Genomic DNA, 72,089 nt, shown 5'->3' with positions numbered 1-72,089 from the left:
TCCCCGGGGAGTATGACCTCTAATTAAAGAACTTTGAGCATGAGGATGACGATGACGACCACTAGGGAGGAGTGGTTTTGGCTTGACCTTCAATACCCTCTCAACTCATTTCACAACTTCCTCCTTACCACCTCAGACTGGAGGGTGCAGTTATACTAAACCATTGGATTCCTATTAAAATGAGTGATTGATTGTAAGATGCAGGCATCCTTTTGTCTGAGGTTGATGTGATCTAACATTTGATCATTCATCATGTTCAAAACATTTCAGTCTAACTACTTCCCCAGCGTCCCATTTTCTGGCTCTTCCCCTTGCATCTATCCCGACCATAACTTGTGCTCTCGGGTGTTATTGCATTTCTATCTCCCCCTTAATGTTTCCTACATTGGGTTTTTATAATGGCTTAAAGAGGTGTGGAAGATCGAACTTCGGGTTTCCATTTTCTATTCCCTAAGACGGGGGTTTGAGATTCGATATGATAACTGTTTTAATAATTTTAGTTCCATGGTTTCAAGCCCGGAACTTCAAAAAGGTATTTTCAAGTCGAAAAGTAGGCTTCCCAACTTAATGGATTAGTTAAGAAGTTCTCCGACCGGTAAGCAGCAGGTCATGGGTCCAAACCTCATTGTGATTACTTGTGAAGCCAAACAATACCATGTTTAGTTCGGTAGAGGTTTCCTGTGGTTTCTTGGACCTTTAAGAGATTTACACGATTGAGGAGTTGAATATTGACCCAAGAAATTAAACCGAGCACCACACACATCCACTGAGAATAATGATTTTTCCTGCCATGGGCAAAACGTAGACTCATTTCCCAAATTAAAGAGACAAACAAGCCAAGTTTCTTGCAGGAAAAAGGCTCGTGCAAAGTCCTCATTTCAAGTGTCATGAGCATCAACCGCTTGTGACACCCTCTCGTCTTTCAAAAACCGGGTTGCCAATGCACAAGTTTAAGCACTCCAAAACACTAAAAACAGACTCGTGCTTTAAAGACAGACTCGTGCTTTAAAGAGATTGGAAGAAAAAGTAAAGTTTCAGATCAGATAGTAACATGAAATACTCATCTACTCACTGGAAAAGAATGCTTCTTTCGATTGAGCAACACAAAATGATGGAAAGGGCAATCCCTTTGTATGAAGAGGAGCAAACGAGCACGAATTTTTGTGAAGTACAAAGAAGCAAATACCATGGGGAGGACAGGCAAAAACATTGGTTTTCCTTATCCTTGTGCCAATAATTTTTTTATTTTCCCATTCGGTAGGCCTTTTCGTTTTCGCATTGGCAACTGAGGTTAGGCAGTCTTTCACCTGCACTCTCAAGTTAGCTACTTCTATTGTGATTGCAGAATGACCTAGAGAAAGAGAATATGTTGACATCAACAGGATTTTTGGCCAAACTCGATCCAGTTTAATCACCATAGGAGAGAGTTGGCGGACCAGTCTGGCAGGATACACACGCACCATGAAGCGTGCTTGATTCATACCATACATACTTCAGCATCACATAACACAAAAATCCAGTCGTACAAAATTAACTTAAATAAAATGCAAAAGAGAAGAAAAAAACTGCCTTTACACTTAAGAAAAATATGAAGAATTGATTTAGGGTAAAATAATAAATTAGAAAAAAAGAAACATTAACCAGCAAAACAAATTCATAGCACCAACAAAAGAAACTAGATACACGGGAACGACTGCCACCTGCAACACATTTTCTGGAGGTGATGGTACGTCATTTAATCATAAGAAGAAACCCTCCTCAGCCTGGACTATCGGTGATTACTCCTTACAGATACCAATTCCTCTGAGTCGAAGATCTTCACATAACAAAAATCAAAAAATTGTCAAAGAAAAAAGTACATTAATCTACGACAACAAATTTATGAAGAACACACATTTTAAGGTAATTGCAAATAGCAAAAAAAGAAAGATCAGGTAAAGCTTCTTCTTATAACAGATTATCCATAGATTAATTGCTCAAGAAGCACCCAATTTTTCTTTGTTTTGAGAAAAGGCTGAAGGGCAGAAGTTAGAGGAACTTAATTACAATGCGGCTTGCCTTATCATGTAATATTTCTTAAAGACCAGGAACATAGATAAACTAATAAAACAATTAAATATCTAACATTTTCAGCGAGCATCACCAGAGCAGTTTAAAAGCAGCCAAGAGTGGTACAAAGAAACAGCACCTACATCTTCATCATGCACTTTACAGGAAAACAAGAAGGGGAAATCTATTTCATGCTCCAAATCCAAATAAGTTAAAACAGATATCAGCATGTTGCTTAAAGAAATAAATAAGGAAAGCAGGATAAAGAAGCCAAAATGGTGGCTTAAATCCAGTAAGAGAGAGAGGGAGGGAGAGAGAGACCTGAGGCTGAGAGCCGACTGCCAGGATCAGAATGCGGCAGCAATGGAGGTGTGGGGGAGGAGGTTGATTGCAGCTACAATTGGACCAGAGCACAAGGGGTGGGATGTTGAAAGGCTGCAGATCAGTGACTCAGCTGGGAATGGTGGTGCTGCAGATCAACAACTCAGCCAAAAATGTTTTCTAGCAGGAAGCATGCTTCATTAGTTCTGGAGGCAGCCTGGAGCAGAGGGATACAAGAGAAGAAACCTGCCACACCAGTACGATAATGGGGAAGACCTGCCTATGTACCTTTTGTTTCCCCCACCCTTAAGTTTAAATGTAATAGTTGTTAAAATTTAAACGTTAAAAGTTACATACTTGTGCAGTGGTCTGAATTGATGAGTGACTCGCGACTCATGACTTGAGCAAGTCAGACAGGTTTTATACTTGATTCAGGCGATAATAGTGATATCTCAAGTGCTACCATGTTCATGACTTGAAACACTCACAAGCTGAGTCCCAAGTCGATTTGGCAAAGATCTATGGATCAACATGTTGAGATATAATAATTTCTATTAAATGCATTGTATAATCAACAATCAGGTATCTTTTTTTCACAAAAAGAAAAATTATAATTGGAATAATGATTGGAAGTCAAAACCAATAAAACCATATGGATAGCTCCAATAGTGGTGGAATCTGGCTTTCAAACAACTGATACATGTAACAGGATGAAGCCTGGTGCCATCCATGAATTAAAGATGCTTATCTACATTACTGGAGAAATCAGGGGGAGGCTACTTATGGATTGGTTACTTCGCATGGTTGATCATGAGACATAGCACAGGCTCCTTCAATTGCAGGCAATGCAGACAGTACACAGAAGCATTCAGTCGATGGGATGCTTGTCTGCTTGCCGGGAAGTATAGTGCACAGACAACAGAAGCAAGGAGAGAAAAGCACTTGCAACAAATATAGCATCAAACCACCGATGATAGAAATCAAACTGTATGTCTCCACCCAACACGTCTGTGATTATCATCCTACAGAAAATGCACACCCACAAGCAAAGAGAATCAAAATATGACAAATAACAACAATAACACGGGCAGGTCTGTGCATAGGATCATCATCCTACAAAAAAATGCATATGAACAAACAAACAAAAAGAACTAAAACATGAGAATTGCTGATCTTGCCATGATATTCATGTATATACGATATATGTGTCTTTGTGAGTGTGCATGTGTTGAAAGAGAGAGAGAGAGAGAGAGAGACCTGTACTCAGTTGCAAGATTTTTTCTTATCAGAAGAATTGAAGAAACAAAATACATCCCCATTATCTCTGACAAGAAGAGCACAACATTTGTTGTTGATTCACTTCCAACTCGAGAAACGGCAAAGAAGAACTGCACCAATGACATATACGGTGAACAACATAAACCAGTCTCCACAATTTATTAATGAATTCAGAACAGTTTAAACTTTAAACCTAAGCTGCTAAAGTTCTATGTACAATTTTTGGATTACTAAATTCTGAAGACAAACATGTACGTGAAATTTTGTATGTAAACAGAGGCTTACCTTCATTAAATTTGTAAGGAAGCCACGGACAGAGATCACAACAAGCATTCCAATGAATATTAAGGACACGTACTGCAGAAAGTTTCAATCCAATGATGAAATGATCAGAAGTAAACCAGAAAATAAAGCTAAATTTCAAGCTGGCAGAAGGAAATAGTAAATGAAGCAGACCGAGCAGTTTTAAGTGGCAGTGCAGGAAATATGAAATAAAACAGTGCACATGAAATGTTGAACTTGCATTGGTAAGGAAAAATTACTAAAGGTCCGACATTGTGAAGCAATGTATGCGAGGATAACTTAAAAGGATTAAATAATAGTACAAACTTATAACTGTACAAACTTGGTATTCAAGCACCATAAATTGCTCCAAGTATATGAACTGCATCTTAAGGAATAGACAAATTGTAAGCATTTCGATCACTCGATTATTTGACAATGAGGTCTACAGTCATGGTTCTGTAACTCAACACAAGTCACATAGATAATCCCGATAAGGTAAATCAATTTGTCAAGATATTTAAATCACAAAACTTATGTGCTGCCAATGTTTGTTACACAACAAGTTAAAGAGACACAACTCGTAATGAGTACCACAACTTCAAAACCTAATTCAAATTAAAAAATAAACAAATAACTTGATCCACATAAATGTTTTTTTTTCTTGGTTCTGCATAAACTTTCAGTCTCACAAAACCTTAGGCTATTAGTTTTCCTACATCCCACACCATCACCCATAAATGTAGTTGAACCTATATGTCATTACCAACATAATTGTATAGAATGTTTGCTTGAGAATCGCCTGTAAGCAATCAAGTTGATTCCTTCAAATATGAAATCTTGAAAAATTAATTTTCATTGGCTTCTAGATACAATGCATGCAGAATTTATGAATGTTGTAAAAGAGCAGATACTGATTCATCTCTTTGTCAGATCAAGAGAATCCTCAAATCACTTTTGCTAAAAAATATTCACGATTGAATATCATATAATTTCCTTGATTCAGCTTATGCTGTCCTTGTAGAGAATAAAACAAACTTCTGGTTTACAGAGTCTATTATTATACAAGAGCTATGCACCATCTCATTGTGTTTCCTTATAGATTATTAGCATTGTAGGAGTAAAACCGTGGATTTAGGCAACCTATCCAAATGGTCAACTACTGCAGATTTAATGTCACACGAGGCAAGCTGAACTGCACTAGCAAGTATGTTTAGTTAAGTGGCTTTTGGGAGAGTAACTACCTGTAAAAAATCTTAAATATTTGTCAATGTCAAATTTCTAGCGGCAAGTGATCTGGAATTACAAGTGTATATATATGTATAGTTGTAAATTAAATTCCTTCTTAGCCTCTTACGCCGATTTCCCCTTAACTGTATGGTTTTGAAATTTTTTTGTAATTCTGCTCTTTATAACTAAATTTGATAGTCTATAGGGTTTTGTGAAATTTGGATATGAACACTGCTACAAAGTAATAACTAGGAGACAACATGTGTTAGATTATTTTACTTCTAATAGACTACTATATTTAGTGATATAGACTTCATAGAGTGACAGTTAGAATAAATGCTGAAAAAAATCTAGAATCAGGCAACTGGCAAGCCGAGCCGCTTCTAATTCAGCGGATCCAGAACCGGGCCCTATAGGATTCGGCTAAACTCGGGCCAGCACTTGACTTGTGACCCATTCTCTTGCATATCCATGTCAACTGAAGCGATTCTTGAGACGATCACTGGGTTTGCTAATTATGCCATTTCTCTCAACATGGCTAAGACTGAAAGCATCAAATGTTCATAGATGTGAGGTAAGGAGGCAAGTCCAAGTGGTGATTACATCACCAGGTTCCACAATCCAGAGCCATTTTGTCCAACATGTGACGCAGTGAGAATGCTTGAGCAATGAAATATGCATGTGGACCTCGTAACCACTTTGAACATGAGGCAATGACATGTCATCATTCAAGTGCTTGGCCAACTCCAATTGCAGCCAAGAGCATGCTCAAAAGGAGCAGCAGCTGACTGGACAGTCTGGTTACACCACATTCCACAGCAATTAAAACAATTTAGGTAGCCTGCCCAAATACATGCTGGTTTTGCTACCACGAATCAATGCTGATAATCTCCAAGGAAATGGAATCTGGTAGTGCATAACTCTTGGACAATAATAGATTTCGTACGGCAACAGGTTTTCTTATTTAACCTAAAATGAAAAATGAAAAAGAAGCAGTAATTTATTACATGCAAATCTAGAGGTATTCCAGCTCAAACCTCCAAAATGTTGCTAAAGAGGGACTGCAAGAAAGCAAGGGTTACATGTAACGTTTATATTCTATGTTGCTAGAGGCATGCCTAGGCGTGCACTTACATGTATCAGGCGATGCAAATCGCCTAGGCAGAAGTGATCTAGGTGGTGAGCCAACACTCAACAACCAGGCTGTCGCCTGGACGTGCCCAAGAAAGCCTAGGCTACTTATAGAATTTTTCTCCTTCTCCTCCAGTCATCATCTTGATCTTCTTCTTCGTCTCATTATATCATGTTGCTTCTTGTTCTTCTTATGCTCTCTCTCTCTCTCTGTGTGTGTGTGTGTGTGTGTGTGTGTGTGTGTGCGTGCGTGTGTGTCAGTGTGTGTGTGATATCTCTGTGTGTCTAATGATTACGTACAATCTGTTTCATTTTTTAACAATCTGCACTGTTTGTTGAGATCACATCGAATATGATTGTGTTATTTTGTTATAAATTCACTGGTGGATTGTTTTTAATGATAGATGGTTAAATTTGCTTATTGGATATAACGTTTAGTTTTGCAGTCTATTAGCTTTCATTTGCCTATATTGCTTAAAATGCCTCGTCCACACCATATGTGTGTAGGCTCTAGGCCCTATTCAACACCTAAGCTTTGCCTCATGCTTTTAACAACATGATTTATGCCAATGTTGTAAAAATTGGTTCACGCATATCATTCCAGAAACCTAACTATTATAGCTTTCAAGTCAATACAAATCAGAGATTATCAGCTAATTTTTTAATTTTTTACTAAAAATTTAAGAAGAAATTATATTTTATTTATATACAGGTTGATATGGGGCTGTATCAGCAGATACAGGCCAATAAGAGCCCACGTCAAGCTTTCTTGCATATCTAGCATTGATATGCAACATATGGCCAATGCAGGCTGACACAGTGTGATCTTTACAACATTGGTTTGTGGTTTGTCTCTCTGTGACATGTCTTAGAATATCTGTCCCAAATGGAACATATTTACACAGCAAGGAACCTCAAGTTTCATGCAAAACAAAGCATATGTTCAGATCGACTCCTCTTATGCGAAAGAGTTATCAATTAAAACCATATTACTTCCATATGTTGTCTCAGTAAATTAAGATTGCTGGTTCCTCATATTCCATAATCTCAATGCTTTCTCCAAATATAAAAATGCTCTTTCTTGATGCCTATAGATTCTGAAAGGAGTCATCTATATTGAGAAACATCAAATAGTGATTTCATATTTCATGCTTTTCCGGTTGGCCATTCAAAGATCTGTTCCTTCATCCTTCAGCACATTGTACCTCCTGCAATTATTCAGATGTATTCTCACTTTTTCATTTTTCATGAGAATAGTCTGCTCTGTTATACCTCACTTCCCAAGCACAAAATGATTTTTTTTAGGCTTCTATATGCCTACTTTTTTCAGGGGAATTCAGTCATCTCATGGACATTTTTTTTTAAAAAAAAATGATTAAACCATCTAAGCATAAAATAGGGCAAACAGATCAAGTAAAAACAACAAGAAGGATACACTGTTGAACAGGCAAAACCAAAGGCAAGCAATTTAGGAAACGAAAACCTGAGACAAAACTGCAGCGTCCATGCCAATGTCAAAAAACTGCAGAAATATGCTGATTGTCATGGTAACCGGATCAACAGAGCCAGCCTACAATGTTAAAGAATCAACATCACCAAGCTTCGCATAATAACTTATCTAGAAAGACAAAAATTTAGGAAATAAATGCACACATAGTTGAGATTGCTTGCAAAGGAGACTTTGAAACCATAAATTGTGACAAAAGATCAACAATCAGGGATAAATACCTCTTTGAAGACCACGCTTTGCAGTGACTGCAGGGAAAAAAAGAGAGAGAGAGAAATTACAACATGACTTCAAAAACAAGATTTCATATAATATCAAACAGGAGGCTGATTAACACCACAAGATATAGTAGAATTTCGAAGAAAAAAGGAGAAAAATAACAGTAGGTCTATGTATAAAATTTCCTATCATTTAAAAAAATATTGACAAACAGAGGAAATTTCTGTGCTAAACCTTATAGCAAAAAAATGCATGAAAATAACTCTGTTGACAATAGACAGGCCTTCCAAGTAGGTAAAGGAAAAGTAACCAAACAAACGTTCATGATGACAAAACTAGGTAATAAACATCCATGACTATAATATTTTGTTGGGACATGTAATTAAATGATTATCGCATTCTCCAACAAAAAAAAAACAAAAAAAAACTATCAGAGAAAAATATAAATTACACTCACTTAATCAAAAAGGAATTTCAAAGTTATTTACTCCAATAACACTTCCTCCTCTCGTCAGGTTTATGAAGTAACAATAATTATTAGTAGAGTAACACTTCCTTGTTCAATTAGGTTTGCAAGCACATGCTATTTATGAGCCAGGCTACAATTGTCAGAAAGGTTCTATCTTCCTAAGCAGTCTAACCAATCCGACCTGAATTTAGTTGATGTCTAATCATCCACTTTTAACCTTATTCAGAATATTATACATAGAAAATCATACACACATATATTCACAAAACAATTATAGTGAAATTTTTAGGTAAAAATTGCATTTATTATGCATACATGTGCATGTGCATTCATGTGTGCATACATAAACACACATGCATATATGTGTGTGTAATATAAAAATATGTTGATAAGAAATGAGGTCATGACCAAGCCAATTCATGGGTCCACTCTGAGTGGAGCCCTGGACCATTAGGTTTCAAAACCTTGGTGGTGGCTCAATTAGAAGAATAGAGACAGCAAAGGACCAAAATAAAACAAATAAAAAAGCAGTGTGAAAAGTAATAAAAAGATTTTAAGTATATGGAACAAATGGAGGATACATCCAAGGTCCACTTTAGCAAAGAACATTTTTACTTTCTTCAATGATATATTTTTGGAAAATCTGATTAGCTGGCTCACAAGGGGTAGCAACCATCCACCAAGTTCCCGATGAGGCACCATAAAGGCACATACCACTCAGACGAGATCAGTTTTCTTACCTTAACCATTTTATATACACAATAAATAGAACATGCATATCCCAGAATATTCTGCAAATGCCCTCTCCAAGTCCGTGAATATGCAGCAGCCTCCTGAATACAAATAAAATGAATATTTATCAACTCATTAAGTAATGAGCACCAAATTACATGGCAGATCTTCTTGCCTCAGTATGTTATTAGATAACATAATTGAACACTGCACATTGTTTTTTGCAGCAAAATATTTGCCTTCCTCATGTTGTGCTATTCCTATGGTAGGAAAAGGCATACAGGGAATATTAAAGATTGGAAAAGACTGTGTGAAGTCTCAATCTGCCTCTGAAACTCGATATCATATAAAAAATTTAGGATATAATCATAGAAGAATGTAGAAAAATAAACAGAAGAAATATCATACATGAGAAATCGATGTAATAATTGCTCAGGCTCCTTTAGTTGCAGATGGCTTTTGGTCGTTAATTTTCTCTAAATAACCAATGTCATTCTCATGACCACCCTCCTTTAGTTGTAAATGGGTTTCAAACTTTAATTTTCTCTTACAGAACCAACATCATTCTCATTACCACTGTCGCAAACATATTTGCACCTTGATTTCCTATCCAAAGATACACCTGTGAAACTTTTTCATTCCAATATTATTTTCTCAAAAATGAACTTGGGGCCTTGAATGTATATAATACGTTGATTGTCAAACATAATTATGAAATGATGATATTCTGCTTCAAAGTAAAACAAAAAATATGGAATGTTTTAGACTTTTAGTTGTATCCATCGGTATTGTTTTGGAAAGTGAAAGAAAATTTATCGTACACAACAAAAATGATATGTTCCACTATTCTCCTAGCAAGATTAAGTTTGAATGGTTGAAAAGGCAGAAAGATTAGAAACAAATATAATAAAAGCATTTGAATTATATAACATAGAAAGAAATTACAGCACAACACAAAGACATAATGGATGATGGTCAAGTTGCAAGTTGCTGCATCAGCTTAGCCCATGACAAGAAGATTGACCAGCCTTATCTGTGTAGCTTTGAAACTAGCGGGTGTGAAGTCAAATTATTGTCCACCTTACCAAAACACAATTTGGTCATCAGCCTGCTTTGTTGGTGAACCCTGATCTGTCTAGACACCAAAACTACCAGGTACTCAGCCAAGCTAAAATAGCCTGAACTGAGCTATATCTGCACCCAGATTTATCCACCAGGGTAGTTGATTGTGAACTACAAACCTGCAATGCCTGGGCCTAGTGCCCTATTCTATCCACAACAAGCACCTGACTCCAAAGGCTTTCATACCTGATTGCAGATGGGTGTGAAGGAGGTTATTCATATATGATCAAATGGCTTCCAAGATTGAACAACCCTCGAGTCATTATGTTTTGCTGTCAGACAGTCACATGTTAAACGTACCTAATTTTTACCTCATCCAAGCAAGAAAGAGGGAGGATTCATCTCAGCATTATCTAGGTGTTCATCAACAATTTTCATGTCCATGTTAATAGTCAGCCATTAAAATAACCCAAAAGAGAAAATGAATGCAGAAGTTTCTGGCCTCAGACAACTTTTTCAACATTTTGACTCCAATCCGGCGAGACAAACAAAAGTGTTTGGCTCTTCCAAAACAAGTACTGAACTTTAAGCTGCATCCATTTTTGTGTGTCAAAAAGCAATACCTCCCTACTGTATATTTGTATGTTTGCATAAGTGTGTTTTCTCAGACATGGTTCAACGATATCTACCCAGCCTGATCCATACATCAAGTGTTCAAGACCAAGTAGTTTTATCCTTATGACATATGACTGCAACAAAGAAATAAATAACTAAAATGGTTCCTCATGTTGACAGAGACTTATCAATATAAATTCTCTCTTGACAACAAGAAACGGAAAAGGGCTCACTTTTGCCTGTCGTAGTTCATAAATCTCAAGAAAAAGTTGCTTTGACAGTTCTTCTAAAGCTTGAACTTCTGCCTGCATGTTTTTAATATCTGAACAAAGCAGCAGATAATAGAAACAGGTTATAATTAAGTTTCAAGGCATAAAAACCAAAGAAGAACCAATGAATTTTTCAAATACAAGAAATCAGCTCCATAAGTGGAAAGCACTTAATATATACAAAAGAATATGGAATGGTGCTTGCAGATTTTCTTAGAAACTGCTGAAAAAAAAAAGGGACTACCACATCTATTTACTGAACAACTTCAACATTCATGCATTTCCAGATGTACAATTATAGAAAGAGGCCAAGTATTCCTGGTCACTGGCTGAGATCTAATGAAAGTAGCTTTGGAAATGTCTGAACAGGTTAGACCCAAGATTAACATGAAAAAGATTTTGGAAGATTCTAAAAGATTCAAAAGGCCAGTTGAAATGTAATGCTAAATTTCCAATTTGCAATAGCAAAAAATGCATCTAAACCTGAAGCTACAACCATGATAAGAAATGAATGTTTACAAAGGAGGAAATTTATGTGACAAGGTACTAGGCATTAGTGAATTTCCATTAAGCATCATTTAACAAATGGTTTCACTTACCCTGTTCTTTCTTATCTTCATGCACAGAACGTACGACAGTCCCAACCAACCGCTTTATAAATGATCCAGCCTTAAGCTTCTGCAAGAACCAGCAACGATTAAAATAAAACACCAACATTTTTATCTAATTGATCTTTGTTTGCACAATAATAGTTTTTGCTAAAGATCCAAACAGGACACCCAGTCATTGGCGTTGTGGAAAGACCCAAAAAGGATCAAAGAACATTGCCCAGTTAATATTGTCTCTAAGTAAATCCCAATACCAGCAATAACTTATTGGCGAGCAGACATCAAAGCAGCATATGACACCCGCCTCAGACCTTTTCTTACTGTCTGAATCATTTGTAACTTCTCAAATCAGCAACTAATTATGTCCTTGATCAACATTTTATTCTAAAGATGTTAAGCTATTTATGGTTAGACTGCAACCCAACCATTTCTGATGTCAACCCCGTTTGTATCAGTGCTACAGCTACTACGCATCTTTTAATAATAGATTAACAGATATGTATTATCTAACTTATAATTTATAAAATTTTATATTTATTTAATAACATATATATTATCTAACCTATAATTTTTCATCATCCAAGTGTTAGGATAAAAAATGTTCCAAAAATCACAAAGAAAAGAATATGAAGCCAAGTATTATAAAACTCATTTCATTCTCGAACAATGCAATGCAAGAAATATATATTTCAATTAAGGTTGTCTAACATGAACAACTCAGAGCAGTAAAAATGCTACCTCTTGAGAATCTTGGATCCGTTCCATCTCCATCTGAGAAAGAATAATTTTCTTTTTCTTCATGATACATGTTTCCATGGACTGCATCAGTTGCCGTTCTAGAGCCTTTATATCAGCTTCCTCAATCTCCCTGATATACATGTACAACACAAATGCATGAGAAAAGAAACACTGAAACCATAAATTTTCCACCAGATCTGCAAGTCTGTAGTTCACAAGTACAAGATTACCAGTCACAATGGTTGTATAAGGTAGAAGGCCAAGCAGAATCTTTTGGCAAATCAGTACTAACTACTAACTACTCAGGCGTAATACCCAAGACATTTCTTATCAGGAAGACTACTAAGAAAATGTAAGAAGGTTTCTGAAAGTCAAACAACGGTGAATGTCTGCTCTCGCATAATTATGGAAACTAATCGTCCTATTAGTATATTCACACTTTAACAAGTTCTCGTCAAGATAAAAGCTGATAATCAGAGGAAGAGGCAAAAGGACAGAGCGAAAGGAAGGATTTTAAAAACTCAAATTTTACCATAACTTTTAAAATGTCCCCATGATGCCCCTTGCATTCGTTAAAAAGCACCAATGCTACCCTGAAGAAAACTTCCAGCTCACCTCTGTTGATGATTAAGAAGTCTCATTTATTACAAACAAATCAAGTTGAATCAAGTGAGATGCTGATCCAACCTCAATGAACAAAATATCATTGGAAGGAAACAGTACTTGGACATACACAAAAATATCCTTAATGTCCATGAACTATGATAAAGTAAAAGAAAAAAAACTACAAAACATTGTCACAAAAAACGTTCTCGGGCTTTTGACGACGAGATTTTTCTTGGGTATTTTTCGGCAAAGTTGTTTTTCTAGGGAAAATCTTGGGAAGAACTCGAAAAACTTTAAAAAATGAAAAAAATTTGAAAAATTAGGTAAAATAAATCAGTAACTAATAAAAAACATACATACAACTAGATAAAAGTGACAAAAAGAATATTTTAATGGTGATAAAAATGATGATAAGAAGAATGCTTTAATGCCAAGAAAATAACTATAAATTAATTTGGTTTGAGTGGAACAACAACGTAACAAGGAAAATAGTTAGGACTCAGCATTAATGAAAACCCATTTTTTGTGGAGCATGCCATTCTCAGGCAAAATCCAATCTCATCTCCCTCCATGTGATTGCTTTTGACATCATAACCTCAGGGAATTTTTTCTATTACCTATAGAAAATCCAATCTCATCTCCCTCCATGTAATTGCTTTTGACATCATAACTCAACCTCGGGAAATTTTCTCTATTACCTATAGAAAACAAAACAGGACCCAAAGGTTGAAGAAGGCCGAGAAGGACATTCTTGATTTCTGTACAAGCAATATTATGTACTGCATGTAACAAGCAGTGAGAATGATCCTTGAATGTGTTTGGGGAGAAAGAGAAAAAGAGAGGTCATTAGAAAGAAGTAACCTGGGACACAGATCACTGCTTCTCATGCACCACGCCTCTTTACAGGTTCTTGAATCTATGGATACTTGATGGCTTAGGTATATAAATATTTAACATGTAAAGTTGAATGTGCAAAGTAAAAAATTAAGTTAATTTCCATTCTTATCACCACTGACTTACATTGGAAAAAACCGAACATTATTCGTCTACATATTATTGCAAAAATGGTCATCATGCCATCTGCAAGCAGGCCCATAAGTAGATTAACTTCAAAACATCTTGGAATCAGGTTCTGCAGATTCCATATCATACAGCCTGGATCAATCATAAAGGTAACCAGCACCAACTACCCTCAACAGGGTGGACATTCAGTAAAGAATAGTAAGCATAGTCCATAGTAGGACAGTAAAGCAACTGAAGCACTTCCAAAATGAGCCATCTTATTATCTCTGTTAATCTTGCTCCCCACAACAAAGATCCATCAGCTGATCACTGTTGTGGCACAAATAATCAACCCAACATCTCCAAAATGTTTATAGTAAGTTGGAATATGCAGGATATTGACAAAATTGAGATGCACAAGATGTCAATATGCAAGAAATTCAAATATTAGCAATATGCAAGAAAACATGACTACAGCAAAATTGAGGTCAAACTTCTTAGCACTTATTACTACATATGAAGTAATAACTGAATAAGATTGGTAATAACCTGATGAAGAGCGACAAGTAACTATATGGAAGATTGACTGCTCCAAAACCAGATAATACAGCCATAACTGTCACACCTATCACTCCAATTCTGCTGACCAATTGTGGCATTGTGAAAAAACCTGTTGATCATGAGACACTAATCATAAGTAGGTACAAGGATATCAGTTGTAAGGTAAATTGAGGAACCAAAATATAACACTTTTTACCACTAAAATCCACCACATTGTTCCTAGGAAAAAGGAAAGGTCCCATAGATATGCATTTGAGCAGGCATAGCAGCAAAGAAATTTGTTCCGTATAACTTTTTATTAGTAATGCTATTTTTCTCAATCCACAAGAACATCATGCACCTTGCCAAATAGAAAATTAGGTGCACCTGGTTGAGAGTAATAGCACTTAAAATTACACCACTTTCGAACTTGAAAAAGGTGTATAAGAGGCCTCACTGGAATCCAAGATGTTGACGAATAGAGTCACAACACTGCATGCTTCGATGCTGCTGTATCTACAAAATTGGTTCTTGGTGCGGGTGTAATATTCACAGACAACATCATTTATAGTGTTGTCCTTGCAATCAGCTTGGTTACACGTTTATAATAATCTAGTCTTTCTCATATACTCTTCCTTAATCGTTGCTGGAATAGCTGCATTGGCATTTGCCACAACCACAACCACTAGTGACTCGCTTCTGACTTTCTACCCTTTCCTAGATTTGTATTTGTTATTAATATATCATGTATGGGACTTTTAGTATCTGAAATTATCCTTCTTCTTTCTGTTCAAATATATTCTGAAAGCTGTTGGTATGCACTACGAACTAATGGAACCAATCAAGCCACATTTTGAAACAGATTGTACTAAAGACAAATAGATCACCTTTCTGAAAAGCAAATTACGTCCAAGGAAAGAAGTTCCTCTATTGGACAATCTTGAGATTATGATGTCAACTTATTTTTGAATGGAAGAATACTCTATTCTTATTTAAGGGCTTGATTTTCACTTTTGTTGGTAGAACATTGACAACACTACATGCTTGTGCTCTATCATACTCACTACTTTTGTTGGCAGAACATTGACACCACTACATGATTGTGCTCTATCATACTCATTACCTTTGTTCACCTTTGATTTAAATCATTTCAATATCAGATAATTCATATGGTGCCATAACACAAGATAGGGTTGGAAAATAAAAGACTATCTTTTAAGGGATACTTCCAAAAAAACAGTACAACTCATACAAGAAGCAACCATCTTCACAGGGCATAACCAATGTTGTAAAAAAGGTGCATCATATCATAACACATATCGACCAGGCTGACCTATACGCCATATCGTAATGTATAGTAATGCATCGTAAACATATCGTAAAATTATTTTTTATTCATAAAAAACTGAGAAAAATTAGTAAAAATAGAGAAAAATCAGAAAATATCATGAAACATCATGAAAAAGAGTTCTATATAAAACAAACCGATCACACATGTCATGAACGTTCATGATTCATCATTAAGTCACAATATGTTAACAACATATTAAGGAAATAAAACAAATATCTTCATAAAATAATTAGCAACCTGTGGTAAACTTTAGAAAACAATAACAATATATGTAAAATTTGAAATTGAGAGATCGTATATCTCTTGTAGAAGAAAAAAAACACAAAAGCCCTCTTTTTCCAAACACAAATGGGTTCCCCACGAGCAAATCTCCCTTCAAATCAGCAATTTCTCCCTCAAATAGACTTATTTGGCAATTTCTCTCTAAACCCAGCAAAATTTCTCCCACCTAGAGCACTTAGAAGTGTTAGAAATGGAGGGAAAGAGGCGCTTTCAAAACAAAATCGATCAAAAGGGGCATCATGCCCCTTTTCTAAAAATTGCACAGTATCATAAGATACGGGTTGTATCAGCCATATTGTAAGATACTACCGAAACACCCAACAGATGTATCAAAATTTCAGAATAGTTACAAAGATATGACCCACCTATGAACACTCCAAACAACACCTCAACTTTTGAGAGGATGAAGTTGAACAACATTCTTCTATAACCCATATTACCATTAAACAGACCAGAAAAGATTAAAGCAACTAGCAAACCAAGAGCTTGTCAAGATTAAATTGCATCATATATGACCTTTTTCGGGGGATGGCATTGGAAAGTGAATGCCCATGCGCCAGAATGCATAAAGAAATGCCAACAAGAATAACACCGCAGCAAAAGCTGCCCTTTCTCTTCCCACACCTGTCATACATAAGGTTATTAAATAGGTCAATCTAAGAATGACAATGCTTTCTTTAAGGGAATGTATTGCTACGAGAGGAGATCCTTCAATTATATGATGCAACCAGATAACTAAAACTATCTAGAAACCATATTAGTTACACCTCCCAACAATATATAGTAGTTCAGAATATGGACAATGACTTCCACATTTCTATTTTTCAAGTGGGAGCACATTGGGAAAGAAACAGCAATAGAAAATGACAAGTTGTAACATAGAAGAACAAACATATTCATCATAGAAATTCATTCTTCCAGATAACTTAGTTTAAGGGTATTCTCGTGCACATTGTCATTCACCCAAAGAAGTGAACTGGAGCATTATTTTCACACCTTAACCAAGCACATCTTGGAAAATATATATGTGAAACATTTATATTTTTCATCAAGTGTGAAATTATGTATATGAAGTGAGAAATTTGAAGATCGTATAGAAGTTTGCATAGTCAAAATTACCTTCCAAAACCGCACCCCTCCTATGGCAAAGCAAGTTATACCCATGACCATGGAGTAAAATAGAGCATATTATAGTTATACCATCACCTTGTAGTACCCTAAAGTTTCTTAGTCATACCTATGTCTCATTTGAGTTTTTTTTTTAAAAACAAAAAAACAAATTCACAAATGTATCCAAAATTTGTTTCGCTTGTTTAACAAATAAAATATGATATATTTTTTTAGTAATTTTCATCTTCTTTTCAACAAATCATATGCTTAACAGGCAACTGACCAGTTACCAACTTCAAAAAAGAGATTTCAAAAAAAACAAAACAACCTGTTTAGAGCTAACAGCTTCCTAATTTTATGCAGTCTACACCTAGCTGAAGATTTAGTGGGCCTGCTCTCTGCCAACTTTGTCGTATATAACCTAAAATTGTATGAATGACAACCCATCAGTTACCAACTTCAATCACATTTGAAGAATGTTCTATATGATACTCATAGGATGAATTTTTTGTTACAAGAACATATAAAAACAAAAAAGAAAAATGTGCCCCTTGACAACAGCCACAAGAAGAAAGTACTTAACAACCAGCAAAACAGGGCAGACATCTGTAAAGTGGAGCGTACAACCACACAATTTTGCCAAAGGTTGTCTTTGTTAAAAAGTTGCCTTCATTTAATTTCAGTGTGTACTTACATTGAACTGTACATTGCCAACATGTTAAAAAAGGACCTACTTCGAATGTGCCCTTGGTTGCTAAGCAAGTACACAAACCAATTACCTCCAAGTGCATTGTCACTTCTTCATCACATTGTTCATTTTCATACTATGAGACTTTTATCATTATAAATTGAACTGGTACAAGCATGTTCTTTTTCACCCAGACTTTCCCTCATATTTTGGACAGTATGACTTTGCATAAGAAGGACCACAAAACACAGGTCCCCTTTAATCTGCTTGTCACCTTCTTGTGTTAACAATAACCATCAAAGGTTCAAAAAAAATCTTATTGCATGAGTCCATACACTTTTAGACTCTTTGGCACTTGCGCCTTCAAATAAATGCCCTATTCAATGAACATTACAGTCACTTGAGGTATCACCTCCAGTTCCTAAGCCACAAAGTGTAATCTGTCACTTCTATGCATTGGTATTTAGTAATAAAGTAAAATTAGTTGTCCAGTTGCACACTTAAGTCCATATTGTTACTTAAACCTATTTAATGGGATATTGAGAATGTCCCAACAAATATCAACCCATCTAGAACCAAAGAAAAATAGAGAGTGTGCATCATTGTATTCTATCAACCAAAAGGCTAAATTTGTTACCTACTCACATTTGATGTAGACAAATTCCAGCACTCACTATGCATCAGGCTCCCAGCATTTTTTTGAACTCTAAACTATACAATATACATATTACTATGCAATTTGTGACAAAAAAAAAAAGATCAACATCTCAGAAGACAATAGAATCTTTCTATCCTCCCAGTGATTATCATGGCAAGGGTAGAAAAGTACAGATCTATTTGAGAATATAAAAGAGAAAATCATACTTTCAGCTATAATCATGCAAAGTAGAGGGTGCTTAAACAAGAAAAAATAAGGGGTAATGTCAAATAGACAACTACAGCTAGTCAGTGAAGAGATTCATACCATTATTCCGCAGAAGTAAGTAGCAATGGTAGTAAGGCAGCATGAAAACCAGCAACGTAATCAAACAAAACAAATCAACATTCCAGTTTATCCATCTTGCCCTGTAAATGTGAGACACATCGGAATATTGAAAGATGATATTCGATAGTCTAAAAAATGTCTGACAATCAACTCATTAAACTTGAAAGAGACGACTAATATTATTTGCATCAAACAAAGCCTAGGCTAATCTCAGGTGATCCAGCTGTGAAACTATTGTGGAAATCAAGAATCCTGAACCAAATACATGCATATAATTCTGCATGTGAAGCTAACTGCAACCAGCTTCACAAGTTCCATGAAAGAGTTTCCCTTTACCACCTTGATCAAAAATAAGGATTTCAAATGTGTTCATGGCAGTTTTCCATCTACATCTTTAAACATGAGAAGTTGTCACTTTATGCCTTTTTCCCACCACATCGGTTCATTATGGCTGTTCTTGCCATTAGTACCATCTAACCTCTATTCCTTGCTATAGATCATAGTCATAGCTACTGACCATCTTTTGTACTTTGATTATCTAGCTTTATTGGTTAGACCTGTTCTCCTTATCTTGTATTTGTATTATTTAGCATTCTTCTACTAATTTGAATTTTCCTAGATCTTTCAACTTATTGTGATTTTATAATGTAATATAATGGGAACACCGGCTTCATATCTTGGACCCCTAAGCTACATTGTGCACATACTTTGTGTGTTGCTTCAAATATTTCCCCCAAAATGAAGCTTTAGTTTGTCTGTTCCTCCCGTCCTGCCACACAGCAGAAGTTGGCTGAAGACCCATGTTTGAATCTTCCAGCATGTGCTAATCAGTGATTTGAACTTCTTCTCCTCTTGAGCTGAACGATTCCTCTTAATCTTTTTAGGCACAGACCGGCGCACACTTCTGAAAAGTTAACGTGCGCACACGTTTTTGCCCAATTTAGTAGGGTATAACTGAAACCAGCGACAACATATGCTCGTATTGTGTCATCCTTCGGGTTTTCATGAACTGTTCTTTACTTTTAGCAAGCTATTGAACAACAATAACAAAAGAAATCCACACTTCAAAAATCTCATAAACCTCCTCACCGTTTGGAGAAAAGCACTAGTTTACAATTAAGGAATCAAAAGAGGTGGTTCCTCGACATCTACAGAGAATGTAACAATTTAAGCCCGGGAGATCGTGTGAAAAAGAAAGAAAACCCAAACTGAATGCAATGAATTCATCTCAGGAAATGAAATCCTTAATTCACAGGGTCATAGATTCACCACAATGCAAACATGTACAGAATCGCAAGAAACTAAAGATCAACCACTATGACCTAAAATCAGAAGAAATGTAGGCCGACACATCAAGAATATGAAACAAAGATTGACAGCACCGATACCAAGTAACTAAAGAAGACTATGAGCGAGCGAGCGAGAGAGAGAGAGAGAGAGAGAGACTCTTTGGAAAGGACGGGTATTATCTCGAAGAGGACGAGCTGGAGGAGGTTGCAGGAGAAAGCGAAGACCACGCTAAAAAGGATCTGAACGAGCGCCCTCTTCTCCTCGTACTCCTTGTAGAGACGACGGTTGAGGAACCAGAGCCCCGCCCATCCCAGCAGCAGCAACGATCCGATGGCCACGATCCCTTCAAAGATCGACCATCCCCACCCCATCACGCCGACCTTCCCTTCCTCCTCCCGGCTCCCACCCCACTATTCCCCCACTCTCTCTCTTTTCTGCTTCTCCGCGACACAGAACGATCGATCGGGAGAGCAAGACAGAGAACCAGATACAATTCTCCTTTCCTGACGCTGCTAGATGGAACCACAGATGGTCTCTCTCGTCCGCCGGGAGATCTGATCTTAACCGCCGACAGCGTTCCCGTCCGTTGCCGGGCGTTCTTGAATTTTCACTTAGTAGTTCATACTACCCCCGGAAAATGGCGGTGCCGCGCCGTCGTTGGCGCTTGCTGCTTGGCTCCAAAATCTCGTCTCGGATATTATTAAGTGGATCCTCACCCGAAATTCACGTAGTCACAGCCTTACAGGGCCTCAGATATATTCAGAAAAACAAATAAATAACTTATTTTTTGAACAATTCAATTGAAAATTACATTTTATATGGACTTCCATAGGAAAAAGAAAAAAAATACTTTAATTGCTCTATACTTCTGTCATGAAACTAAAAAAGTTTACTTTTTTAGAAAATATAAGATTTCAAATACTACCAGCCGGTTTTGTATTAGCAGCTACCAAACTTTCCTTGATAATTAATATTTACACAAAATATATTACGAAAAGAGAAAATTTCAAAGGCGAACTCAGTGATGGAAATAATAAAAGCACAGCTATGTGATTTTCTGATGAGATATATGTGACAAACTCCTCGTTGATTATCAATAATTTCATAACAAAAAGAAAATTAATAATATTTTTAGCTTACTGTATTCTAATGTCTAGGTTACATTATTTGCACTATCTAAGACCATACCCAATTCTTTTGCTTTTGTCACGTTAACTGAGCAATATACTACAGATTGAAAGAGCAGCTTAAGGGCATAAAAATTGCTAATAGCAACAGTTTATATCATGCATACTTGGGTATGTAGATCTAAGGAATGAAAGGAACACTCTAAGCTTACAAAGGAATCAGAGCAGCTGCAAATATATCATGCAATGCTGGGCAGTGATATCCATTTTGAATGAGCTGAGGACAACCCGCGAAGCCAAAGCTCTCACCCAACTCCTTATCTTCTTTAAGTCTACTTTTGCATCTGATCTCGAGGCTGCTTGGCTAAGCAAAGACTAGTATAAGCTGCAGCGAGCGTATGGAATTGGTAGCAAGAAATTAGACATCTTATTAGTAGTCTCCTTATAAGTTGTTCTTTAGCACCATTGTAAGTGTAAGCGTGCTTAATTCATTGTTCAGGATGCATGGGAATCAGCAAGTCCACGCAATTATATGTGCTGGACCACGTTTAGAAAACAAGCACACTGCTCAGTAATCTTGAAAGTTGAGGACTTTCTGGTATTCTATTTCCGCGAAGTTCGTCTTCACTTGCAGAGATTTGTGAGCATTTTACTAGTAGTTTGCTACAAGTATCTAACTTTTCTACTTTTGTTTCTCCTTGCTCAATCGTTCTAGTCACTTCGAATGATTCTCTGGATGAGAAACGTTTGTAGTGATCCCCGAGGGGTTGGTGTTTCGAATCATCGAGGTGTCAACTTTTTGTGCTGCAAAAGACGGAATCAATATGCAAGTTGAAGCACAGCATGGGCACTTAAAGCAGGTCCGTAACCTGGGGAGGTGTAGAGTTTCGGCCCTCTTGTTGAGTCGCCGAAACGTTGGTGGTGTCTATGTGCGTGTCTAAAATTTTATTATATGGTCATGTAAATTGTGTATGCGGTAGTCATGTTCCGGATCCTGACGCCAAGAAAACGACTTTGTTTTACAAAGTCATATCAGGCATTGAATCGGCCATGTTATGTGTCATTTCTTATTGGTTTCCAAAAGCCATTGATGCTTGTTCATATATGCATAAATATGGCAGCCATCCTAGCAAAGATTATAGAGAATCAAATGCATCCATTCTGTAGAAAGTGAACTAAGGTAGTATTGATCTTCTCGTCAAGAAATTTCATATATCTATTATTCCTCTAGTGTCGTTTCTGCTTATTGAAAAGGAACCATCGGTGGGTAGATATTAGATGATATTTACTCAGTTCTCTAGTGAAAGAGAGGTGGTGAGGTTTTATATGTCTTATTTACAGTGTAATTTCCTCCCTCGGTTAAACATATTTTGCACTGTTGAGATAAAATTCGTTTGTATATTCTGGATTTACGTCGGATGCTTATTTATTCTGGTGCTTATCTATATGTAGCAATTTATTCATTTGCTGCATTGAAATCAAAGCATATCTGCATTATCCTCGAAGGGGTTGGCGCAACGGTCGGCGCAGGGGCTGGTAGGCAGTCAATTCATGTTAGGATCACCTTATGCAATCTTTCATTGATAATCGGATCTTACCATCCATATGTAAGCGGCGTTTGATATATCTAGAATCCTAGAATTTTAGAGTCAAATTGCTCGCTTTTTAAGAAATTGGAATTATTAAACAAACGGGCATTTCGTTTCTGGAATTACGGAACTGAAACCTGGAATTTTGGTTTCATTTTTGTTTGAGGAGGAATTATGATTTTAGCATTATCATTCTTGAATCAAAATTCCAAACTATCAAACCACTTGTATAACAGTGTTTAGTGGAACCTGGACTAGACCCATGTTAGCTAAGATATAATTGATCTACGGTTTTCCCTTCAACTCTTTGGTCTCTTATCACCTACGGTTTGCCAGTACTGGTGTTAATTAAATTTATTTGATCAATATCTAAGGCTCACATATAAAGTTGCTATTGTTTTGAAGCTAGATTGCGTTTCAATGTATTGCTTTCAGGTTCACATCAGAATAAACATATATTATCTGAGCTACGTGCAATCAGTTAGTGCTCCTTCTTCCAATTCATGATACATAATATATGTAGAGTGATAGAAACCAGGTACTTAGGTCAGGATAAAAACCAAACCTTTCGATTTTGATTTTTAAAATGTTTTTTTTTTTGGCAATCTAACCTTATTGATATTAAGAATAGGTTGATGCAAAATCTATACTAAGTTGATTATCTGTTAAGACTTTAATGGTGTTTTTATAATAAGAAAAAATGAACAACCCCCATGACATGATAATAAAAGAATCAACAATTTTCATTACAACAACTCGGGATCAAAGCGTGTTTTATATCAAAATGGCCTGTATAAACATATTAATACGTTTATATTTTATTTAAAATAGTTTTTTAACAAAAAATCAATGAGTCTGGTTTTTATCCTTGACCTAAGTGTTAGGTTTTTACCCATCTCTCTCTCTCTCTCTCTATATATATATATATATATATATATATATGAGGAGGTGAAAATCCTTCGACCCTCCATCCAATTACAGGCACCCAATATAATAGGTCAGCTGAGGAGGCCGGAAGAACCTGGTTTACTGTAGCTCTCACACTATCATGTTGTGGTGCCACTCTTGTGAGCCAATCTGCCACTTGATATTGCCAGTATGCCTGATATTATCAAATGATTTGCAAGAATGCAGGCTTGGATCCGCTTTTATGCATGTAAAATGTCGGAATAAATGGGAGCATTAGACTACATTTTCAAGTTCAATGCAATCTCAATATGAAATAATGTGCATTATGCTTCTCTAGTAGCCCTAGAATTTCTAAAAATCTTTAGCAGGTCTTCAAAATGTTCTTAATATTATATGTGTGTGTTTGTGCATGTGTTCACATGTGTACATCCACACGCATATGCATGTACATATAAACACAATATGCATCATGTATCATTCATCACCTTAAATTGTCTGCATTATCAGCTTTGGAGGCTTCTTTGAGGCTATAACATAGTTAATCAAAAAGGGTATCATCATCATAATCCATATATACATCGACCATTTACAATAATATTAATTGTAGCAATACTTTTGTGGAACTCTCTATAGATAACAACAATACCAGGAGCGTCCATTTCATGTGCCACTCATTCCTTTCTATCTCCGATACGATGCGTGCCCGCCGATACGCTTATAGCAATGAATCCGATACAGCCAGTAGATCCGAAATCCATGTAAGCACGGAACGCCAGCAAGCGTCGGGTTATGGACCCGGGCTCGAGTCCAGCCCCTCCTTTCCACCCTACCCGTACCCGCACGGTCACATGTGGGTCCCCCGTCCGGGACAGCGTACGGACTACGAGCAGTTGAAGAAAAAGGAACCTGGAGCGCAAGATGCCCGAACCCGTACCGAGAAAAGGGCACAGGATCTGCGCCCGCTGTCCGTATGGTTCGGGTCAGATCGGAACCGGATCCACGGCCCAGGTCAGAGCATGTGAAGGGCCTGACAGAGGTCCAGCTGGTGCGGGGCCCACGCCCGTGACCCCCCGGTGGCCAGGAAGGACGTCACTTGTTGTGGTCGCCGTGGGGCCCGCGCCCCGAGGCTCCTCCCCTCCTCCTCCCTCTGCCACGTCAGAGCATCTCCCTTCCGTACGATGCTGGGGGAGGGTCAGAGGGAAGGCAACAGCTCGGCGGAGGACACGTGGACGGACGCAGGCGGGGCGCCCCAGGGAGCCGCCCGTACCGTTGACCCACTTTTCCCGAATCTCTTTTCCCGGATCTGGATCCCGCCTCACTCCATGGCCCGATCCGTTTAATTTCTTCCTTTCATTTTTTCAAATTATTAAAAAAAATTATAAATAATATAACAAAAATTAAAAAACTTATCCGAAGGTCCCAACTGAGGGCTTCGACCATCTTAGCTACGAATCAATATATACACGCACACATACACATATACCTGAAAGAAAAGCCATTGAGAGGTAAAACTTGAAAGAAGATTCAATGAATGTGTAAAAGGAAAGTGGATAAAATTATTGTTAGCATATTAGTATGGCTATAATTAAAATGCCCCTAAGAAAACTTTTGTGAAGAAAAAAATGAAAACTGAAAAAAAAAAGTGAAAAAGACTTTTTTTTTTAATTACCAAAATGTCTCTCTACTGTTATTGAATTGCAGTGCACACAACTCTATGTGTAAAAAGACTTTTAAAAATTAAGACTTATTTAAAAAAAAAACGAATGAAACCAGTGAAGAAAACAATATGTGAAAATATAATGAAATAAAATTTTTGAAATTTTTTTTACTGGGGTTCATTCATTTTTTTCAAAATTGTTACCCAGGCCAAGTTAAGAATTTATAAAATAATTATATGTAGGAATGAGAGTCCAAACCCTGCCAAAGGAATGAACAATGAGCTGGATCTGGGCCCAGTTGGCACTAGATCTGGTCCACCAGTTACTGTTCAAGCAAAGTCTCGGGTCCAGGAAACGCCTGGAACTGGGACACTGCTTTTTGGCACGAGGAGCAGCAAAAGCCTTCATATGATATCCGAAGTGGTCAGGTCCATGGGTCCATGTCATTGTCGGGTCAGATCAGAACAAGGAACCGAAAGTTAAAAAAGAAGAGGGGGAAAAATTTTTGGGTGGGGACGTGGTGAAAGGGCTCTTCAGGCCGAGAAGAGACATGAATGGCTCAGTGAATTTAGAAGAGCCATAGCCTTTTCATGACTACAAAATGGCCTGTCTATGGCTATGATTTGTTATGTTTTCGGCATTAAGATGTAATTGTTTCATAAATTTACTTTAAGTAAACGTTTGGCTTTTAGGAATATTTTGTTATTGTTTCATGAATCTACTCCAAATCTAAAACAGATTCGTTAGATGTTCGTAAATACTTATAAAGCTATATAATTGATATGTATAAATACATTTGAACATTTTCTCTTTAGTGATGAGAATGAAACCTGACTACTGAGTCTTACAAGAACAACACCTTAAGAAAGCTTGATCAATGGAATGAAAGAGTATAAACTAATATGATGAGAAGACGATAATGATGACTATTATTGTTGTTCACTATAGACCTTCTGGAAACCCTAATAATTCTCTCAGCCTTATGAGGACCCACATTATTCTGGTCCAGATCGTTCAACGTGTCTCAAGAACATTGTTCAACTGGAGACAATAGTCCGCAAAGGTCGTATTGCAAACACCTAAATGCAAGGGGCACTAGTTATAAAATTTTAAATTTTTAAAGGACGCCAATATGTAAATAAGCATATCAATGTGAAGCTAAGCATTTTTTTGTGGGTATGTATAGGCAATTGCCCACACAATGCGCACACCCACCTCCACCCCTGCCCAAACATGATCTGGTCTGGATCTGCCCACATCGAGAAAATGCTTTGTTCATGTCTACCCTTCTGATTCCGAGTTTGAACAAGTGTCGTGCCTATGCCCAACGGGGCAGACGGGAACAGCGGATCAAGTTATCGGGCCGGGCCGGGCCGGGCCGAGCTGATATTTATATGGAGAGAAGGGGCTTCTTCCAAAAGAAAATGACAGGGCTCCTGCGCTTGATGATGATACCGGGGGCATGTGCAGATGAGGGGAAGCAGTTCCTCTCAGAGGCTCTGCACAGTGCTCCCCCTTTCCCCCTGGTGGTAAATATGACTCATAAATGAGCAATGGAGTGACGACATGAGGAAGGGGAGGCGTTTACTGTGGAGAGAGAAACGTCAGAGACTAAGCTATTTGAACGCCGTTGCACGTGCAGAAGAGAGAGAGAGAGAGGATTAAATTGGGGCGTCCTGCTCACTTCCATGCACTCAAGTGTCACCCGCATGGCATTTACTCGAAAGGGTAAAAGCAACGTGCATGAGAGCATGTGAAACAAGTTGCAAAGTTCTCGATGAAGAGGCCAAACTGCTATTGATCTGTGTGACCTAAAACTTCTAGGTTCTGTCTGTCTGGTCCGCGACAAAGTCTCTCGACCCGGGTGTGGTTTTCTCCTGTGAATAGACTATAAAGAAAAAGACTCTCAAACCAAAAGAATCTTCGAAATCAAAATGATGTTTGAATCCATGACTAGATATCAACAGGCTCATGGCAGGACCTCCCTCACTCCATTGGACTTGGGTATTCTATGGAGAGCTTCATGCTGCGAGCACTTGAAAATATTATGGTTATGAGTTGTTCTTATTGAAGGACACTACATAAAATGATTCAGACTCATGTTGGCCCTTGAATAAAACCTTAGGTGTACGTTATGGCATTTCAAAATCCAGTCGTTAGAAGCCAAAGAATACATCATGCAGGTGACCACCATATGGTGAAGCAGTTCCTTTCAGATAACAAGATAGAGGTGACTTCTATATGGTCAAGTTTGATCAGAACAACTTATAAAATAACAAGGTTAGCGAGCAACAGTCGCAGTTCGAGTCGTTTATGGGTTTGATTCGGTAGCTGCACTGCATTGGCTGTATCCTTTGGGAGGAAATTGAAGGAAAACAAGTTTTTAACCCTTCTAGAGTGCAGCAGTTTGCCTGTATGACAGCCAAGGACCAGATGTAGGGGCTGCATACATACTAGAGTACAGATCCATGGCGATAAGATATGTATCTTTAGGATGGAATTAGAGATCTACAGACTCGCTGCTAGAAGTTAAATCCAAGAGATGGTCCATCAATGACACCAAAAAATATCTTTAGTATCTGTTATTGTGGTTTTGATGATTTGCTGGAGTTGCTTTGATGCTGTCCACGAATATGTTTCACTGGTCCTGTTCTAGATTAGCGTGAATTTACTTATACTGACATCAAAAAACGTATTATCCAAATGGTTTAGCACTAAATCTCATTTCTGTAACCAGAGGGACTTGGCTTGACCAAATTCGTGGACACTGTTCTGATATATAGAACTAGAGTTCTTGAACTGTGGAAAAGTCTCAAAATTGCAAGAACAAGTTGTTCCAAACAATACCCAGATGTTTGAATGCATGAAACGTGGTCGTGTATTTCCGTACAACTACTGCTTTGTCAACAGTGCCCGGCATCAATGCTCAGCATCCTGTACATCTTTCAGACACCAGACTCAAATAGAACTGCGAAGGAGCAAAATAAACTGTTCAACAAGAGCGAGAGCGAGAGAGAGAGAGAGAGAGAGAGAGAGAGAGATGTTTCTACACTGGACAAGCCACATAATGTGTGGCCCCTTCAGCTTTAGCTTTAAGGAAAGCTCCGCAGCAAAAGGACCTGACTCCTTTTCTATTCAAGGAGCATGTGATTGCAAAAGAACAACCTTGGCCCATGGCAGATCAATACGTCAGCGGTGGTACTGTGGGACACAGGGACAGCACACAATAGCATCTAGACACACATGGGTTCACCTTCTATAACAAATTCCTGGGTTTCCTTCTGACGTGAGCTCACCTGATGAACTGGTCCCATGAAGCAACTCTTGAGCTTGGGAGAGCCCAGATTACCTGCTGCGCTTCACATTGACATCTTTCAAGGTGTTGGTGTTTGCAGTATACTTATCCAATGCCTTTAAACCCAGTGACTCGGGACTCGACTTGACTGGGATTCGTGACTTGGTGAGTCAACTAACTCAGCCAGGTTCTGTTAACTATGGTTCTTCAATGAAAATAATATATAATCTGTTATTTAAACATAAAAAATTACAAAATGACTCAATCACATGCATAATTCAAAAATAAGTCGACATCAACCCAACACAACTGAGCAACAAGTTTCAATATATCAACGAAAAAACTACTTGACAAGAAACAAACATTAAAATCAGTATACTCAACATTTACAGCTATTCAATAGTTAATAAACCAAACATGCATGTAGATATTATCTAAAATTGGAAGTGCAAAAGATAAAAAGTAACCCAATAATTTAAAAATTGAAATAAACAGATAACCATACATGAAGTTAATCTTAATTAGCCTTGGTTTTTCATTTTACATATGCAAATTTAATAATTGAATTGCAACAATTTTAAAATTTTATGTTCCCATAAGTCAGAAGATTCATGTCAAAAGTGTAGTGTGTTGCTCGTACAATATGAAATTTACCACCAATTTTCTAAGTCAAGCCGAGTCATAATTGAGTCAGACGAGTTTTGACAGTAACGAGTCCCGTACTTATCAATGGTTTTACACTGGAACCAGGTACCTTGTCATTGAAGAAATAAAAAAAACGTAGATGATGTTATTCATGACTGGCCAACAGACAAAAAGAACGGATTCTTCGATAAACTTCGGAATCTCCTTGCAGTTTCACTTCCAAACAGGTAGAGCATACGTTGGTCAATAACCAGGCTTCTGAAAAACCTGTAGCAAGCAGATCCCTCAACTTTTTGGCTCGGTACAGTGAAGCAGTAGCACCAGAAAGTGTACCAACCAAGCAAAGCAAGTTTGAACCCATCCAGCAGTGACAAAGTTCACTGCAACAAATATAAGCATGAATACTGACACCTGCCACAAATGCATCAGCATACTCCCTCCCCAACCCTGAGAAACAACGCATGCAGACATTCACATAGAAGATAAGGAAGATGAATCTTCAACGCCGACGTAGGAGTCTTGGCTGATACCTCTCTGTGAGGACATTACATGAATTCAGCAGCAGAATGTGCCTACTAATTCCACCAGTGCATCAACTTGGAACAACCAAGCTTAGCTAATTATATGTTCACATAACCACATTGGAAACAAGATCAGCATTAAGAAACATGAATCTGTAGACAGATGAGGGTGCACATGTATAAAGGAATTCTGAGAATGAAAAGGGATCAGATAAATAAGAATTAACAAAATGGAGTATTTTGTGTTTCAGCTATGTGACTTTACATTAAGTGGAAGCATTCGTTTAGGAATTGGAAAAAGGCCTGAACAACAATTAAATTGCAATAAAGGATATAATCAGAAAGACAAGCTAAACCATACGATCCTTGCTGAGAATATTTCAGTGTGTAGCCAACGTGTTAGAAACAAACCACAAGCAAACGAAGAGAAGCAATACTACTCTTATGACTATTCAAATGGTTTACAAAGACCAAAACAGTCATTATGACAATCCAGACATAAAGGAAAATGAAGAAGGAAGAAACAGCAGCTTGGCCATGAGATCTCCTCAGGAATCGCACCACAAGATTCTTGCATCAGACTGGCAGATGATGCACTCTTCAATCATCTGCAGAAATCACATAGCAAATATAAAGTTTATTCAGAGGATAGATGGTGCAACTGTTCATGATCAGAAACACTAACCATTAGGAGATCGAGAACTTGTTCCAGAAAAGTCAGATGAAGACATAGGGATGGAAATGGAAAGCTGCGTAGTAGAGAAGGAGGTGCGGTTTGATCTATTGTCCTCCAAATCAGACCATGAATCTCGGGTCTTGGGCCACTCATCAAAAAAGGGCCGGAGCGGCTGGGATTCAGGTTCTCTGATTACTTTAATAGATTCACCTGTTCCATAATTGCTGCTACCAAGGAAACAGTGTTGTTGTTGCTGGTGCTCTTTTGATAGTGCAGAGGCTAGAGATGATGAACCAACATCTTCCAGGGCTTGCAGATGAGGGTAGTTACTCTGCAACAAAGATCCATTCCTGGGCTTTGTTGGAGGAAAAGAGTTTACTCTAGAAGGCATGAGATGCCAAGAGCTGTCCAGAGAAGAGCCCATTCCAACACCTCTTGAGCTTCCTGAAGCTTCCGAAAAGAAACTATGCCCATGAATTTCGTCCTTGATACTTGGTAGATACCTGTATTTTGCAGCAATAAGAAGCGTCATAAGATACAAGGGTGCCCCAGCGCAAAGAGAACTCAAGAAACCAATGGCCTTGAAACATCAATTTGTGCAATTTAAAAAATTAAAGTGCAAAAAAAAAATTCAAAAAAGATTAATGGCCTGCCATTTTTCTAGAATTGGTTATCCACCATTAACTTGTGACCGCAAAAATTTCCGAGTTTTGCCCAATAGGAATGCAAGCAGTTGAGCACATTACAATGTCAATAAACCTGGCACGAAATTAGCTTGCCATCGCTAATAAAAATCTCAAAAAACAAAATCTAGAGGGTTCTCAAAGGTTTGACATTCCAGCATCTAAATAGACTACACTTTTGGAAAGCTAGGAAGAAAAAATAAGACAACAAGAAAGTCAAACACGACAAAGCAAAGAGTATTCATGAACACCAAATGATCAGAAACCTTCCAGCTCCGTTTTCAATTTAAGCACACAAAGACACCTGCGATGGAAGTCTAAGAAGTGATTTAACAAGAATGTCTTGTTATTCCAGCTATAGATCAACACTAAACATAAGACCCATGCTTTAGAAAGACACAAGTATGGAATTTTTTCTTGTAGTTGTCAGTCTGCATTTTCCTGTGCTCCATGAAATCCACTGGTTTTAGCGATTTTCGGTTTATCAAGACAAATAAGGAACTTCCACGTAAACTGGTATTGCAACCGCTGAGGTAGACTGCATGTTCAGGTAAACTGTATCTACCTAAGGAACCAAATGCCTATTGCAATTGGACTTTTTTTTTTTTTTGGGAAAACAAACTGATCCATGGATGCCTGACAACAAAAGACAGCAAAACAATGGAAAAGCAATGCAAGAAGCTTTTCAGGAACCTTTTTCTTTGAGTCATGACGCCAAACAATCTCCCTACATTGCTTACATGATCCACCACCTGCCACAACCAATTTCAGCACCCGAACCTGGAAATTCATGTAGCTTCTCACACGAAGATCTAGTGGGACCAAATCATGCTCGAAACAGTTAGCAAGTGGCCCATGTATATATTAAAGCTGATTTTACCACATCATTAATCGATAGGATAAGATTGTAACAGATAAGTAAAAATCTAAGGGATATTCTTGCCCACCATATCAGAAGATCATTTGCTTGGATTTTCTGGTTTTGTCCACTAACAAAACCAAGACAATACAAATATATCAATTTGGAGCAGATACCGACAGCCCAAAAACAATGATAATCAAAATCATAGACAATCTCAACCTAGATGAAAAAACCCAACTGAAATTATTTGTCAACTTAAGAGGGAGCATGTAAACTTGTCACAGTTGCAGTCCAGATGAAAAAACACTTGTATCATTAAACATATCAAGACCATGGAAGGGGATCTGGTTTTTGCTTCTGCCATTTACTGATCTGAGGCCACTAAATAAGGAATCTATCAGAAACAAACAAGACTCGAACAGTTGTAACTTTTATGATTGCAACTCACCTAAAGATGTTGCTGAAAAGTGCATAACTGGTACAGAACAACAGACTGATCTGACTAGAAGCACAAACTAAGGTGTTACACATGCTAAGGCAACCTGAAAAAAGGGCGCAGTTTATATGGTATGTGCAGGAAAAGGAGAAGCCACCTAGATCAGTTTCTGACCATATCATAGCCAGAGATCATAGATATACAAAATCAGTTAGTTCTTCTTGCCAACTGGGATAATCCTATGCATATGCCCCTACAGATTGACTTAGTGGAAGCTGATGGTGCAAGGTCAACAGTATCTCTAGTCCATGGTTAGGGTTAACTATGTTCCTCGTAACCTCTGGGGCCAAAGAACATAGTTTCTCATAAAAAGAACAATGACAGATGACTCTGACAGGAAAAGGAAGAAAAGAAGAATATCAGAAAACCAGCAGTGCGCATTTAAAATGGCTTAGGTAGGTAACATGAGGTACCTTCTTACCATTTCAATAGAAAAGAAATCAGATCCTAACATACCATTAAGAGTAATGACGATAAATCTGTAAGAGGAATGTAAAGTTCTAGAACATCTAGGTTTTACGGACCTACATATGATTCAACATTTCAAATGAAAAGAAAAACGTGCTTGACATCCAGCGGGTTCAGAAGCTCAATTAGTCCGCAACAGCTTAAAGCATCACAGTTTAACATGTTTCAGATTGAGAAACCAACGATAAGGTTCTGTTTTCATTGAATACAGACACTTCAGCCAAAAGGACCATTGGGTAAAGGAAAAAGTAAGTCACGTCACAGCCAATGATAGAACGATCATCACTGATATGGCAAAGGATGATAGAGATGATCACATACCTGCAGTCTTTGTTGCTTGTCCCATATGGTCCATGCTGAACTTGCACCTCTGATGCTGAAAGTCCAGGACCAGACCCCTGCGAGCCACTAATGGAGTGTAATGGCAGGTTCTGAAAGCTGCTACTTCCAGCAGCAGCAAGTGATGTCACAGTCTGCGAAGACTGTGAGACGGTTTGTGTTTCCACAGGCTTTCTTGAACGGTTGCGGCCTCTGTGCATGTGCCGCTCACAATATTTTGAGTCTGGATATGCATCCTTTGAACACCTCCACTTTTTCCCATCTGTTCTCCGACACCTTCCAGGCTCTGGATCCAATTTCTTCCCATAAAATGGGCCCCAACCCACTGGGAGAAATTGCAGAGAGGTACCCAAACGAAAAAAACGTGATGATCTTCTATTGAAAGTTGGAACAGAAAAAGATATTTTACTAAATCGGAGCACCACGAAGAAGCACGTAGATGGCAGCAAGATGTCACAGGAGAAAGAAGAAGCTGAAGACGGTAGAATATCTAACAGAAAATAATAGCAAAATCGATAGCACTCCTTCAGCAACAACTTTGATGGCAACAGGAAGTGACCATCGCTAAGAACTCATTGAGCAGCAATACTCGACTGAAAAGCTCCTCCCGTAGACCAGCAATTCCATGAAGAGCGGAGGAAACAAAACGCGTGTTTCTTGAATATTGGAACATGGAGACTCGACGTCACACAGAAAAGAGAGCACCGACTATCAGAAAAAGAAATCCGCTTTGCTTGAGGACACTCAGATATGAATAGGCTAAAGGACCCATTAAGGATATTCAGGCAACAAATCGAATCAGTAAACCCTGAATCGGCAACGATGGCTATAGTCACTCTGAAAACAGATGAACTGGACATATCTAAATTTGCAAGTTCAGAGCATAAAAGCCATAAAAACACGACGCTGACAAAGGCATGGATCTAAGATACATACGGTTTACATTATTTACTTGAACTAGAAACGGCTAAAGCTTAACGAACGGACGCGAACGTCAAAACTGAGACAAGCAGTACAAACAGTGGAAGGTGCAGCTCTTAATCCTCAAGAGCAGGACATGCAGAGGCAGTAAGGGCAATTATGGTTCTCTCACAGAAAGAAGAAGAAATAATAAAGGAGCCATTATGAGCATCAATCAACCAAAAGCATTCAAGTTTTGGTTTTGTTGGTGGAACTCTGATAATTTTATATTTGCGGAGTAAGACGTCTGATCAGAGACCAACGAAAACAATTTTATATTACGGAGGCAAAAGAACACATTTAGTAGAAGGCCGTCGTAGAAATAAATCTAGTCCCCTTTGGAAGGCCAAAAGGAAAACCGTGGATATGAACCAATAACTGCACACTAAAAAGATAAAAGAGGAAGACAAGAGCAATAAATAAATGAATAAAGTAAATGGATGATAAAACAATAAATACCAATTAATAAATGCAAGAGAAAACCAAACTCCTGCGGCAAAAATGAAGGAGCGGATAAAAGAAAACTACCGCCACCTTCTTCTTCTTTTTTATTTTAACCAGGAAAACAAGAAGAGATCAATAAAATAAGAAGAAGGGGTAACGCGATAGTGAGAGATCGGAACAACGGAATAACCAAAAAAAATAAAATAGTGACTACACTCTCATCAAGGCCAGCCCTTAACCCTCTAGATTTTTTCCATTTTTTTTCTGAAAAGAAGACACATAGAAAGACTCAAAGACAGTAACTTCTTGTTGTAAAATATTCGCGAAAATGGAACGCCACACACGTTAGCAAAGCATCGGAAGCCCGATTTATTGACGGGTAGCAAAGATCGAGAGAGAGAGAGATTTCGACCGAAAGGCAGCTCACAGGTTCCAAAGAACGCAAAAGCCAAGTTTTGGAAAAACTAAAAAAAAAAAAAATCATAAACTGAAATCCAATGCGAAAATCAAAACGAGAACAGCGAACAGAAAGACCACCATCACGAAAACAAGGAGCGAATGCAACGACATAGAACACCAAAACACGGTCAGAGAGAGAGAGAGAGAGAGAGAGAGGCTCAGTAAAACCAGAATACATCCAGATAATCTGAGCGAAAACGGGACACAAAAGATGGAGCTGCAAAAACTAAAAAGAAAGGTAAATAACAAAAGAAAGAAGGAAGATAAACCATCAAACGAGCAAGAGGGAGAAAGAAAAATAAACATGAAAATAGAAGAGAGAAAAGAAGAAGAAGACGACGATGAAAAGGCATCATCTTTCGAGTTCTGTCCCTGAAATCCCTTGCAAAAAAGGAGAATGGCGATCTTACTGGCTGGATGATGGAAGATCCTAGCTTCCAAGCTCTTCCGAATCGGCAGGAGGAGATCGGGAGGAACCGGAATTCCCGCCATCAGATACTTGAAAATGAGAGCCTGGTGCTCCAACTCCTGCCACTGCGACGGCGTGAACAGCCCTCTGTTGTTCATCCCTCCTTCCCTCTCAAACCTCCCTCCCAACAACCAGAAGATGATATTTCTCAGCCTCAGACATCACCCACAAGAAGAAAAACATCCAACCGCAACCACACTGCCATTGCCACCGACGAACAAAAATGGTTCTACAAGAAAACCCTTCAACCAAATCAAACAGCAAGCACAGGACAGGTATCTTCCCTCTCTCTCTCCCTCCCTCCCTCCCCTCCCTCTCTCAGTGTTGTGTGTCTGTGGGAGACAGAGTTGGTGGTTTTAGTAAGAGTGAGCCTTTGTGTAGGGAAAGGAGGAGACTAGAACAAGTGAAGAAAGAACCTTGTGTGGAGAGAGAGAGAGAGAGAGAATTAATTATTAGAGAGAGAATTGTTTAATGGATTTTGATTGGGATTTGGGTTGCGGGATTTTGTTTCTGTTTGCCTTCTCTTTTTTCTCTTCTCCCCCATCTCAGTGTTTCTCTCTTTTTCAAATGAACGGAGTTTGGTAAGAGAAGCAAAGTTTGTTCTTGTTGAGCTGTTTCCTCCTCGTCCTCCGCTTCCCTTTAATCATTGGCATCCTTGTCCCCTCCACCCACTGGCAAGTCACCGAGGGATCCTCTCAAAACCAGGACTACTGGATCTTGGACATGAACCGGGTCTTGTCTGGATTTTGGATGATTTCTCTGGTTTTACTCCAATCAAACACTGATTACCTTCTTCCTGTTTTAATAACTCAGATTAGAGAAGATTCTTTTACAGGATTCAAAGAGATTAAACCCCTTTAGAATAAGATGCAAGACTTACAAACCAGTTCGAATCGACCAACTGTTCCGATCTCTGCTCCTAACTTCAAAGGGAATAAGTTTCTTCCCACTAACAAAGAAATTATCATTATCATTCAGAACAAGACCTGAAGGCCTCCCATTCTCTTTGAGTCCTGTGTGTTGGTGTTAGTGACGATAACGGTGTACCTTTCAATTTAAACAGCAGGCAAAGTGCCCACAAGAATTGAACTAGGGACATTGTGTTCTTACGAACTCCTGGTCTGTCCGGCGACAGCATCCCCTGTAAGGCATACACACAAGTCTCTTTAATCTCTCATTGCAAAATAACATTTGAATGACACCTTCAAAAAAGTTGTTTTGTAAAAATCATGTTTTGAGAAAACTTGGTTTTCTAATTAGTTTTCCAAAAACTAGTTTTTGTATTTCGATGATACATAAAAAAAGGACATTTTTTATTTACCCAGTTTATCAAAGCTACCTTTCACATACCCAGTTTCGACTATCATCGAAAATGTCATTTAAGGCGTTCATACAAAGTTTTCCTTGATTATTCTCAAATTACAGCTCGCACGCAGTAAAAAGAGCTACAAGCTGAGCTTACAAATGAAATAGTTTTTCTTTCACCCTTGATAAATGTTGCTTTGATTACTTAACAGTTTTACTTTATATAATCTTTTCCATAATCTTTCGAGTATAATCACCGTCAAATATGAGCATTTTGGTGTTGCTAAATCAACCATCCCCATCAATATCATCATGTCGTTTCTCACTAGGTTACACCATGTAACTTTTCAAAATGTTAAAAGGCAGTTAACTTTCTTTTCAGTAATTTTTTGAGTTGCCGTGATTTATAAGTATTTAGTCAATATGATGAGGTGATTGAGGGCAGTACATATTATAGTTACTAGGGTGTCATAATTCCATAAACTATAGCATCACATACCTTAGGAAACTGAAACAGTACTTAAATTATTAAATGTACTTTGATTTATTATATATTCCAAAGTATTCATTAAAACTTCTAATTAAAAGTAGTTAATGGCCAAGTACGGCCTATGTGTATCTGCTGATATGCAGCACATTGCCGCGCATTTGTCTCCATATTTGAGACATACCCTGAAAAGGAATGGCAATAAAATGAGTTTGTTAACCTAATCATCAGTTAGTTCATCGATTCAGCTGAGTTTGGAAACATTCAATCTTTTAAAAACACATGAAAAAAAGTATGAAAATGATAGAAATTAGAAAGAACTTCTTATATTAGTTTAACAAGTAGTTAAAAGTTGACACATGGCACTTCCGAAGTGGCGACAAAATTAGATCGTTTTGCTTCTGATTCGATCCGAATCGGCCGATTTTGATGACAAGGCTCTACAAATGGCATATCCACCACCTTAACCTGGTAGATATATGGAGTACTTGACATAATCAGATGATGAAAATCTCTAAACACCATGTCAGGATCAGACTTGTTACAAGTTACTGGATTTGGATTTTGGTTGGATTAGTAATTAGATCGAGTTCAGATACGAAACTGCGTATTGAAAAGTGGATCCAATTATTCATGACATCTGACTCTTTCTTTGACAATACAACCCTGGGGCAACCGGATAAGATCCAGATCCAGATCCAGATCCATAATTGGTTAAATCAGGCCCATCGACATCAGGCAGCTCAATGTGAGTAGAACACAGGTTGGCACCTGACTTAGAACATCTCCATCAACATGCGCCGATCCAATTGCGAAGCATGCAATTATTGTTATTCTTTTCTGCGGTTCATTCATTTATTCTTTCAATAGTTTATCGAGTTTTTTTTATTTCATGCGATGGGTAGCAGGAATTTCAATCTTTCTATAAGATAAATTTCTTTTTGTCCTAAGTTTCATGATCATCTCAAAAGGACGATACGTCTGATTACTTGGATCTCTTGATCTTATGGCTTCTTTAGCTGCAAGGTTGCATGTTTTTGGGGGATTGGAATTTGTCTTTCACGTTGTTGTCAGTCTCGGTTTTGATACTGTACCAAGACAGTGGTGGCAAAGACATGAACTAGGGCCCATATGGGCCAGCTTTTGGTGTCATTTTTCATCAAAGTTGATGCTTCCTAACCAAGTCTACCATGTCTCATGACCAGTACGTCAAGCAAAAGCCACAGCCCCACTTTCAAGCATAAACATTATAGACTTTGGATCTCTTCCGTGGCTCACATTTGATTGCAAATTTACATAAGCAGACACTTTTAAGTGTATTATATATATATATATATATATATAGAGAGAGAGAGAGAGAGAGAGAGAGAGAGGGGTGCTAGACACAAATAATCATTTTGATCATAAAATGGACAGTTGAGAGAAAATAATGAAATATAGTATTTTAATAATCTAGTATTAAATAACAATTTTTTCTCTTTGATTTCCTCTCAATTATCTCTTTTGGAAAAATTAACAATCAAGATGAGTCCTTGCCATTTCAGGTATAGCACTTAAACATTTGGTACTATATATATATATATATATATATATATATATATATATTAAGTGAATGATGAGTTTGACTTTTTAGAATCATTCAGCCACCTAACCAAGACAGTCCATCTTTGATAGAAAAACAATGAGAAAAATGTGTGAACTAATATGGTTGGGTGAACAATTAAACACCAGAAATATATATATATATACCTGGGATGAGCACGGCCAACCACCTAAAAAATTCAAACACTAGTAAGAGTCTAGGGCTACATTAGTGCCTAGTAAAGAGACAACCAGAGCTGCATTGGTGTATGATAAGGAGACAATGTATGTTCTCTTTGGTACTTTGCTCCACTCCACGCGTAGTGCCTAGAACATGCGACAAATCTTTCTGCTACCAGCTCGATCAACTACACTATAGCCCTTCGGCAATATATCTTCAGTTTGAGAGTGCGACATCACAAACATGAATAGTAAGTCGGAACCATTTGAAATGGAGACCAATTAGTAGCAACATATATAACTGGCACCGTAAACAGCCGAGCAAGATCAGGGATGCAAACGGGCTGGACAACGGTATGGGATTTGGATAATTTTGGCTGCTCCAGATCCAATTCATCCTGTATTTAATTCACGATTTGGTTATTCAATATCCATTTGCGTGCATCATTAGGTGAAATGAGGAATGCCCGAGAAAGTAATTTGCCTGTTTTGTTTCCTTAAAATTTATATTTATATTTTATATTTAAGTTATTATTTTTTTTATGGTAAAATTAGAATTTCTCTCAGCTCTTTATAGGTAATAGTGATCAAAACATAGGGCTGACCTGTCATTATAGTTAATTTGACACATTTCTTCTAAGAAGGTGTTTTACAGTTAATTTTGTCAGTTTTCTAGTTGAAAATATTACAAGATAGATATACATTCATTGAAAGGGCATCAAGAACAATCTGGGCTTCCCACTTTTTTTTCATTTTAACACCACAAATTGCATATAAAAAACCAACTAAACGAAAAAATATAAACCTAAGGGGTAGTTTGGCAGCAGGAACACTATGCAGAATCTACTCTACAGATTGAGGTAGATTCATGGGATATTAGAACCAATATCTCATGGATCTACCCCTATCTTTTGGACAGATTCATAACATTCATATATTATTACTACTACCGAATGATCCCTAAATATTTCATTATATTCCATTAGAAGGTGAGCTTTAGTTTAGAATGAAGGCAGAGGTGCACGGGGATTCTACACTGAGAGACAATGGAAGTTATAGGTCGGTTTTGGATGACACCCTTGAAACAACTAGTTTTCCGAAAAACAGGTTTTGTAGAAACTTGGTTTTTTCTTAACCAGTTCTTAAAATGCGGTTGATTATGCCAAAGTAACATTTTTTATGATTTTTTTTGGCAGAAGAGGCGGTTTTCTCATCAAAATTGGTTTTTGTACAAACCCAATTTCTAATAACATTTAAGGGTGTCACCCAAACATGCCCATATTTTTTCAAACTCAACCCACTTGAGTTAGTATGTCAGTAATGGCAGAACCACATATAACCTAAAGAGGGGCAGAACCACATACAAGGATGAGTTGCATCTTGTCAAACTAAAAAGTTACCACATAAATTTCTAGTTTTAACACATATATAGGGCAAAAGCCTATTAGAGTCATTTGAAACTTTGCCAATTGAGGCATGTAACGTAGCATTATTTTGTCCTCTCTCATGGTTTACCTAGCATGTGGGCAGGCTCATTAATTTGGTATGTCCTTTATGAGGCTTCCTTGCAATCAGGTAAAGAGAACAAAGAAACAAAAAACCATGTAGCTGCTCTAGGGCTTTTCTTTGTTTTGGATATTCAATATTTGACTGATCATGACTAGGGCTGAACACGAGTCGAGCTGAGCCAGCTTGAACTTGGCTCGAGTACCTTAAGCCATAGCTCAAGCTCGAGCGGAACTGGAGACCAGATTGAGCTAGACTCAGATTGAGATTAAGAAGCTCGATAAGCAACATGGAGAATTCACTTGAACTAGTTTCTTTTGTGAAAAAAATTGTGAATATGCACATTCTCATCACGACTCATGAGCTTAGTCGAGTTCAAACAAGTTGAGCTTGCCTAGCTGGAACTCAACTTGCTTACTTGACCAAGTTCTTTTCACAACTGGAATTTGACTGTTAATGAGCGAGTCAAGCTCAAGTTGAGTTTAACGAGCGAGTTTGAGTCGAGCCCCAGTTGGCTTGACTGGTTGAACACCCTTAATCATGACTTGCATAAGCAGCAATATGTTGAATGTGTGGAGGCTAGGTATTGTGATCCATTCGCACTATTTAGTTTAGAATCAAATACTATTGAACATTATGTAGATTTAAGTATTCGAACTACAGTGCAGCAAGAAGATCGAACGAGCACTTTGGGGGATTCAAATAAATGGGGTAATGCGATACAAGACAAGATCTTCACATGGAAAACTCTAAATCTATGGAAAGAATCATGCATGAAGGGTACAAATTTAATAGTGGCTAATATTCAAGAGGCTATCTCAAGTCCATACATATATGACCTGAGAAGTACAAGAAGAATAGCGTGAATTAGAATGCACTAGAGAGACCAAACAAACCTTCCTTTTGATGCACATGCAATTTGAAGGAAAACCCAGACCTGAACCCTATTGAAGTAGTGGTGAACTTCCTTGAGTTTACTTCTTTGGTTGTAAATGTTGTTGAGGCATGCAATGGATTGAGTAATTATTTTGCCAACCATGGAGTTTTTTCAAATCTAGGGTTTTTCACAAACCCAGTTTTGACCATCACCCAAATCCGATTTAAACACTGGATTTGAAAGCAAAACGACTATCTAATCCATTTGAAGCTTAATGTGGGCAATTGCTTACATAAGCCCACAAAAAAGTGTGATTTTCATACTGGAACTTAGTGTGGTAGCTTTTCTCATTTACATATAGGCATCCCTTGAAAAATTTTAAATTATATAACTAATTACTCTTAGCCAAAACTTTTTGGCTTCCCCCTAATTACATAGGAAACCATCTAAAGCCCATAAATGATGACTTGAGATTAAGAAGAATAAAGTGAATTACAACTCATTAAAGAGATGAGACAAATCTTCCTTCTGATATGCAAGTTTGAAGGAAAACCCATAATTGGAACCCCTTGAAGAAGTGGTAAAATTTCTTGGGTTAACTTCGTCGGTTGTAAATATTGTTGAGATTGGCATAGATTTAATAATTGCAACTGCAATATATAATGTGTTTTCTTAGTTTGTGACAAAAAAGGAAACACATTATGTCAGCCTTATTAATATGATCACATCCATCACAGTTTCTATAGTTATAATATAAATAGGAACCGCAGTGCATGCACATGCATTTTTTTTGCCGTAAAATCATCTTCACAGCGAGCTCATCAACTAGAGTGTTGTGCATCCATCATTTGTAATCCAAAATAATAGTTCTTACGGGAATCGAGTTGATGACTAAACTTTTACCGACCTGTCAGTCCCGTTAGGTAAAATTTGCTGGATAAAGTACTGGCCCTAGGTCCCACCCATGTGCTAAGCTAAGGACCTCCAAAAGGTTTATACATTCATCTACCCACGGTTAATTTTATCAAAACCATCATGGTGCATGCTTTCTGCAAATGGGTGACCAGTTGGGTGTCTTTTGCAAAAATATTTCAATGAGAGAACTGTTTGGCTGTCAAAAATCGAAGGACTGTTGGATAATGAAATGAACCTTATCTCTACATCTTGTTTGTCCTTTGGGAATCAGAAGGTATCCTTGTCTTTGAAGCAAGTAGAGACTGTAGAGTGTAATGGAGGGTTAATTTGAGGTGCTTCATAACTCAATTAGGAAAAAAACTGATTTAACTATTTTTTTTGTGTATTTTTTTAAAATTTCATTATTACTCTGCAGATTGTCGGCTCAAAATGAAAATATGTTTGCAGTGAACTTTTTGCCAAATATCACGTCTTTTAGGGAATCAGAAATGAGTTTTGTTATTTGCAACAAAATGGAGAGATTTTAATCAAACGCAACATGTTTGTCGTTATGGTCAATAATATTGATGCATGGCATCACTAAGTTGAGATTTAATTTGATTTTTACACTCAAGGCCTTCGCTACCAAGAGGATTTATATCCAGGTTTTTACTTCAACTTGTTTGAGCAAACCTTCAAGCCGTGTTTAACTCTTAGTTTTATAAAATATTTTCAATTCTTTTAAATATTTAATGTTGAGAACCATAACATAATAATAAATATCAGTATATCGCAAACTTAATTAGGTTATATTATCCGACTATGCAGGATCGCACTCACATTTGGTTGAGCCAAGAACTGGGTTTATCGTGGCATTTGTCATTGATCAAGGACTGAATCTTGGAGCTAAGAATATGGTAGGGAACATAATTAAGAATTATTCAGAGGACACAAACCATTTTAAGTTAGCCGAAGCATAATCCCACCATCCAAGTGAAGGCTGAAGCCTCCCCCCTTTCCCCATCTCCCATTTGCGCATCTCGTTGGGTCCAAAGCTGCTTTTGGTGCCGCTATGCTTCAAACTTGCATATTAGTACCCTCTTTTTTTCAGCACAAAGAGTTTCACTCCTCAAAGACCAAAATCTACACCAAACTTTGGTTTTAATTTACACTCAACATTAATAAAAGGAAGTTTTCTCTTTGATGGGTACATTTAGTGACGGTTTTAGGTGTTCTTCGTCTACAAGGTTCGAGAATAATAAGCTTTGTCTAGAACATATCCAACACTCTTAGCAGTAGGGCCCTCACTTGTATTCCACTGTCAGTATAAATGATCAAATAAGTTTGAATCTTTGAACAAAACCATTGGTGTAAGTGCAGAGACAGAGTTTTATTGGTGTTTGTGAACCCCAGCCAACCATTAGAGCACTGAACCTTTTTTTTTTTTTCTCCTCTTTTCTAGTCTTCCTGACATAATCAGATGAACAGGAGATGCACTCCCAAGTAACTGTTGATGTGCAGTGAGTGTGGGTCTCACTGTTTGGTCTTCCTGTTGCATCATTCAAGATCTGGAGCACATACACTGAGATTTCCCATGGTGGGCCCATGCAGGGTGATGGATATAGATCTCAATGGGTTCGGGTTATGAGATATCCGTTATCCGATGATTAACCAGACACTGCTTAATCCGAATAAGCGCAGAATTTGGATTGGATATGCATAATAAGCAAATTTGGATCAGCCAACTTTGGGTATCTGTCAGATCCATTGTGAAGATCCTAAACCTTATTTGGGTTTAATTTTCATTGAAATCCAAATTTGAATTGGATATTGGGTAGTAGCGGATAGTTTCAGATCTATATGGGTATGATATGTGACTAAACGTATCCCTAATCAGTCAGATTTGGTAACAGAGAAGGTTCGACTTGTAAGAATCAGGTTTAGATCTGACATGCTATTCTGCACCAACATCTGAACTGGGTATGAATCTGAAAAACAATTTGACCCAGTAACTAATTATGGTTGGGTGCTACCCTTTTCCTTTACAATCTGGATCTGTTGTCAGATCTGATGAGACTAGGATGCTCACAACAGATTCAGTAATGTCAACGTCTGAATTGGGTCGGATCTATTTACTTCTTACGCGACCCAATCACCTACTCCCCTTTATCCTTTGTCAGCGCATATTCTTCCCATATAGAATTGCAAATGGAAAAAGGTACACATAATAGTGACATTGGAGTATTAAGCTGTTTCACTGGAATCTTCACACCATATTATTGGGAGGGCATGTCATAAGAAAATGAAAATTTAACATGCACAACTTTTGGGGGTAGTGTATATGTGTGTGTGTGTGTGTGTGAGAGAGAGAGAGAGAGAGGTGCAGTGGGACCTACAACATAGCTTGCCTGCATTTGAATGATCCTTGCAAGACAAAGATACCTGACCACCTAACAGAAACACCATGTCTACTTGTTCTTCCTTTTTCTCACCCGCTGCCATGATGAACAAGGTTGAGACAAGAAAGCCTTCTGAACTCAACACCTCTCTCTCTCTCTCTAAGTCCCATCCTGCCAACAAAGTGCTGCAACTATGGCTGGTTAGGGTTTATCTTAATCGTAGCTTTATAATTGTCCCCACATATTTCGCTTCGCTTTGCATTTTGCAGTATGGTGGGACCTGGATCGAGTGTCCAGCTGAGACCGGGGGCCTGAATTGCCCTCCAGCTGCCTTGGATCTTAACGATGTATGATGGTGGTTGTGGTTTCCTTTTCCTCTTCTGTTCCCTCCATCATTTGATCTTTACTTTCCCACTTTTTTCTTCTCTGCCCATCCTTTTACCTCCTCCCCAATTGTGATTTCAAGGAAAAATTACTAAAAACCTTCAGACTTCCAGAAATATCAGTCCTGACCTCTGGATCATCTGCCCTGTTCCATACTCGGATCTGGTTGTTGCCTTGAGATGCCCTTGTATTGCACATCTGTTTAAGGTCAGCCTAATTGTTTGCAGTGATTTTTGTTGGTTTTGGTCATGGTTTGGGAGCCCCTCGATCAGATTTGTTAGAATATGGCTTCCAATTTGTGGAGTAGAAAAGCCAACAAATTGTTGCAGAACTATTTAAATGTTTTAAATAACGTAGGCTAATAGGTCCTTAACATTTAAATAAGTTTGTTTTTTTTTATTGGGTAGTAAAAGCCAAATTTCCGAAGATCTCTTGTCGATCTGACATCAATTGCAGTGATTCGACAAGTGGTTCATTGGGATTCTGAATTAGAAAAATTAACCTGGAAATGAGAAGTATTCAACTCACCTCAACTAGCCTCATTAAATAGTGATTGATATACTTTATATCGCATGAAAAGATTGCGCTCTGAGTTCAACATAGAATGCCCATTAGTTAATGTAATGTTGCAGAATTTCGAACACAGTCTCCAAAACCACTGTTCGACATGTAAATATTAACTATTGAAATATAATCTATGGTGATACAAGATCCAAAGTTTACAGCTTCTTTACCATATCTAGTCTCGGAGGAGACTTTCTGTCACTGTGGTTACTATTCACAAAACACGTCACAAGCACCAACATAGCAACTTGGCCTTATGATGCAACTTGACCTCTTAAAACACAATAATGGCTGATGAAAAGAAATAAGCTTCTGCCTTTTTTTTTAATCACTTCTTGCAAACTGGAAAACAGTCGGCACAAGATGCCCGTGCTACAAACTGGCTGCACAATTCAGCTAAACTATAGAGCGTGAATTGTGATTCTGCCGCTCGGCTGCCTCTTCTCTCTTGCCTTTCTCTTTCTCCAGCAAGTACAATCTCTCTGCTTCCGGGATCGCCATCATGATTGCTTGCATTCTCAGATTAATTTCATCAAATTTCTCAAGGAGAGTGTCATTTGTGAACATGCCAAGCAGAACGCTTTGTATGGTATCCCAACTTTCTTTCAGTGGCAATATAATGACTACAGCAGATGCAACGGTACCCCAAGCAATGGCAATGACAGCCCAAAATGTGAAATACCCCAGACTGAATGTTCCTGTATGAGCATAAGAAAACAACCGTTGACCAAAATTGAGAGACTCTGCCATTTACAAATCATTTACTTTGTACTTTATGCATATGTGGTGACAAAGAATGCGTGGGACGTAGAGAGAAATGTACATGATAATCATTGAGGAAACAACCGTTCTCTACTGTGATGGTGAACATACACATGTAATACATATATATGTACACACACACACATCTCAATTACACACAGATAGATGCACACAGGACAAGCTGATTTTCAAGACAAAACATGAAAAAGGCTTGATCCAAAAAAGGACTGTCTCATTTATAAACGGGCACTAGGATACTAATTTGGTTATCAAATGTTATTTTTTATGCCAATAACTTCAGACACAGCAGGCAATACGTGTGAGTTTTACCTCTAGTCTCAGGAATCAATTCCAAGAAGGAAAAACAATTAACAGAGGTGCTAGCTTAATCTGCCATTGCTTCTGATCTGTCAATCATGCAATCTAACAAAACAGATATTTACGAACCCCAAAAACAAAAGGAAGAAAGAAGCAGCGAAACTTACGTGCTGGGAGAGACAGAACAGGCCACAATATGGCAATCACTACCGTAAACCCAACTCCCCATTTTATTATCCAAGCTTTAGATCTTATTAGCTTGTCCTCATTAAATTCCTCGGCTGGCAAGTCAGTCCTGTCTTTCTCTACCATGGTTATCTTTTTAGTACCATCCCAGTCATAATTCTGAGGCCATAGGAAACTGCATAAAGCATGAACCAATCCACCAACCAATATAGACACGAGATTTCCGGCCAGCATGGGTGCATTCCTGCCGGTTGTGTCAAGATTTACACGTCCGTATTCTATCTTAGTTACGGCTAACCATGTAATGATTCCCAATATGCAACCTATTATTGTCCCAAGAATTGCACCCACTGAATTTGCTTTCTTCCACAGAAGCATGAAAGCAATTGGCATAACCGCTGATCCAACAAACACTCCCATCGCAAGATACATCCACCCAAGTGAGACACCAGCTTTATTCAGTATAACAGCAAGCACGCCCATGAAGCATCCAAAGCCAAAAACAACGGCTCTAGAGACCTTCAGAATCTGCTTCCCAGTGGCTTCAGGATTAATATAAGTGCGGTAGATGTCATATGTGCATAAAGAGGACACGGCAATGAGCTCAGCAGAGCCAGCAGATGTCACTGCCCTGAAAATGTTAATAGAGCATTAGTTTTGCATATTATGGATTGCTTCAAAGTAGCAGGGATCATGGGATGAAGAGCTTAACCATCGTATGTACACTTACAGCCCATCTATGAAATTGCCAAGAAAACATATGAAAATACTAACACCAAGAGCTAATTTACTAAATCGTTCCCAGATGTTAGAAGCCAATAAAAGTTTACCAACTTTACTTGCGCACTTTATAATTGGTGGGAACATTCACTTTAAACAGCAGAATTCTGAGAAATTATAAACTAAAAACACTATTTCTTACTTTTCAATATGCCACACACAAAAACAGAGAGAGAGAGAGAGATTACATGAATAGCATGGTGAGGAGAAGTACAGATCCTGTCTTCCCCATCAGTGCTACGGCGGTAGCAGGTGGTACAAGTCCGTGGCCTGCCTCTTCAGCTGTTAATGGGAGGTCAAGTGCCAGCGCACCAAGTCCCAACGAAGTGGCCAACGAGAATGGCACAGCAAACCAGATGAGACCACCCAAGAGGTAGCCCTTGTGAGTCGATGATGGACGTGCAGCTATTGCACTGACCCAATAGCCCTACTCAAGAAAAAAAGAACAGAGGAATTCATTTCTTACATTCTAGTATATCATGTTATATAGGCTGAAAACTTCCTCATAGAACACGTGGAGTGCATTTCTTGTTTCATATTAACAGCCTGATAAGAGAGAGAGAGAGAGAGAGAGAGAGAGAGAGAGAGAGAGAGAGAGAGAGAGAGAGAGACTCACATTGTCCACAAAAACAGTACCAAAATTGCCAACGATGTTGATGATTCCAAAGATAAGGCCACCCGAGCTTAGCATTGTTAAGTATGATCCCTTGTAATTCCCATTCACAGGTCCACAAGCTTGCCCACTGTGTGAAATAGGCTCACTGCATATCCTTGACTTGCTCGAAACAGCAAGTAGATGATCATACACGGTCTTTGGGCTCCCAAGATGGCTGCTGGTCGTATATACCAGGAATACAAATATGACGAGGACAACATGCACTGTGTATTTCAAATAGCTCATAAGAAGCATACATGACGCACAAATTAATAGATTTTAGGAGCTCTATAACAATCTAATTCAGAAAGGATGAAGGATAAAGTCAACGTCATTAGCATTTACGAGAAGAAGTATGTCATGCATGCCACAGTTAATCCAGATACTAATGACGCAGGTCAGTGATAAATTTGTAATCTGTTGTATACTTGCTCAGGGAATAAGGGGATCAGAAGTGCTGACACTTTGTCAATGCCGGCTTCCTTAGACAACTTTATTTATCGTTTATCTCTCAAAGAAACCAGAAACAGTTTACTAGAACCAGCATGACTGAAATAAATAATTGAGGAAGGTAGCCACAGGAGACATCAAAAAAGGCGGATGTAAGTATAGATGCTTTCACCATTCTAATTGATTTGATGCTTCCAGCATGTAGCCTTCCAAGCAACTTACTGTTCCACTTTCCGTGGGGCCTTGATGTATAGTAAGAACTTCCAACATAAGTCCATTCCCTTGGGAGAATAAAAGGTTCTGAATGATCAAGAAAATGAGATTTTGGCCCAATACGAGATACATACATTAGGAGTCTAATTAGTACAGGGAAGCCAGGCTTTGTCAACAACCCAAATTAAGAAAATTAAGAAACCTTTTAAGAGCCAAATTCTCTAAAACTACATAGAATCTATAGTAACCTCTCATATCTTGGTTATGTCGCATGTCTGCATGAACTTGGTGAAGTTGAGTCAAAGAAACACAAAGGTTTTGTTTAGTGGGTGATACTAAGGTGGCTTCATCCAAGTCTACGACTCGGTTGATTCACTGAGATGTTTTACCCCTACTCACTAAAGGAACGTTAAGATTAACTCGTGCAAGATCAAGCCAAGCCTAGACGGTACAGTCAAGACTGCCTCTTGCACAACTTAGAATCAGACGACCAAAGTAACGTGGCACTAAAATGCTGAATTTTTTAAAGAAAGATTTCATACCAATAACTGAATGGATGTAGCTGGCTAAGAAGGTAGCCTTCAATCCTCCTGCTAATGTGTAAACTATCACACCAAGAGGTATTAGAAAGCTAGCAGCATAGATATTAACCCCTGTCAAGGCATTCACCACTGCAGATCCACCAAGCAGCAGCATCGCAGTCACGATGATGTTTGTCAAGAAGCAGAAGGCCAAGAAGACTATATGTGCAGAAGTCCCCCATCTGAATATTAGGAATCCAAGCTACAGAAGGAATAAGAATCCACATTAAAAGCCACAGAGTAATTAATTAAGCAAGTTTCCTGCCTACCTAGCTCTAACAATTTCACAAACAGTATGAGCATGAGGAGCCTTTCTTTTAATCTCAATAGCCATGACCCCAAACAAAAGCACCTGTTGCAGAATTAAGAGCAAAAATAAACAAATAATATTGTCATGTTAATCCTAATCAAGAAACAAGAGAAAGAGAGAAGATTAACAGGAAAGTGATGTCTGAATTGCGGAAAGGACCTGGATGGTAGCACCACTGGCATACCAAAATGGGCCACTGACGCCATACTCCCAAGCAACATTGGAACTTTGCAAGATCGTCGCAGCCCAAGTCCACTGTTATTGATCATTATCAAGTGACAAATGAAGCCATTCAGTATCAGTTCTAAAGTGTTACGAAAATAAAACAAGCCACATCTTTCCCTTATTTTTTCTCCTAGTTACCTGGGAGACGATCACACTTGCGATGAGTCCAGTTTTAACATTTCTACCAGCTGTGTTGAACCACTCAGATGTATGTCGGGATCCGACGTAACGCCTTTCTAACCACACCTGTTTTTTGTTCCAAGTCAGTTGCTATGCATCTCCATGCACATCAGACAGTAGGAAATCCACATGAATTCTCAAGGAGCCACAGAAGCAGGTGCCAAATGAATTATAAGATGACGTAGTTTATGCCAAACAAAAAGGCCGTGTACGCTATATCTAAAGCCATTTAGACGTGTTTGTGGCATTAGACCGTCTAGAAAATGTTCATTGCTGAGCGAACAATCCTCTCTGTTCTTCCTCCCGTAGACGTTCATTATTAAGCACTTAACGAGAAATAGGTAATTGCTCCAGTAGGTAGTCGCCAATATTTTTAGTCACTTAACACACGAAACACCTTTTGGTAACAAAAAAGGGATTAATTTGTGATGCAATAGAACTTGACACATAAAAGTAAAAAATGCCACTAGATTGATTTGATTCCAAGTACAATGTTTAGTGAACAAGGAAGCATCAGCACACTTGTATGTTGAATAACTAAATATGGATGCCATCGGATAGGATTCGGACCAGATATACTCTGACAAAAATTTGAATGAAAAAAGACAAATCACATCACAATCCGATTCTTAAACCTCCCACGGCATCTGATTCAGAATCTGACTGATGGTAGACCTGATACACCAAATCCGATAATGCATTCGACTATGAAATTAAGATCTGAATTCAACAGCTATGGGGAGTTTGTTTCGCCCGGAACCACTGAAATTTTTGGAATCAAGGGCTAATCCTGGAAGGAGAATCCCGGGTCGGAATATCATTGTTTGGAAAACAAATCCAAATCTGAATTTCAGTGGTTGAGGCATCAGGAAATCTGAATCCAAACCAGTTTTCTGTTTGGATTTCAAAGCTTATTTAGTGTATCGGATATCCAATTTGAATCTAACCCGACGACATCCGTAAATGGAACCGGCGCAATATGGCTTTCGAAAGTTGGTTTTGGACCTGAATCACATCCATGAGTGCAGCTGCTGACTCCCCCAAGAGGCCTATTTTCTCGCCAAGCTTACCATGAACAAGGATCTGGATATTCTATTGTGGATCGGCTATCCAGATGTCCATGTGCACGAAGAGACCCAAATCGGATCCGAGGCAGATACCAGGTCTCATATTCCTATTCCACGGTCCTATGTCCTATTTCCTCCTCGGGGTAATCAAGAAGGGAAAATCATGCCTCAAACCTTCAAAACCAAAAGCCCAAACCTTTAATTATGGTGTTTTTCACTGTTTGCAGTTCAAAGAAATTATTCATCAGATTTGAATTTTGGACCATTTATTGCCTTTTTAACCTATTTTTCGTTTAGAATTAAAAAAAAGAAAACATTTCGTAATTTGTTAATAGAGAGACTAAATAAAGATTGTGAATTAAGGCTTGAAAGGAATTGTAGTTTCTGTAATAGGAGAAACAAAGATCTTAGCTAAAATGGTAAGAATGTAATCTAATGATAGAAAAGAAAAAATGTAAACTAATGGTAGAAAATAACATAGATTTGAAAGAGTTTGTAGCTAATGTTTACATCGTCCCAAGCTCTTGTTTGATAGTTTATAGCAAAATGGTGTTCATTTTAACTTTAATTAGAAAGAGCTTTTCACAAGAATTTTCTAATATAAACTTTTTATATTTTTTGAAAATCGAAGAGAAATGCACCATGTAGCACACAGGGTTCAACCACTGTAACACATTTTTGTGTTTTAGCCTGATCAGTTAATCTGCTTCGACTGAAAAAAAAAAATGCACTAAAGGCCAGGAAGTTCTAATTTCATACAAGCCTCACAGGCTCTGAGGACCGAAGCAAAAACTTGGACATTTGGTACATGAATTTCGAAAGCTGCCACTGATTCAAAATCGACGACGACAAGTGAGGCCCCTCTTCTCTCTTGCGGCGTTGAATTTTTGGTTCGCTAAAAAACACGGTCCATAATGCGGACGAAGACGGCGGCCCCAATAATTACCAAACGAGACCCCCAATCCAGGTCAACACTATCGACACAGAAGCCATGCAGAGGATAAAATCCATTCACACCACAGAAAAGGAGGAAGAAGACGACGAAGGATCGAGCGCGTACCAGGAAGGAGGTGAAGACGGCGAAGAAAGCGCCGAAGCCCAGGATGACGGAGTAGCCGACGCCCTGGTTGAGCACCGCCTTCCCCTGAAAGAAGCTGCTCTGCCGGACGCACTCGCCGGCGCCGGACACCGTGTAGTACCGCCCGGAGAACCCAACCGGCGAGCAAGTTGGGGAAGACGACGCCATTTCCACCCGATCGAGATCGTCCACACCAACGAATCACTCTCTCCCTCACACAGAGCACACAAAGCGAGAGCACACGGGAAGATTCTGAGAGGAGCGGATGAATCTCCCGCTCTCTCTCTCTCCAGGATCCCAAGGAATCCCGGCGCTTGGTGGGTCATTAAATAGAGAACGAGGTCCAGATTTGCCCCTGCATCTGTAGAAAATTACGTGAGGAAAATAAAAAAAAAAGTTGACTTTAGAAAAAAATTATTTAAAAAAGGTTAGGACACCTTTGGAGTTGGAGTTGGGTTTGTGAGTTCGGACCCGGATCCAGTCCTGAAAACCTGTCGGATTACAGGCTTTGTTAAATCCAAATCAATTGAATTCTACGTATTATGTTTGAGTCTGACAGTAAAATTAAGCTCCAAACAATATTTATGAAAAGAGGCATGATAGTGAATTTAGTGGGGTCCGCTGCCTGTTTGGATAGAGGGAAAGAGAACGAAAGAAAGGTAAGTGAGTCGAGGTCCGTATGTCGATTGCAAACAGTGGCAAGTACGATAGTCGAGCCGAGTCGAGTTTAAAGATATGTAGTTATAGCATAAGAGTATGGCCTCCTCTAAGTAAACATTAAAACAAAAAAGGTTGGGGCCTTCTCTCCCATAAGGGTTACAATACAAGATATTTCCATGATTCCGTATGCTCCATATTCTGAGGTTAGATTAATTTAGTGGAGTCACTTGTGTTGTGGAGCCCTTCAGTTACATAAAAATGAAAAAATTAATATATGTTCACCTTGACTATTAGATCCCCTTTTAGAATCACCAGACTAGGAAAAAAACAATGCATTTTAATCTAAATAGAGCACTTAGATTCAAGATATCGTTCAAAATCAAGCTTTCGTCATGTTAACTCAGATGGAAATATGATTTTCTGGAGAATTATGCATGGATGCACTTAAGCCTTTTTTATGGCATTGATTTTTTCTTGTCTATATCTAGTCCCTTTGGACAGGAATGTGAAAAGAAAATACTCAACATAAAAACCCAAAACGATAATTATTTTATGTAACATTCAATTTTACTTAACTAACTCTTATGGGTCCGTCTAGTCCATCGTGATGAACAGTTGAGATAAAATAAGACAAAAAAAAGTGATTGACATTTTTATTATTTAATATTAATTCACACATTTTTCTTTTCTTCTTTTTGTTCAACCGTTCGTTAGATTGATCCAATGTTTCTTACCAGTGAGTTGAATTACTTTGGATAGATAGAGTCACCATTTACTCAGTTCACATACAAACACATATACACACATACATATATATTTACTCAGTTCACATACAAATACATATACACACCCATACATATATGACTATATTATATTATATATACATATATAACATTCATATGTAAGCATACATATAATATAATATATAGATATATAATATTATTTATATATTTACGTGTAGCCCTCACTTGCAAGAATTTTATTGTGTCTCTTTTGAATCCATCCGTACATGTTATAATTTGAAGGACAACCATCAATTTGAGGTCTATCTTTATCTTTAACGACTCGACCCACTCCCAATCTCAAGACCTTGGTTTGATGGATCCTAACCCACCTCTTTCAATTTGAGTTCCAACCAGAAAAAAAGGCTAAAAACCAGGATTGCTAGGGGCGAGTTTGGATCCACTAGACCAGAAAACTGAGCTTGGAAGTGAGTCTTGTCGTCACAGTGGTGTCAGAGCTAAGTTCAAGATTTGGAGCATGAGATCCCACATGCACAGAAGCGTGTGTCTGAAATGGACATGAATGTTTGTACTTCAAAAGTTTAATTTCTTAGATTATAAGAGATCTTAAGAGACTTATAAATAAAGTTGTTCGGTGGTTAGTTGTCTTTGTAACTAAGTTTTTTCGGGTTGAAACCAAAACTACTAAAGAGCAAATTGAAATCCACCGATCCAAGAGCTTGAGCCCGAGCCCGAGAATGGATTGAGTCGTTACATTATCATTGGGCGAGGTTAATTAGAACGAACCTTAAATGAAAATTTAGTTCAAACAATTAGGTAATAAGTTGGCCATTCAAGATCATGTAGAGCCAAGTAAGGTGTAAAGTCAATCACCATCAAATTAAAGGTTCTTTCATACTCAAACGTATCTTTTACTTTTTGAAAGCGCCATTTTAATATATTAATGGGATTTTATCATTTTCAACGCCGTGGATTCACAAGGAATCTTGAATCTGAGGCCAATGGGCAATGGCGAAAGGCTCGGCCTATGCACAGTGGCTGACAAACCAAAAATAAAAATGAAAAATTTGTGAGTCCCTTTCTTAGTCGTCTTTGCTTTTTTGTAACATGAAAGTCAACCTCTATTTAATAATAAAAAGAAAAAATGGCAGCTATTTTGGACAGCAGCTTAATTTTATGGGGGCAACTGCATACCCTTTTTTTTTTTTATTCATCACATTGTCTTTATCCCAACAAGTGAGTTCATGTGGTCCCAAGTAGGCTAGACCTGGCGGCCATGCCCGGCAGCTCGATGTCCCCGAAACTTCGGTTCGGGTTCGGTTCAGTTATAATAAAAAATTATTTTTAAAATATAAAATTATTTTTAATTTAAAATATATTTTAATAATAAAATTATATATTATTAATAATAAAAATATTATTTAAAAGTTATCAGGCCAGATCGGGCACCAATCGGGCCGACTCAAGCCCGAGCAATGTTTTTCAAGCCAAAAAACCAAGCCGGTACTAGGCCGAGTACCAGCCGAAGACCCAATCCGGAGCTTAGGTTTAATCCCAAGGAACTTAGCATAACTAGTCGGACCGGTAGATTAGTGCAAACAAAACCCCCATAATTGAGGAGCATATTACGGGTCTACCTGAATCTCGGAAAAAATAAAACCACGAAGGTATAGGGGAATGAGGACGGGCTTCGGCCTTCTTTAGGCTGCATTGGGTCCACTTGAATCCCCAAAAAAAATCTGACCATGAAGGTAAAGGAGAATGAGGAAGGGATTCGACGTTCTCTATATGAAAAAACCGAACACATCAAATGTTGGGTCAGAAATGAATCCAATATAATTTGAAATGTCATCAACCTTTAAAGAGATTCAAAGCACTTGGGATCCTAAATTCTAGATGATGCTAGAACCATGTATGTTTGAAAATTCAAAGTTTTATGACAAAAATTATTTAGAAAACTATTATACACCTTCAATGTTATATATAAATGCATTTTTCTTTTAAACCTAACCGCTCAATGTTTAAAAATTTTAAGAATAAAAATGAAATTTATGAAAGTCGATATCCGGATCAAATAAATTTTATTAGTTGACAAAACCAAAACAATTTTTTAAGACCCTTATTAAATTTGATATATATATCTTAGGTCTTGATTTTTTGTTTAAAACTAGTCTACATTTGTTGGTGTATATAGTTGGATTTGTGAAAAAAAAGACGACTTCAAAAGGGCCAAAAAAAGGCCAAATACCGATTATAAATCATACAAAATGAACAGAATAATGTCTATGCAAATCTAACACCATAAATGCCCTTGTTATATATATATATATATATATATATATAGACACTTAAACCATGTTTTTTTACGGGAAATATATTCTTGACATCCTTGAGGCCAAATTACTAAAAAAACTTGGAGCTGTTCAACTTTTAAATTAGTATATAATCTTATACATGGCTCACAATCAAGCAATATTCTAATTGATGATTCATCTAAGAAAAATTGTATTGGTTACAAACTCACAATTATAAGAAAAAAAATGTATATAATTGCGAAAAACTTAGGGTATGTGCCACTTGGTAGACAAAACTCATTGCAACTTATATTCTGTCAAACCTTAATAAGTATAATTTGAATTCAAAGTGGTTGGTTTGCCGAAAACTTAGCAACTATCACGAAGATCTGCACATACGCTGCTTAGATTAAGCTTTGAGCGGATTTCTTATAAAGCTTTTAAGATAGCATTTAGCAATAGTAATATTATGTTACTATTTCATGCATCTGCCCTAAAATTTGAGTAGATTTATGTAACACTTTTCAAAGTGTTGCAATAATCTGCTCCAATTTTTAGGGTAGATCCGTGGGGCACGTGTTACAAGAATCTATCTCAATTTTAAGCATATACATAAGAATATAACATATTGTTACTAACTTTCAAAAATTAATTTATGTCACACCTGCAACAAATTGCGAGAGCAGAATTAGCAAGTAGAACTTCAAACCCTGTTGAATTTGATTGCTAGCAAGTCACAGACTGCCATATTTGAATGAAGCAGCACCATGAAGGGAACCCTATTTTCTACCCTTTTTATTCGCAATAATCCAATTAAGTTTTTTAGAAAAACTTTCTTGTCCCAAGACGGAATGAAAAAAATAATGAATATTAAGAAGATCTAACTTGAGGCTAAAAAATACACCCTGTATATCATACCCCCTTTATTTATTTCAAACATTTATTCTCCATTGGCTTAACAAGATTATCTGGGTCAAACAAGCAGAAATGTGCTTTAAGTTAACAATAACAAAACTCAAGCCAATTTTTTAACATTGTCGTAATCTTAGTTCCAAATTTTATTGTTGCCAAAAAATCTCGGAGTGATTTCAACATAATTTTCTATTTTAAGAGAGTATAATTGTGTGCTTCAGTTTATATAGTATATTACAACTCTACAAGAGAAACATTAAATAATCTTGTGAAACACCTTACATGAAAAACATCACCAACTCATCATATATATAGCTCTAGAATCCTAGTTATACTCTGGCTATGGTAGTCTGGTCTCGACCAGAGGCGGAGCCAAGGTAGGGTCCCGCATGAGTCATGGCCCCACCTTAATTTTTTTTAAAAAAAATTTATATGTAAATTTTAAAAAATTTCACTTATTCTATATAAAAAGTTTTAAAAAATGATATTTTGACCGCTGTCAAAATTTATAAACTTTAATTCGGCTCACTTCATGAAAGATTTCTGGTTCAGCCCCTGGTCTCAACCATTGTTTTTGGATCCGTCAAACCAAGTTGGTCTATGATCTTTCGGTCATGGTATGATCCTGGATTGGAAATAAAATAGATATGAAATGGGATTGTGAAGCGACATTGGATCACAACCATACTCGGACACAGTCCCAGTTCAAATCTATCTTTCTTTCAAGTCTCTGCTTCATGAGTTAGGTCTGAAAAAATCTAACATGGCAATAATGAAAGCTAGGTATGAACAACGAATCAAGGCAACTCAGACTCGACATGAACTAGCTCGTGTGCAGTCGACTCGAGCTCGTTAACTTTAAGCTCGAGTTGTTAAACAAGTCGAGTTTGAGTTACTGAAACTCGACTCGGCTCGGTTTGCGATTTAAGAAACAACACCTCATTGGATTTAGATTCAGATATACATAAATATCCAATTGGAATTGGATGCAGATCGGATTCAGTTTTAAATAATTATATCATATCCAATGGTCTTACATTTTGAAAATCATATGGATTTAGTTTAAAGTTCAGATTCAGGTTTGGATTTGGGTATGAATGTACAAATCATATTTGAATTGTGAAATTGGATTTTGAATTCAAATTCAGATATGACTTTTCTTCATTTGTATTCAAATCCAAATTCGAGTATATGAATATGGGAAAAACAAATACAGTTGCACTCGACTCGAGCTCGTTAACTTTACGCTTGAGCTGTTGAACAAGTGGCGTTTGAGTTACCGAAACTCGACTCAGCTTCAACTCGACTCGGCTCGGTTTCTGATTTAAGAAACAACAACTGATTGGATTTAGATTCAGATATACATAAATAAGATCGGATTTAGTTTTAAATCCAATGGTCTAACATTTTAAAAATCATCTGATTTAGATTCAAGTTGAGATTCAAGTATGAATGTGAAAATCAGATTCGAATTCGGATATGAATGTAAAAACAAACAGATTGAAATTGTGAAATTGAATTTGGGATTCAAATTCACATATGACTTTTCTTCATTGATATTCAAATTTAAATCCAAATTCAGTATAAGAATATGGAAAAACGAATACAGTTAAGAATATATCATATTCGAATGGGATTGGTTGACATCCCTAGTCAGTAGTCACCATTGCTCATCACCACCGCATCCAGTTTCTACTTTTCGCTCACATTGTTGCCGTGGGGGCGCCATCAACGTGTCCTTCCTTTCCTGACTGATGTTGTAGCAGAGAACCCGTTTCCCTTTTCCTTTCCCCTTTCTCCTTCTTCGGTAAGAACTTTCATTGTTTTTTCGCTTTCCCCTTTCGCTTCATCTTCTTCCTCTTTTCATTTGAGTGATTCACTCTTCTTTTCTTTGTTCTGTTTTCCCCTTTTCTTCAAGCCCATGCACCCGGTCCATCGGCGGCAACCCTTTCACAAGCCCTTAGGAGGCTACCCATCTCTGCAGGGCAGAATCTTCTAATCGGCACGATTTTCAGGTAAGCCTTCTGCCCATTTGGGCCGACAGCAAGCGGCACCTTTGCTTTACTCTGTAGCAGACCGTCAACCATAGCAGCACAGTTCCAGACCTGCAATCCAAGGCTTTAAGCCATTGTCGAGAAGGCTTGTCTACCTGACCCGATTCAATTGTTGGTCTACTACGAGAAGTTAATTGAATTCTTTCTGTCGAATCTTGAATCGTTATTTTGCTGGAAATAAATTGGCAAATGGAACACTTTGTGTGTGTTTCTTGAATAGCTCCTACAGATTGAAATGCATTTATAAACACTTCATTTTAGTACAGTTCCATGATTCATGGAACATTCACACAGTGGTTCAACTGCCAAACGGCTTTTAAGGGTTCAATTTGTATTTCAGATGTTGTTTCTATGATCTTTTCTCCTTTTTCTTAGGGTGCCAAACTTTTAGATACTTTAAACAGTGCATCACCCAAAGCTAATCAATTCGCTAACGATTCTGCTATTTTTCTCTTTCGTTTGGACCCAAAAAATGAAAAGAAAATATGTTTTGCTAATGATCTTGGGGTTTGCAGTATATTTTGGTTGAAGAATAAGTTCCAAATTCCAAGCTTATGCTTTGCTGTATGTATCTGAATTCATATATGTCACTGGGAATATAAACTCGAGTATGTAAATGGTGAATTTCCGCAACAAAGTGACAACGATCCAATTTTCATGAACGCGAAAAACCAATGATCTCTTTATGTCTTGGCTTTTTAATTTCTCAAATTATGACTTGTTGAATAACTCCTATTTCTAAGCATTGGGTATGTCCCATTCGGCTGAGTGGGAGACTAATCCTACCACCTGTGATATAATGACTCTTCACAATCTCAAGAACAATAAGAATGTCTTTCCTAATTACTTTGGTAAAACTAAATACATGTGAGATCAATATGATTTATGTACTTCTACATATACAATATTATTTCTTTAAGATAGCTGAAGAAACATACGAAGAAATTCGAGTTTTTTGCTAGTCTTGGTAGTGATTTGAACAATTATGCAGTCGAGTTCTTCTTGACAATGAAGTGTCATAAGCTGTTACCATTTGTGTCATGAGGTCACGCTAATATTAGCCTATCAACAAAAACATGACATATGTGGAAGTCCCCCGACACAAAGTATATGATAAAAGAGCTGTTTGGCATTAAGAACAACATGTGAGTGTTCCATGAATTCATCTTGAGATTGAGGTAGATTCACAGAACACTTGTTTCAGTAATCATGAATCTAACTCAATTTTGAGCTAGATTCATGGAACGCTCACACATTGTTATCAAACGGCTCCAAAGGGACACACAAAGGACCAATGCTGGTCCATTTATGACAAGCATGCAGCTTAATTTTCATAATGTTTGTTCACGTGAGGTTGATCCAAGTTTTAGTGCATTGTGTAAACAGCAAAATGCCTTAGAACACTTTCAGATCATCTGAATAAAAATTAATCATGCAAAAAGAATGATAAATTTGCTCTTGTTGCTACAACTACAGCCTCCAAATTTATCAGCTTCAAGTTCCAAAAATTCAGGAATGTTTTCTCATAGTACCACAGGCCATGAACAACATTGGGTCATCGATTCAGGGGCTATAAAATACATGTCCCATTGTTAACAAAAACATGCATTTTTGAAAAGGAAATACTAGCAATTACCAAGTTGTTATTACGTATGGATGGTGAAGGTTGAAGGAGTTGACAATGTTCGATGTTTAATTTTGAAGAAAAGCTCGAATTTCTTATTGTTCATCAAGACAGGATATGGATGGCAAGTAGATGAGAAGTCTTTAATGACATACATGTATTTGAGAATGAAATTAAAGTGATGCTTGCTGAAAATATGTGTGCAGTTTATTGGCATGAGTTTTTAGTTCATCCTTCAAATTATTTGAAAAATTTATTCCCTCAATGTTACTTAGTTTCGTTCTTGGAGATATTTGTCATTATACTAAAATGACTGAACCTCTATTTCCTCAATACTGTTGAATATCTTTTTGATTTAGTTCACTTGATATGTGGGACACAACCCCTATTGTGTCGCTTCAAATGTTATCTTACTTTCTTAAATGAGTTTTCAAAAGTCGCTTGGATTTATTTACTTAAAATCAATGATGAAGCATTTATCACATTGTGATTATTTCTACTCCTATGACAAAATAAAAAATAATTAGAGTTCTTATATCTAATAGTGGCACTGACCATCAAGTTACGTACATTGGAACTTCTCAAAAAAATGCATGGAGTAACCATAATCTTGAAGTTATTCAAACATTACTGTTCCCAAAAAAAAAAGTTCCATTTTTTTTATTCATGTTTAGAGAGTCTTGAAAGAAAGTAAAATTAGTATAAGCCACTCGCTTACTTTTAAATGTGATATGATTAAACCAAAACAGGGCTTCGATAATTCCAGTACTTGTGCATTTAAGTGTGTTTTCTTATGACTTCTCGAAAACGTTATATATATATAAGAAAAATGTTTCTGCTTATCTAGAGATGTAATATTGCATGAAAATACTTCATAATTTTCTATGAAAACAAAATATGTTCGTCCTTAGGGGGAGACAATCTGACTAGCTCTTGATACACAGGGGTGGAGCTTAGATTTTCCGCAAGGGCGGACCAAATGGGGACTAGGTTTTGTGGATTGAATTTGGGTAGGGCCAAACTGAACTTATATTCAAAAAATACATTGACACCAATTCTTTTTTTTCAATTTTTACACTAGATTTTTTTTTTTTTAAATTTGGTTGGGGTGGGGCCATGGCCTAGGCGCCCCCCATCCCTCCGCCCCTGTTGATACATATGATGAATTTGTCATTAGAAGGAAAGACCAAGATGTGGTAATTGAAGATCAAAGAACCAATTCCGAATACATAGTTGAAGCGTTGTTTTAGATCCGGATGAAAGCATTCTGATCTATGTCCATGACTCGGATCAAGAGTTAGATGGCTCTTTTATGCCCAGAACATATTTTTTTTTAAATTTTCATTACAATGTTGAGACGGAAAACAAAAGAGAGGTTCGGGCACATGCGTGGTGCTAAATGGTGTCGAAAATTATTATTTGGGCATCCACTCTGGATTTTAAGTTGAAATTATTGATTTGGATTGTTTTTCGATCTAATTCAGACCCGAGAGCGACTTTCTGGATCTATTTTCCTAATTCGAACTTGATTTCGCTTGTTGGGTTCAATTATGGACTTTGGCTTTGTATTTAGGATCAAGGTGTGAATTTTGGATCTAAGTCTTAGATTTGGATCTAAATTTATATCTAAAGTTGGATTTTGCATTTAAACCCTGTGTTTGGTTTCGAGTATGGATCCACAGGTTTGTCTTAAAATGTATGGTCGAGATTTGAATTTGAACAAGGACCTAAACGTCTGTTTTGGATCTAGGGTTGAGATTTGAATTTGGACATGGATCTAAAGGTTTGAGTTTTGGCCCAAGGTCCAAAATTAGGTCCAATTCTACTATCAAACGGAAAAATAACTGAAATCCATTCAAATAAACTGAGTACAGTGTCTTGAAAAAATTTGGGGTGACAACATGCTCCTATTAAAATATGGCAAAAAGATTACTATCTCTGCATATGGTCCTATTGTGGACAGGCATGGTTGGCAAAGTGAGCAGGAAGCTTAGTTATCTTACTATTACAAGTGCTGGCATTATATTGTTTTGTCACTCTTGCAAGTACGTGCATGCATGCTCTCAAGAATGTAAATGAGAGACTGTAAATTGTACTTTACAGTATACGAAGAAAACACCTGTACAAAAGGAATGATAATATTCATATTCAAGGTTTTAAAAATTGACGAGGCAGGCAGTTTATAGTTTATACAGAAAATCTACCACTTGATGTTATGTCTTACTTTCTTGGAGAAAGATGGCCTCTTGAAAAGGATAAAAGCATAGTTACAAATAACTTCTCAAAGTTTTAAACAACTAGGTTTTTCTCGGGTATAGTACGATAAACTTAAATAAACGAAAAAAAGTAAAAAATATAGTAAATTAAAAAAAAAACTAAAAATATAAGAAAAATAAAGTAAGTGAGAAACTAATAAAACAAACATCAAGATTTGCAACAAATAAAAAATAGAAAATGAAAAAAAAAACTGTTTGGCAGTAAAAAACTAAAAAAAATAAAAAAAGTGAAAAAAGTAAAAAACGCATTAAAAACGTGTTAAAGACGCATTTTTTCATTTTTAACGTTTTTTTTTTCAAAAAATGCTTTTTTAAAAATCTAAACTGCCATTTAATTTATCGCATTTTTTTTAGTTTAAAAAAAAATACTTGTTTTTTGTGACAATAAGAATCACATTGAGGGTTAAGACTCTTCCAAGGGAAACAAGGAGTTATATATAGATTTAGTGAACTTACTTGGGTTAAGACTTACTTGGGTTAAGACTCTTACAAGGGAAATTAGATTATAAGTTAAACTTTTCTACTTCATGTAATGTGTCAATAAAGCAGTCACTTGCTACAAACTCGGTATCCCATAAGAGAACCAAGCAAACAAGCATATAAAAATTGGTTGTCATTATGTCCGAGGCACGATTCAAATTGAAAAATCTGAACCCCTTGCATACGAAAGTTCTAAAAAGCATGTTGATTGTGTTAATTACTAAACCTTTAAGCGAAGTTTAACATCAAATTTCTATCAACAATTGGAGATGTATAAATTTTTACACCGACTTGAGGGGGAGTATTGATAGAGATAGATCTAGTATTCAGTATCTTGAAAGTTCTTTCAGCTAAGTGGTGCATGCCATGGCGACGCATGTTTTTTGATAAATGAGCATTATAGTCTTTACAGTACATATATGAAACTTTTTTTTTTCAGGTGTAACAGCTTATCTGTGTAATATATATATATATATATATATATATATATATATATATAGGGATAGATAGAGCTGTTCTGCTGCCGGATTGAACTCAGAATCGGATTCAGATAACATGGAGGAGAGGGCGAGTCGCGCCTGGCCCAGCAGACGTTCTTATCTTATTGTGAAGAAAACTGTGACTTGTGTTCTTGTCGCTTGCCTGCTTCACGGACTTCCTGAATCCATTAATGCATGCATTAAATCAATAACCCAAATTGCCAGAGTTGGTGTTGCCCCGCCATGGCAGCCTTTCCATTAGCTTATATTAATTTTGTGTCCTGATCACTCACGTAAATGATCTAGTTCTGCTCGTGTTCTGCGTTTTCACAACTGTAGCCACAGATCTTTTCAGACAGAGTTCCGGTGAGTGAACAGAAGATTGCCAATGCATTTTGTTTCTCTGGAGATTAATGTCTCCAGAAGCATCGTCATTATCCTGACATTCTGTTATTCTTGGAGCTTTCATGTATAGTCTTGACAGTGGGAGAGTCAGAAACTCAAGTTTATGTCTGTAATAGCAATTTGTTAAAAGTTGGTTTTCTTTTTCTTCTGCGAGGTATAAAGATTGCTTTAAGATCAGGAACGGGATATCCATCAATTAAGATATTGTCCATCCATCATTTGCGGAGAACAATAGAGTAATGTCCGTAAAAATCAAACTGATTATTGGGTTTTTATTTTCTCCCGTTCAACCAAGTACACTACTCTCCTCAAAACAGATAATTTGTAATGTTTTGCGAGAATGTCTACAAAATTCAAAGGGAATTGGTTTCCCCATTCATTTTTTTTAAGAAATATATTTTCAGAAACATATTTTCAATTCCACTCAAACGCCCCTTTACTTTTTGGGTGAGCGAGAAGTGTATCCCCACCACCAAGTAAGGCCCCCCATTCCCCCTGCTTCCGAGGTCTTGGGCTGCGTCGGTGTCAGCGATAGCAGCGGTACACCATTCAGCTTTGCTTGCGATACTTTAACTTGCATCTACCGATGCGTAGCATCATTTGCAGTGCTATGTAGAGTCGAAATAAAAGGCGGATCATCTACCCAACCCAATGGCACCAGCCCTTTTGAAATCAAATCCTCATATTCATATTCATAAAATGAATGTAAAGTATGATCATTTTGATAGATTTTTTTTTATTAAATCGTTGCAATTTTCCAACTTTCTTCAAAGGCGTACAACCTTTTAAATTAAATTATTAAAATACTGTGGGCTGGCCTGTTGTGGAACCATGAAAATCCTTCAAAAGTGCACCGCTTGCGTGGAACCGAATGTATAAGATTCCGTAAAAATTCGAATTGCTACTAAACGTGCTTGATCGATAAAAATTTTAAATGGGAAAAAAAAATAAGAAGAAGATAAAAAAAAACAAAAACAAAAAAAGTTGTTATATGACTGCCTTGATGTCACCGATAATTTTTTTTTCGAAGAAGTTACAAAAGGGTTCTTAATGTTTGGGCAAACAATAACAAATAAGCGATCAACCTTTTAGAAAAATTAAAAACAATTGGCATAAAATATTATTTCAAAAATTAATGTTTTTCCTCAATAGGAGGTTGCTTGTGAATTTCTCTCACAATTTAAATGTCTATTCGTTAGCTTCGAAGAATTGAGCAGTAATTTGCCATTTGTACAAAGATCAGGTGCTTTTTCCTAATAAAATAGTCCTTGAGCACAAAGAAATGTAAAAAATTACAAAAGAATAATATAAAGTGATGGCGAGACTTCTAAAAAATCATTCTTCTTTTAGTAGACGAAACATATTTTTTGTCTTTAAAAATATAAAAAATCAGTATCTTTTTTTGTCTATAGGAAGTCTCTAGAGGATTTCACTCATAAGTGAGATAATCTATTTTGTGAGTTTAAAAAGTGGAGAAGTAATTAGTTATTTGCTCATTCAAATGCTTTTTTATAATCTTTTTAAAATTCAGTGTTATAGTACAAAGAAGCCACTTTTTAAATGTCCAGACTTCCTTTTCCCTAAATCAATTTCTCACATGCTAAATATTTATCACTTAATAAAAATAATTTTTTTGTGATTTTTATGTATAAAAACAGTTTTTTTAATCAAAACTCTAGAACTGGAGTGGCCTATGCCAACTGGCAGTCTTGAACTCGAACTTAATTGAAATTGGTAGTGCTGATTTCAAAATTAATTGTACTTTACGCAAGTTCATTTTTTTTTTAAAGATTTAAACAAGCTCCCCTTAAGTATGACAGCTTAGAAAAACCGAAACTAAGTCTACCACTTTAAAATAATCTTTTATTTATTTTGGAAATAACCAAAAAAGTCAAAAAAATATATTTTTTAGCCTAACATGAATAAATAAATAAATAAATAAATAAATAAATAAATAAAGAATCGCAAACCACACGTGTAAGGAAGGGTGTGGATGAGGAAGGCACGTAGGACTTACCTGAAATGGACCAACTGCCCACCTCCAATCTAAAATCCAAACCCGGATATTTTGCCCATGGGCTGTTGACGGACTGGACCCGATTGCCAGAGCTTAGCAAAGAGCGCTATGGTAGGGCTGCACAACGAATCCAGCCAGCTCAACTTGACTCGAACTCACTCGTTAAAGCTTGACTTGTTTGAAATGTTAAACGAGCTGAGTTTGAGTTATAAGAACTGACTCGTTTAAACTGGACACAGCTCGACTACACAATATGTATTGAATTATAATAACAAAATAACTAAACGAGTAGCAATTGTATGAGTTAATCAGTTAAATGACTCAAAACAAATGAGACATGCTTAACATAAACGAGTTAAACAAGTTAAAACGGGTCGAGTTCAAGCTCGGGATTGTATTGACGAGTCAAGATTGAGGTTGTTCTATCAAACTCGGTTGGAGTTTTCTAAGTCGAATCGAGCTGGCCCAATTGGAGCTCGACTCGGCTCGTGTGTAACGTTAGTGGGTATTCTCGAGACTGGGAGCACCACGCTGACAAGCTTGGGTAGGGACAGAATTATATGTGGATATGTGTGGGCAACTGCCCACACAACCTAATGAAAATCTCTTATCTACATATTGGTTACCCTTAAATTTTTACATATTGCCCCTTAAATATATATTGAGTGCCTCTTAGCTAAATATGTCCCACTCGGCCACGGGCTCCCATGCATAGGCAAGTCACATGGTTAGACAAGTCACATGGGTAGGCGATGGTCCATGGACCTTCCGCGTCACTCTTTGCCTAGGAGAACACGTGTCTTGTAGGGGGTTCGACACATGGAGCTCCGGCAAAGTATCAAATCTGCTTTGGCGCAACTGGTTGGACCAATGGCTGGTATGCAGCAATCGCTGATTCAAATCTCAGCAGCACTCAGCCCTTTGCGAAAACTAACACATAAAGTTCAGGAATCTGGTATGTAGTTGAAATTTGGAGCAAAAACATAAAATTTAGTTGTAATTGGCATGTAGTTGGACAAAATCGTGTTTTTATTATAATGGGGGCGAGCAAAAAGAGTATTTCATCCTACTGTCTAACAAAAAAGCCAAACCTACGACCCTTCCCCTCAACCCCCTCACAAGAGAAAATTCAACCCCCTCACAAGAGAAAATTGTGCTTCATCCTAGGACCTAGAAACAACTAACCTTGGGTTGGCTTCGAGGGCAAAACATATCGAAATAATAACAAATTTGATGTTGACCGTCGAGGATATTCTTGCCGACTACCATTAAATCATGATTAAAACGCCCACAAGTCAACCCATTTGGTACATTGCGTCAAGCAAGTCAGGAGTCAATAAAGATGGTAATCAACTAGACAATCAATCAATTTTCCAAAAAAATTGTAAGAAATTAAGCTTGAAAGGCAAACAAAGGATTGAAAACAATGCAAGCTTATGTTCTTCAATTAGAAGCCTGGATTTTGCCACAAAATTAGTATGACATTTTGGCGTTCATAAGGCTCCAAATTAATCTAGTACAAGGGTTTGCGCAAGCGTCTACCGCAAGACTAAGTTTTCAAAAAGACAAGAGGTTGAGTGGAGGCTTGAGCTGTTTTCATAGACCGTATTCCTCATACTCACCTAAAAATAATATTATTGGACATTTAATGAGGAGATAAATAGAAAAAATTGTCTTTTAAGCTATTTCAACAATTAGTCTTTAATATCTAATTTCCCGTATTTTATAATAACAAGCAAGTTTTTTTTTTTTTAATAAATCTCAAGGGAAATGATAATGAGATCCTCTCACTGATCAAACACGATCCGAAATATAACTTGGTAAGCAAATATAAATCATAGATTTTTAGCAACTTCATTTAACCAGTTGTTTGCGCCCCTCGTTTGGAAGAATAAGAATCGTTTTCATCACTTGGGTCGGCTAAATATTTCTTGGAGACGTCATGATGTGATAGTAGCCATTACAAGCTGTTGGCAGCTCAGTAAAGTTCTATCATAATATTATTGATCAACGTTATATTTAATATCCTCGTGCCGGAAAAATCTAAAATAGAAACTATTCATGCGACTTATGCTTCATAGAAACATCTCTCAACATCTTTGGTAAGTTATTTTTATAAATTATTTATAAGAAGCAAGGGAAGAAGTGTGTCGTATACCAGTTATATTAAAATGGCAATAATCTTTGTGGATTCAAAGCGATTGATGGGGTCGATGGAACTGTTTTAGTGCCCAATCAGATTATGATAACAATGGGGAGTGGGGAATGGTCGTCTCGTCTGCCCCCGCACCGCTGACCGATCTTTTATGAAGAAGATTTGACTCGAGTTCTTGTCGCCTGCCAACCTCCCTGACTTTCCGACCCCATTAATGCATTGATTAATACCTGAAACCGCCGGAGTTGTTTCTCCGGCGATGCGGCTGCCTTCTGGTTAAGTTGTTCTTCCTTTTCCCGACTCATGTGGATTGTGGATGGCCATTTGCGTCGTGTTCACAACTGTAGCCGCAGATCTTTTCCGACAAACTTCTGGGGAGTGATCAGAAGACGCAAAAGTTTCCTGTTGCTTTCTGTCTTTTTGGAGATCTGTGTCTCTATGACTAAGCGTTCTCATCCTGCTCTTCTTTTTATTTTTCAAGGCTTTTCTGCACTCTTGTCCTAATATCAGCTGAGAATCTAGAAATTTAAGTTTATACATATACGTATAGGTTTTAAATTAAGGGAAAAAAATGATCTTTATATGTATAGTGGATGCTCTTGATTATGCGGTTGTCAATTGCCATTCGCATCGATAAAGATAGATGCTGGAATTCTTTTCATTTCTAAAATTGAGTTCCAAATGAAATTTTATATGGTAACTTTTATTTTAAAAAAAACTGAGGAAATGTCATATCAATATCACTCGAATTAAAGTTTTTAATTTTTCGAACCAAAATATCAATCTTTAAAATTTTTGTGATTTTTTAAAAATTTACATGTAATTTAAAAAAAAAAATAAGGTGAGGCTAGGGATCACGCAAACCCCCTCCTCCGCCCATAGATTCCTCATAACACATGTCACCGGGGGAGAAACTTCTATGTGGTCCCATCATTTATCATGAAATGTTCTCATTCCAAATGAATGATCGATTTTGTTGTGCATTCTTTCGAAAGAAACCACGAGGAGGCAGAAGTCCATCTTCTTTCTCCCTACCTTAGGGTGCAGAACTAATTGGAGATTTAGACAGAAAGCAGTACACCTGTCAACTAGATAGATAACAAAACACCTGTCCAATAAATCGGAGCAGCACATGTGGGCTTAGGTAGGCAAATGCCCACACAAACCCATGTGATGCTTTTTAGTCATTTATTTTTTTAGACGTTGGTTGCTGCTTAAAAGTTACTATTTGCAGTATAACTGCTTCCTATTACGTTTTTTTTTTTTCTTATGTGTCGGGGTACATACCTTGCATATTCGATGATTCGATGAGAATATAAAGTATATATGAAGGATATTTTCCATGCTTTAGAGCAATACAGCTTTGGACGCAATGCAAGGATTGTTGAAACTGTGGGCTGTGGTTTGGTTCATAGAAACCCTTCAAAATGCACCGCCGGCGTGTCGGAATTGGACGTTGAAAAGCCGGTCCATGCTCAACGGACACCGTGTTCAGCGCGTCGCCGCCAAATTAATTGAAAACTACAACGTTGAAACCGTTACTAAAACTCCCGTAGCTACCAAATCCATTCAAACACGCGCACACACACATATAAATAAATAAGATAAAGCTTAAAAGGTATTTTAAACAAATATCAACCTTTTAATGTGTTTATGAACACTAAAAGTCATTTTTGTAAAAAAAAAAAAAGAAGAAAAGAAATGATCTTTACAGTACCTACCCAATTCCATTCATTCAGATGAATCTGTTGAGAACCGGCAAAAAATATTGAGGAATATGTTTGAAAAAGTAAATGGTAATATCAAAAAAAAAAAATCTTAAACTGTTTATCGAACATTTAACTTCTAAAAGTTTTAGTCGACGAAAAGTAATGCTCGAAAATTCAGACCTATGCAAAAGCAAAAGTGCTACTTCACCCACCTGAAAAATATTAGTGCAAGTAGAAAGGCTTTTTACTTAAAAGATTTAAAGGTAATTGGTGGCGGCGGCTTATCTTGGCCGGAAGTGACCGTGCGCATGGCACATTTTAAACCAATAACAAACAAAGTCTACGGCTTTAAAATACAGGTTACTTATTTTAGAAATGATCATTAAAAAATTTTAAAAATACACATTTTTTAGAGCTTTGCTGCCAAAGAACACTAAAATAAAATATTTTTTTTAGGACCCACCTCCAAGGAACGTGTTTTAAATGGGCTTTTTGAAAACCATACCTAAAAAGAAGAATGTGGATGACGAATGGGAGTGCGACCCGGTCACCGCCCGCATCCAATTTAATATCTAGACCGGAAAGTTTGACCCTCATATTTTGCCTTTCGTAAGTTGGTCGGCTCAGTAGTGGCGGAGCCAAACAAATTAGTTGGAGGGACACTCGTTTACAAATACTCTATGTCACACAGATACGGGTACAGGTATCTTATGGGTATGGTTACGAGTACGCGGATACGACAATTTTTAAAATTTTAAGATACACGAATACGGTGAATTTTATATTCAAAAAAAATAAAAAGGATAATAAAATAAAAAAAACATTAAATTAATAATTCACTCTTACAATCTCATAAGTCATAAGAAAGAAAGTCTCAGATTCTCAAACAAAACATTGTTCATGAAGAAAGTCTCAAACAAAACAAAGAATGTCGGGTTAGTAAAGTGGTTTGGATCGGGTCTCACCCAGACTCGATCCAAAACGTATCTTGTCGTGTCCAAGTGTCGGTATCCAGGTGTCGGAGTGTTGACACCGATACGTGGCCTATTTTGCCGTGTCCGTGTGACATAGCAAATACTCATATTTGACGGAGCATATATATAAGGATAAATGCTTGAATAAGCCCCTTTAAAAATAAAGGCTCACAGAGTCCCCCAAATGGCTCGACCACTGGAGCCCAGTGTATTAATGCGATAAAGAGTTTATGCGGTTTTCGGCGTTCAACTAGGTACTCCTTCCAACATTTTACTATCTTTCAAGTGAGACTGAGATGAATAGCGCACTAGTTCACACACCAAATAGTATTTGGGCCTGAACACTTCACAAAAATATACG

The 72,089-nt window shown here is 37.4% G+C and overlaps 3 protein-coding genes across 3 annotated transcripts; all 3 read right to left on the bottom strand.

Annotated features, from left to right (window-relative positions):
- Positions 1-1,523: 1,523 nt before the first annotated feature.
- On the bottom strand, positions 1,524-21,069 carry LOC116265504 (GPCR-type G protein COLD1). Its single transcript, XM_031646156.2, has 14 exons — positions 20,521-21,069; positions 19,054-19,154; positions 16,808-16,915; positions 14,668-14,788; positions 12,511-12,640; positions 11,764-11,842; positions 11,129-11,217; positions 9,227-9,319; positions 8,020-8,046; positions 7,775-7,861; positions 3,934-4,005; positions 3,628-3,758; positions 2,371-3,392; positions 1,524-1,816 (listed from the first exon to the last, which is right to left on the bottom strand). The coding sequence occupies exons 1-13, from the start codon at positions 20,733-20,735 to the stop codon at positions 3,239-3,241; spliced, it is 1,407 nt and encodes a 468-aa protein (XP_031502016.1). The 5' UTR covers positions 20,736-21,069; the 3' UTR covers positions 1,524-1,816; positions 2,371-3,238.
- Positions 21,070-30,448: 9,379 nt separating this feature from the next.
- Positions 30,449-36,535, bottom strand: LOC116266208 (growth-regulating factor 4-like). Its single transcript, XM_031647324.2, has 4 exons — positions 35,906-36,535; positions 33,615-33,957; positions 30,794-31,287; positions 30,449-30,716 (listed from the first exon to the last, which is right to left on the bottom strand). Exons 1-4 carry the CDS (start codon positions 36,060-36,062, stop codon positions 30,709-30,711), a joined length of 1,002 nt encoding a protein of 333 aa, XP_031503184.1. The 5' UTR covers positions 36,063-36,535; the 3' UTR covers positions 30,449-30,708.
- A 9,690-nt stretch (positions 36,536-46,225) lies between these two features.
- LOC116266407 (urea-proton symporter DUR3) lies at positions 46,226-53,239 on the bottom strand. Its single transcript, XM_031647614.2, has 9 exons — positions 52,929-53,239; positions 50,760-50,867; positions 50,556-50,651; positions 50,356-50,438; positions 50,048-50,268; positions 48,804-49,066; positions 48,376-48,614; positions 47,389-48,038; positions 46,226-46,839 (listed from the first exon to the last, which is right to left on the bottom strand). Exons 1-9 carry the CDS (start codon positions 53,112-53,114, stop codon positions 46,538-46,540), a joined length of 2,148 nt encoding a protein of 715 aa, XP_031503474.1. The 5' UTR covers positions 53,115-53,239; the 3' UTR covers positions 46,226-46,537.
- Between the last annotated feature and the right edge of the window lie 18,850 nt (positions 53,240-72,089).

This window comes from Nymphaea colorata, chromosome 12, assembly GCF_008831285.2.
Source record: "Nymphaea colorata isolate Beijing-Zhang1983 chromosome 12, ASM883128v2, whole genome shotgun sequence".
NCBI classification, from domain to species: Eukaryota; Viridiplantae; Streptophyta; class Magnoliopsida; order Nymphaeales; family Nymphaeaceae; genus Nymphaea; species Nymphaea colorata.
The sequence above is the reverse complement of the archived record's forward strand: the minus strand, read 5'-3'. Positions and strand labels throughout refer to the sequence as shown.

What these genes read in the sequence shown, in the direction of transcription:
- LOC116265504 (XM_031646156.2), bottom strand. Translation starts at nt 20,735, where the DNA reads ATGGGGTGGGGATGGTCGATCTTTGAAGGGATCGTGGCCATCGGATCG. An exon ending in AATGCCATCCCCCGAAAAAG is followed by an intron (nt 14,789 to 16,807) that starts GTCATATATGAT and finishes CATGATCAACAG; the next exon opens with GTTTTTTCACAATGCCACAA. An exon ending in TCCTTACAAATTTAATGAAG is followed by an intron (nt 3,759 to 3,933) that starts GTAAGCCTCTGT and finishes TCATTGGTGCAG; the next exon opens with TTCTTCTTTGCCGTTTCTCG.
- LOC116266407 (XM_031647614.2), bottom strand. Translation starts at nt 53,114, where the DNA reads ATGGCGTCGTCTTCCCCAACTTGCTCGCCGGTTGGGTTCTCCGGGCGG. An exon ending in CCGTCTTCACCTCCTTCCTG is followed by an intron (nt 50,868 to 52,928) that starts GTACGCGCTCGA and finishes AACAAAAAACAG; the next exon opens with GTGTGGTTAGAAAGGCGTTA. An exon ending in TGTTCTGTCTCTCCCAGCAC is followed by an intron (nt 46,840 to 47,388) that starts GTAAGTTTCGCT and finishes ATGCTCATACAG; the next exon opens with GAACATTCAGTCTGGGGTAT.
- LOC116266208 (XM_031647324.2), bottom strand. Translation starts at nt 36,062, where the DNA reads ATGAACAACAGAGGGCTGTTCACGCCGTCGCAGTGGCAGGAGTTGGAG. An exon ending in GATCTTCCATCATCCAGCCA is followed by an intron (nt 33,958 to 35,905) that starts GTAAGATCGCCA and finishes AATTTCTCCCAG; the next exon opens with TGGGTTGGGGCCCATTTTAT. An exon ending in ACAAGCAACAAAGACTGCAG is followed by an intron (nt 31,288 to 33,614) that starts GTATGTGATCAT and finishes TGCAAAATACAG; the next exon opens with GTATCTACCAAGTATCAAGG.